This window comes from Barbus barbus (genome assembly GCF_936440315.1).
Source record: "Barbus barbus genome assembly, chromosome: 31".
Classification (NCBI taxonomy): domain Eukaryota; kingdom Metazoa; phylum Chordata; class Actinopteri; order Cypriniformes; family Cyprinidae; genus Barbus; species Barbus barbus.
Genome location: NC_136759.1, coordinates 25,227,366 through 25,288,313, shown reverse-complemented (window position 1 = coordinate 25,288,313; position 60,948 = coordinate 25,227,366). Strand labels below are relative to the sequence as shown.

General features: G+C 39.5%; 1 protein-coding gene across 1 annotated transcript; it reads left to right on the top strand.

The window, feature by feature from the left end:
• Positions 1-2,179: 2,179 nt before the first annotated feature.
• pgm2l1 (phosphoglucomutase 2-like 1) lies at positions 2,180-35,510 on the top strand. The gene is made up of 15 exons (XM_079388019.1): positions 2,180-2,300; positions 5,987-6,529; positions 9,454-9,621; positions 11,867-11,973; positions 18,578-18,662; positions 18,850-18,933; positions 20,275-20,468; positions 26,518-26,707; positions 31,273-31,370; positions 31,628-31,808; positions 32,002-32,095; positions 32,334-32,463; positions 32,611-32,800; positions 32,889-33,022; positions 33,293-35,510. Exons 2-15 carry the CDS (start codon positions 6,428-6,430, stop codon positions 33,393-33,395), a joined length of 1,860 nt encoding a protein of 619 aa, XP_079244145.1. The 5' UTR covers positions 2,180-2,300; positions 5,987-6,427; the 3' UTR covers positions 33,396-35,510.
• The last annotated feature ends 25,438 nt before the right edge of the window (positions 35,511-60,948 follow it).

The following is a 60,948-nucleotide window of genomic DNA, read 5'->3' as shown; positions in this document are numbered from 1 at the left end:
CTAGTTATTTCGTCTAGTTCATGTGTATTTATGGGTACACAGAGCAGTTGAGATAAATCAGGCAGGTTATTTGTGAATCTGTCTTTGGTGGCTGGAACAATAGTTCTGCCTGGACGAAAACGCGGAGCCATATAATTAATATCAGTAAAAATCAGTAAATTTGTTAATGTTTTTTAAATAAATCTGCGATTTCGGTTTCATTTTTAAAATTTTGTTCAAAATATCGTGATACGTATCGTATCGTGAACCCAGTATCGAGATATGTACCGCATCGTGACTTGGACATATCATTACACGCCTAATGTTTATATCTTCTAAGTGTGAATTTTGTCACTGGTTTGGAGCAAACTGACATACAGATACTAACATCCAAAAAACTTCCATTTTGATTTCATGGGACCTTTAAGGTTGGAATACACATCTTTTTGCCCAGATTTTTGCCCTGATTTACAGTCTGGACAAGTTGATGCTATTTGCTGATAGTCAGAGCCAGTCTGCAGTTTGGGAGATTTCACAGTAAAAACTAAAAAGCATTGTGTATGGTATATATTCCGATTTCTTAGCTCCATTCTATGATTCTACCCTGAATATATCAAAATTTCTTAACATCTTGAGGCCATTTGATATTATAACCTTTAATCTACATTCACAGCAACAAACCACGATGTACTGTTTGCCAGTTAGCTGCCCGCAAGAATATGTATAATACCTGGAGAAAGCTATCTGTTAGCATTCCCATTCATCTCAATAGCACTTACCCAAGAAATATGTGATTGGGTTGCTATGTTCTGCTGCCAGAATGTTTTGGGCAATTCAAGTGCTGTAAATTTCATGTGAATAAAGGTCACATTTACCATTGCTTTGCAAAATTTCATAGGCAAAATCCAATCAAAAAGTTTTCCGGTAAGGACAAAAGAGCTCACACTGATTTTGCTCATGCTCAAGTTGGTCAGGCAAATTTACCAAACTGACCAAGAGAAAGCTGCTGGAGTTGAAAGTGTAGAGTAGTGCTTCATACATCTCTACACTATTGACAATGAACAACAGACCTGTTCTTGCACTCAAAAATTTGTTACTGTGACCTCAATTTAATGTTGCTTTTTCCCCCACCAATATTTTTGTCTTTTCAGAAAGACACCCTATGGACACCCATCCGGAGCTGGGTAGTAACTGATTACGTGTAATCTGGATTGCATAATCAGATTCCAAAAGTACTTAGATTAAAATACATTTTAAAATAATCATAATCAGATTACGGTTACTTTTTTATTGATTACATATTATTGACACAATAGCATTAATTATTAATAATTTATTGATTCTCCCTAATTCTTTTTTTTCATCTTTTAAATTTTCCTTTCTAAAATAGCCTACTGCTTATTTACACTCAGAAAGTCCTCCAGTTTTGCAGACATTCACACAAAGAACAGTCACTAGATATATTTACACAGAAAATTGAAGAATACAAGGCTAAAAGTAATCTAAAAGTAATCAAGTCTGATTACCAAAAATGTGTAATGTAATAGATTACGTCACTAATTACAAGAGTTTAGCTCCAACCAGCTCCAACTCACACCTGCTTGGAGGTTTCTAGTGATCCTTAAAACCTTGATTAGCTGGATCAGGTGTGTTTGATTAGGGTTGGAGCTAAACCCATGCAGAGCTGTGGCCCTCCAGGAATTGAGTTTGAGACCAATACTGTAACAGATTGCAATTTGTGAGTAATCTACTCAACTCTGCACCTAAGTCCATTTCATGCTTTAAGTGCCCTCTAAAACACATGTGGGCAATGGACTGGGTTGATCTACTGTAGTACAGGATACAGGATACATTTTTGTGATACATTTTGGGGATGTTAAAAAAGTGAATTTCGCCAATGTTTAGAAGTACACTAGTACAATGCACTAACACTGTCTTAAATGCTCATTTAGCAATAGGTAACACTAGATACCACTGCACTCAATTTTAAATAATTATTATTTTATTAAAATATGCACTTATTCAGTCTTATATGCAGAAAAAGTGTCACATTCAATAATTAATTAAATTTTAATTTGTAATTTCATATTCATGATCTCTAGAATAGCAAACCACAGAACTATTAATCGGGGACTGGTTGAAAACATCGAGAAAAACAAAAACAAAAAAACTCAATTTCCCAGCATCCCCCATCTAACCCACCCTTGTGTTGTGACAGCAGTGAGTTTAGCTAAAGAGTTTGATGGTCACAGCTGTTCATATGCGACATAAAGCCACAGCAACACTCTTCCAGTGACAGAGGAACAGAGAAACACGTGTTTGTGTATGGGGGGTGCACCGTGCCATGGATTACCAACCAAAGTCGGCAGTCGTGTAGTTTTTACGTGTGAGAAGGAGTACGTCGCAACACAGACGCGTGACACCAACGCCGGAGAAGGAGTATGTCGCAACACAGACGCGTGACACCAACGCCGGAGAAGGAGTACGTCGCAACACAGACGCGTGACACCAACGCCGGAGAAGGAGTACTTTGCCACCACAATAAATTAGTATCTTACCCTCATGTGTTTTTTTCCCCAAGTTTTCTTACTTTCTTTATCAATCATTAACTTTTTTATTTTACTTTCCTGTGTTCTGATGACATTGACTATATCCTTGATACTAATTGTGTATTGCATACAAACTTGTATGTCATTGATGTCATCTCTGTACTTTTTACAAACATAATAATTAAAAAAATACTTCATTTGCATTCTCTTGGAGATTAATGACAAATTATACACCATCAAAGTCGCAATTTTATGTTATGTTCACAGCTATTTACAACAACTTCAAATATAAACACAATTAATAATTATAATCTATACACAAAATATTCTGGGATATGTCATTCTGAGTTTTTACTTTTGATGGTGGTAAGAATTTTAATTAACACAACTGACTATACAATGTGTGAATAGCCTACATTAGCTCACGACTATATGCAATATTCTTTTCAGGAGATTAAGTCATTTTAATAGCCTATTATTTTCAAGAAATCAACAATGGCAAAATATATGACAAAAATACTATTCTAATCACAAATTTCAAAACAATGCAGGTTCATTTTCAATTGTTTTAACTAGGGCTATCAGTAATGATTATTTTGTTAATCATCTGCTGAAGATTTTATTTATATATTTTTGGTAATTAAGATAAGTGAACAATATCTTTTAGTACCAATTAAATACATGTAATAAAGCGGCAATAATAATTGGTTGAAATAAAGTATCAAAATGTATAAACAATAAACTTACGTATTTTATGTATTATAAGAAATGCCAGCAGACGGCCTGACGATTGTTGTTAAACTTTACATCACCAGCAAACCATTGTTTATCTAATGATTAATTGCATTTACTCTGTAATGTTTGGCCACATATTTATGATAGAAATACTACAGCAACAGTTTAAAGTTTTATTTTGAAACCTTAACCATTTATTTATAAATATATTGATGCATTCTCATGTGTTGCTGGCTATGTTTTTAAGTTGCTACAAATAATTTCAACAGCACAAGTTTTGTCCGCATTCCCAAATGCAAGTTATTGTAGAAAAAAAGTACCAAGCATAGAATAAAATAATAGAAGGACCGTAAATGGTTTTGCCTCAAACTCAACTCTGTTGAACAGAACAGTACCAGAGGGTTAAAGGGATAGGATTGTTTATATTGTCCCAAACAAGTATTTCTTTTTTTTGCTTCTTTGGAAAATAAAAATTAAAAGGAGACTTATGGAAGACTTTTCCATGTCCCTCAAAAATATGATTATTGAGATTTCTTAAAATAAACAATGGTTCATTGCAGAGAAATTGTGAAAACTCTTGAAACCATTAATATTTACTGTACAGCTCAGCTGTACATATTTATGTTTTCTTGTGTTTTTTCCTATGTTTTTTTTTTTAAATTGTAAATTGATATTCTCCTTTTGATATTGATATTCAATGTAGGCTATTAGCCTATGGAAGTTTCATCATAACCTGCAGTTTTTTCTTGAACACAGTGTACCCATTTTCCTGTCTAATGTTTTCTCATTTTTCCAAAGGTACTAAATGTATAATCAAATCTAAGTAAATAATTGAATGTTCCTTTCTATTTCTGCTTGTTACTCTATTTACCAGCATTTCTTTGGATGTTATAAAACCATTTTTTCTTTCTGCCATCTACTTTTCACATTGTTTTATTAACTTCATCTCAGTCTTACCAATTTACTTTCATGCCTATATATATATAAAACTTTCCTTTGGCTACCTTTTCACATTTACCTGCCAATGAATACGTCCTTACTAACTCAAGAGATTGCATTACAGTAAAATAAAACGATTTGCTTTTAATAAAACAGTCATTAATACAATTTCTAGACAATTCTGAGCCAAACAGAACATGAAATAGATAATTAACTATTAATACTTGAATTAGGTGTTGAGGCAGTTATCAAGGTGTTGAGGGTTGCATGATAATTACAGACAGGTGTGTTGGAGCAGTGTTGGAGCTGAAGGCTGTAGTAGCTCTTCAGGAGCAGGGCTGGAGACCCCTTGTCTATACAAATTATGATCTTTTTGGTTATTTCTTTCACCCACTGTTGTAGTGCAGGAGGGGTTCCAATTCATGTTTTGGAGTCTGCACATTTTGTATCTCTCCCTTATCTGACATACACCTTTCAGCACTCTCTATTTTTCCACCATCAAATATTAGTGATTCACATTTCACAAACTTACATGTAAATGGACTATATAAAATTACACTGTCAATACACAAGTTACATAAATCAATGCATTTATTTCCATTCAAAGTTAATACAAATTAATAATATTAGACTAAAACGATTCCTTATATTATAGCTCCATCTAGTGGACAAGGTTAATATCCAAGCCTTCAGGTTGCTGTTGAAATTGCTGATGATTTAGAGCAGTGGCTTTCAATCCTGGAAATAAGGGAGACTTGCAAAATGTGCAGAGCGGTGGGTCCCCAGGACCAGGATTGAAAACCACTGATTTAGAGCAGTGGTTATAATGCCAAAATACAATTATAATAGTTCAGGAGGAGAACAGCAAATTCTAAACCAGGAGTTCTCAACTGATTAGGGTTGGAGCTAAACTCTGCAGGAAAGTGGACCTTGAAGACCATAGCTGACAACCCCTGGTTCAGAATTTGCTGTTCTCCTCCTGAGCATCAGAAATTCATACATCTATTATAACTGCTCCTCTTTTTGGTCAGAAGTTACCATGTTAGTATTAATTTGTTGTAACAAATTTAATAATAATAATAATCATAAAAATCCTTTCTACCATCAACTTTTTACTGTTTCACTTTTTGTAAACTCTTATTTTCCAAAATAGATAAGCTATATACATGAAACCAAGAATGTTTTCCCAGAATAACTTGTTCTGCACCACATTTAATGTTGAAGAAAATGTTAAAAGACTTAAAGAAAATTCAGGCAAGATCACGAAGGAACAAAAAAGAAAGAAAAATTAGGGCCATAGCATCCAACTTAAAATAATGCCTTTAATGTTCAAAACATGTTTAATTTATTCACTTCAACACTAACATAACAGCCAATACACACACACACACATACATAATACATGAAATAAATGTAGAATTCTTATGGATTATTGTCACTTGTTAGTTAACCAATTACTGTAAAATCTGTATGTATCAGGCGTCATGGAATGCGACGTACATAGAGACGACGTATGTATCAGGCGTCATGGAATGCGACGTACATAGTTCAGACGTACCAATCACACGTCATTTTTTATGTAAATTTCTCACGTACGCCGCCGTCACGTCGCCGCCTAAGATTGGTTCTACAGTGACGTCGCCGTGACGTCGCCGCGGGACTATCGTCTGCCCTCCCTATCAATCCCATTCAAAATTTGACACGGTCTGACGGCGACGGAAGGGTAGACTGCTCCTTCTCCTTCTCCTGCTGAGCCTTAGAACGGCACGGCCTGCCCCTCATAGTTTGTGACGTGACGTGCGTAAATAAGGGAACTGCTCACCAACAAACGCGCATCTAGGCTAAATCCACCGATGCTAACTGCATGTGGCTCACCGGCTGAGGAAGTGTGTTAGCTTTTAAGTAAACTAATCCAGCTGCAGTGCATTTAATGTTAAATTATTTCTGTAGTCGTCAGAAAATGTAGTGTTTAAAAAGATGTCATGTGGTCTGTGAGCATGGATGAGACGCGAAGTACAACAGTAAGTTAGCTATTTTGATGCGCTTTTAGTGAGAAGTTGAGGGTCTGTCTCGCCTTTCGTCTGTGACCTATTTGAATGGTGACGTCACGCCGTTAATCTTTAATTTCCGAGCACGCTGTGCGCAAAAACACTCAGTCCCACCGGTGGGAAGCAGCTGGATTAGAAGGTGGTGTCTGAACTCACCCGTCTGGTTCTACCGCTATAATGGGGTCTAATGGAGACCTCAACGCAAACTCACAATGTCTCAGCAGCACTGGGGACCCGGTCCTGGACGAAGCAGTCAATCAGTGGATGTCCTGGGATAAGGTGAGAATATAACCGGGTCTAAAGATTCTCACACTGACATCATGACGTGTGTGTGTGTGTGTGTGTGTGTGTGTGACCATGCTGGCAACCCTTGCCATTGTCAGTGGTTTTATGAATAGTTTTAATAACGTTCATATGTTGTTTGTCTTTATCAGACTGTGCTCATGCATTTTTAAATGCAGCATCTGTTGAGAAATTAAATACATTTGTTTTTATGTTGTCATGGCCCTAAAGTGCAATGTTTAGAGAGAGAAACCCTCCGAAACGTTCAGTATCACATTGCATTTCACTGCATTGCAGTGCCAACTTCAGTCATTCACATGTTTTGGCTGTGGTGGTACAGTGATGATATCAGACGATGATACCAGTAATTTGATATGTACCATGTTGATACAATGGCTTTTGTACCATAGTAGTACCACAGTATTCCTGGAGGTACCCAGGTAAATAACATGGCCCATGAATTTTAGTATCATGAAATATATGAAAGCAACAAGGTATATGAATCTGATTCCATTGCCCAGTACTCTTTTGTAATGGATGGTCCTACCATGGTATTTCCACTCTTACAAAAAGTACTGGTCTAGTCGGTACAGGACATGGCACAGCAGATTTCCAGTACTAAAGATGATGGTATGCCATCACCATGTTTTTGCTATGTCAATAGGGGTTTGTCTGGTCATTGTAACAGCTATTTTACCGCTATTTTCAGAATTTACATATTGTATTGTAAGGATATTAGTACAGTTTGCAGCTCTCTTTTCAGTTTTTGTTGCACAGGCAAATTTAATATGTCACATGTCTGGCTGACCTCATCTTGCAAATGTCAGACTCCACCAGGACTGGATGACTGGTGTATATAGAAGTACACTAGAGCAACCAGCTGGCAGTTAATAAAAAAACAATAGCTCAGCAAAAATAGTCGGAAAGTGGCATTTCCCTTCATTGTATGTTTAAGTGGTAGGCCTGCTTTTACTGATTATGTACTTTTAATGCTATTTAAACATTCTTAGGTGGCTCAGCTAGCTTACATGTTTGGATTAATCAGAAGTGCAGAGATAAGCTTTCAGCAACGGAAAAAAAATAATTATTTTTCCATCCTGACTGTATTAAAAAAAAAAAAAAGAGCCCTGCATTTCAGCCCGGGCCCAGTGGGCCCCAACTTTTTTACGTCCCTAGGGCCGGGCTTCAGGCCAGTTTTCACGTCATAGTTCAGACGCGGGCTGGGCCTCGGGCCTGTTTTAGGCTTCTCCTTATTTTTATGTTTTAGACATCCATCAAAAAAAATTGCCGTCCTGGTGGAAACAATGCGAATCCGTGCCGTGACTGTCGAGAGCGGCTCGACGGTGTTTAGTGTCCCGCAGCAGCAGCGAGTGCCGTCACCACAGATGAAGAGTTCTGCGTTCAAATAAACGCAATAAAGCTTGCCGTAAAGCCCCAGCAAAAGTAATTACCATGAATGTGTCCGGGGGAAATAGTAAGGAGATATTTGAATTATTTACTAATAAACAAGTGTTTTCTGTGTCTGTGTCGCAAAGATGAAGATGATGATCCTGACTCGCCATCTCCTCATTAGACGCGCCTTTAGAGAGAAGTGCATCTTCACGGATTATGATTATAATGAAAGAGTTTTTGTGCTCGATTTGATTTATTTCGTTAAGTAGTAATTCCCTTTCCCCTTTAATTTAAAGCTTTCTATAGATATATTTATCATGTCAGTGAGGCATGTATTCGCTCCGCTTCGGTTCATTTTTGTGAATTCAAGTGCTCCTGTTCTTTTTTTTTTTTTTTTTTTTTTTTTTATAAAAGAATGTTTTGTTGATATTGTGAGTGCACACAAATAAAAGTAGACCCTTTACAGTTCCGAATGATTTATTACTCTTACCTTTTATGAGCAAAAATTACGGTGTAGGCCTATTTTAAGTTGTGTCCATTGAAAAAAATGCAATTGATTGCGCTGGTGCCTCCATGTCCTGCGCTTTAGCTTCCACTCTCAGCACAAACTATAGGATACATCGCACATTTATCTAGGTTTAACATTTAAACATTGTTATATGCTTGAACTGTTTTAGTATATCTATAGATGCTACTTTAGAGAAGTCGTGATGATTTGAGAAGGCTAAATTGATCAAACATAACGCTTGGTCGTTACTTTAAGAAAGAAAAAAACACTTGTTCCAAACGGTTTTCTAAATAACCTTTTTAGTAAAAGAAAAAAAAAACTAAATATCACTTTGCCATTACATAAAAAACTGAATTATTTTAATAGCTGAAACTTGAGCCATTTTGTGAAAAGGGAAAAAAAAGATGTGCTGGGGTCGGACTTGGGCCAGTAATTCTGATAAGCTCTCGTACACGGGCCGGGCTAGGGCCTGAGCATCTCGGGCCAGGGCCGGGCTAGGGCCTGAATTTGAGGCCCGTGCAGGGCTCTAAGATACATTACAGCTGACTCATTGCTGAACCTGGCATACTAAAGCAAATGCTGGGAAGAGTGTCTGGTGCTGCCCTCTTTTTTCACTTTTTAGATGTGAGAACATTATTGATTTTTGATCTGATCAATAACTTACTATTTGCAATGGTCTGCGGTGTCCCAGAATCATGTTTGTCCTTAAAATTCCCTCCAAGTTAGACTTCTGTATTTTACTGTTATGTGTGGGTTGGTTAGGGTTGTTGGTTGATTTGCGTGAATGAATGAATGAGTGAAAGAAATGCAGATTAATTAGACAAATGATTGCATATCAATATAGCTGGGAAAAGTCCCCCAAATGAAGCCGTTTGGGTTCTATGTTGGGACCCCAAATGAATAAAGACTTGGGGGCGATTTTATGCATGGGTTCAGGGTTGTTACTATTAATTAATTAATTTCAAAACATTATTTTTTTAACTGAAATTTAAGTTGACAACACTAGCTTTTGTCTCTTTAGAATCCTCAGACATGGAAGCAGATGGAGTCTCTGGTGCAAGAGGGTGGTGTGGTGGAGCTGAGAAGGAGGTTGTGCTCCAGGATGACGTTTGGAACGGCTGGATTGAGAGCGGAAATGGGTGCAGGGTTTGCTTGCATCAATGACCTAACTGTCATCCAGTCTACACAGGTTAGTCCAGGTTAGCAGTATGCACAACCCTCTACAGTTGGAGTAAATCACTCGCATTTGCGAGTAAATCTTCATTCTGGGTGACTAAATGACATCTAATATTAGCCACTGGCTAATAAATTCTCCCGATTTTACTCGCCAGTGTGTGAGTTGGAGGCTAAGAGGCTAAGTGACTGAGCGCTCCAGAGTTTCACTCTCCATCAAGTAGGGTGACCAGACGTCCCGAAAAATTCGGGACAGTCCCGAAATCTAAGCTGCTGTCCCGAATCCCGCTCTAATTGTCCCGAAAATTATACTGAAGCAAAATCTTAAATAGTTATTGTCTGATAAAACATAAAAAACTGTCCGTGGAGCGAGGTTGAGTCATCCTGCAGCCTGGCAACCAGCCCCCGCCGGCTGCTCATTGGCTGCAGCATCTTGGTTTATTTTTTTTGGTTCATTAACTTCAGTTTGAAGTATAAAACTAGCCTAACGTTACTTCTATATTATATAAAATTATATGTATATGTAGGCTACTTATATTAATAAAAACATGATTGGTTCAGTCACTTTCGTTTGAAATTCATTATCTTTATTATTCATTATTCATTACCCCCCACCCCCCACCCCCCCGTCCCGAATTTCAAACAATCTTATCTGGTCACCCTACCATCAAGCGATCTGTGCTATTTTTCAGCTCATCTCAATGGATGTGCAGAGCACCTGTATTTGACGTACCATAAACATTAGTGTGAAGGCTTTGCTTTTTTCTCACATTCAAAGAGCGAGAGAGTCTTGCATACCATGCAGAATTGACGCGCTACATGTAAACGATATTCTTTGTTGTATTTTCATGTCAAAATAACAGCGTTCCTTTGGAATTCTTCAGCTTTTAAGAACTGCCGGATTCTCCTTGTAGTGGGCGGAACTAATGCGCAAACGACAATCTCATTGGCTGGTGCTCACCTATTATCATCCCTGTTTTGATTTCAGCGAATCAGTTCGAGCAAACATAGACAACGTGATTAATATTTATTAATCTTTAATCCCTTTTACGTTTTATATTGCTATTAGTAGTGCAATTCATAATATTATTCTTATCAGTATTATTGTCCATAATTCATTCATATAGTGATATAGCAAGAATGTATCACAGAATAATGACAATATCGATGTCTCTTTAGTGTAGTCATGGAATTTCAGATTTTACCATTGAAATGCTGTTTTTTAACACTAGTATATATGTATATCTCCATGTTGATAGGCATTGTTGGTATGAAAATTAAATGATTGGACAAAATGGCTAACCATCCCAATAATTGATTATTTGATTATAATTAAGTTAAGTACTTCTCAATGAAAACAAAAATGGGTATTGCCAATTAAGGACAGGTAATTAAGCACACAAGTGTCACTCATTCAGAATAGGAGGATCCCCTATGTGAGGTAATTTGGAAGCCAAGTTAGCCAAGCCTCCACAGACAGGGTGTGTCCTGAGCGAGATCCCGTTCACGGTCTAAAAATGTGTGCTGAATCTATTGAGATTTTCACATCAACCAGTAATTTTATTTCTGGTAATCTGCGTTAAAAAATTCTGGACAGAATGGTGTGCGGTTTAGGACTGGCTTGAATATAGTCCCACCATTGATCAGGGTTTTTATTTCATGTGTCCGCTGGGCATTTGATGGCAACAAGTCCAAAATGGGCACATTTCAAGTGACTGGATTTGGCAACTAGAAAAAAATCAGAAAAGCTGCATGCACATTTCTGGTTATCATCGCCAGAAGTGATGATCTCAAATCAGAAGTGAACAAAGTTCAAAGAGCTAGTCCACAGTCTATTAAACGTTGGCAACCCCTTTAAGTTATTTTTGTCTGTGCTGATATTGACGGCTTTGATGCTGTGCAATAAGATAAGACATTGTTTTGATAATTATATTCATGAAGACTTTAAATTTACCCTGCCCTCCTTTCTTCCAAGCCCCAACCCCCCTACCTGCTTGCCTCTGTGCAACACAAGTAAACAAGATATACTTTATAATGAAATTGAGATGCATTTGTGAACAATGTCGAATGATGAGATAAACATCAGGTTAATATAGAGATGTGGCCAAGATGTTTTCATTACAAAAGTGTAGTAGTTGTAAGTCAAATCCACAAGCTTTTATCTTGTTTTGTTTGATTTATATCTTGAATATTTTTGGCAGTTACATATTGTCTTTTGATAACGATGATAACTCTGTTTTTTTTCTTCATTATTGTTGTAGGGGATGTACAAGTACTTAGCCAAATATGTCCCTGACCTGAAAACAAGAGGGCTGGTGGTCGGTTTTGACACTCGTGCCCAAACAAGTAGTGGCTGCACCAGTGAACGGTAACACTCTCCACTCCATTATATGAACTGTCTTTATCCAAATACACCTTCACAGTGTTTATAATCTGACATTTCATACATACATCAACAAAAAAGCATCTTCTTTCTTAATTAAAAGGAAAGGGAAGTGGTGTGGCCATGTATGGTGACCCATACTCAGAATTTGAGCTCTGCATTTAACCCATCCAAGTGTACACTCAGTAGTGAACATACACCCGGAGCAGTGGGCAGCCATTGCTGCAGCGCCCGGGGAGCAGTTGGGGGTTTGGTGCCTTGCTCAAGGGTCTCACCTCAGTCGTGGTATTGAGGGTGGAGAGAGTGTTGGTTATTCACTCCCCCCACCTACGACCTTCAGGTTACAAGTCCAACTCTCTATCCATTAGGCCACGACTGCCCCAATTATTAATTATTAAGGCTAGTGTTTTATCTTTTGATTTGTACATGCAAGTTTGTTGCACATACAAGAGTTTCAGAACTAGAAAATGGCATATGTACTAGGGATGCACCGATACCGATACTGGTATCGGGTCGATACTGAGCTCATGTACTCGTATTCGTTAAAATGCCCTGATACTAAACGCCGATACCACTCATGTGATCAGTGCCATATTCAGACAAAGAAACACCAACAACAGAAAAACGGACAGCAGAATGTAGTTATTAGAGATTAAGGATGTCTAAAAATGTACATGCAATGAATATAATGTTAAACATTCAGTATTAATGCCTGTATAGCTGATGTGAGCAAGCTGATAAGCAAAACACGCTGAGTGGATCCAGCACGCGGCGGCGCAAATGAGCGAGCTTGTCGAGTGAATATCCCTTTCTCACAGATATCACTGGAAAGTTTGTACTTCGGTCGGAAATGTCAAAAACGAGTAAGTAAAACAATGCACAAGTTACTTAACAGTAGGGAGAGAGAGATAGAGAGAGCGCGCGCGCACTTCTGTGGTGTGATCTTCTTTATTGATGTTCGCTCAGCACGCATCATTTGAATTAAAACTAAATAGTAAATGCATGATAACATATAGGGGCATTCATTCACTTTAAACATCATTTATTTTTAACCTTAAGCATTGAACACGAGTGAAACACAAGTGAAACTATCAGCCTGTGTGAAATGCGCTAGGCTGTTCTGTAATTGTCCCTTTCATCTGCTCTAAGTGCGCGCGCTGTGCGTGTTTTCCTTGCTTCATGCGTGTTTCTGCAATTATATGGCTTTGAAATCTAAATGTTTCAGATGAAAAAAAATAAAAATAAAATCTATATCTGAAAATGATTGATTTATAACGAGTGGTTCCCTGCATAATTACAGCAAAAAGCGTGGTTACAGCACTGAGCCGCTGCAATGGAGCAGCTCTAATGCTATTTAAGATGATGTACCATAGAGCAAATAAATAAATAAAAAATTAACAGTGAAAGTAACAAAAAATTGTAAATTACATTTTAATGGGCATAATTAAGTGCGAAAAATAACCGAAGGATATACAGTCAAACCAAAAATTATTCAGAGACCAGATATAATTTTTTATTTTTTTTACTAGTGGGTGCAGGACACTATAGTTAATTTAAGTAACTGAGGATAGCAAAATAAAGTAAACTGTGACAAATTATACCCAAAAATTCTTCATACAGTGGACTACCAGTAAAATTGATGCAAAAGTGAGACCAAAAATTATTCAGACCAAATAATGGAAAAAAAATTAAATTCAGGCTTTCATGAACCTGGTTGACAGCATGGCCAGGAGACTACAGGCTGCCATTAAGGCTAAGGGTGGCCCGACAAAGTATTGATAGTTGTGTAAATATTGTCATACCAACAGCTGTCTGAATAATTTTGATTGATTGATAGAAAGAAAGGTATTATCAAGCTAAATTTGTTCTGACACAGTTTAACTTGGAGTTCTTGTAATATTTTATTAGCATTTTCTAAACTATAGCGAATAAAATGTGAGAAATGTTGAAGGTGTCTGAATAAATTTTGGTTTGACAGTATCTATTTGATAAATGAAGTTAATCAACTAACATTTTACATACTCATTTGTTTTCTTTACCCAATATTCAAAAAATGTACAAATACAATAAAAGTATCGGTACTCGGTATCGGCAAGTACCAAAAATTTAAGTATCGGTATCGGGCGAGTACTGGAAAAAGTGGTATCGGTGCATCCCTAATATGTACCATCATGCCAAGCCTATTTAGTAGGTGAACAATTTCATTGTCTTTATCAGTTTTTAATTAAAGGTGTAGTTGCAAGACATGTAAATCTGTCTTGCTCTCCTACCCTGAAACCTGTTTTTTTCCCCTGTGGATCACAAAGGAGAAAGAAGTTTTGAACAAAAATGAGGCTGAGTAATTAAGTTTTAATTTGGGGGTAAACAAACGCTTTTAAACTTACTTGTACCCTAGTATATTTTTGGATTGTTGCGAAGAGAACTCGGTTGGAATTGAACATGGGTGTATCTAGTAGCAGACATTAGGGCTGTGACGGTCGCCATGACAACCGCGTGGTCTAATTGCCACCGGTAGAAGAGCACGCGATGTCACACATTATAACAAGCATAAAATATTTTTTTTGTATACAACGGTAATATTAGTAACAACTGTAATAGAATTTGGTATTTATAGCATGTAAAAATACTAATTCACAAATTACATCAAACGACATACACGGCGTTTCCTTTAGACTGGCGGGTTTGAGCGTGGCAAAATCGAGTTTATTCTACATTGAATCGGCAAATTAATTTTGTGTGTTGAGCGATGGATCTTGTTGGGAAACCAAATACCATATTGCAGATATGGAAACACTTTGGATTTGAGTTAAATGGGCGAGCACTTCAAATCTCGAGCCATCTACATTTGTAGACCTACAAGTGGCAAGTTCTCGTGATCGCAAATGCCCAACTGGTCAGGATAGTATTGGCGAGGCTTTCTCCAAACTGGCTAAATACAAAAGAGACAGCGATAAATGGAAGACACTAACAAGAAACGTGGCAACATATCTAGTTGTCGAAAACGCGCCACTCCGCGCTGTTGAGAAGCCTGCATTCAAAGAGATGCTGCATTTGTTCGACAAGCAATACAAACTTCCAAGTAAAAATCTTTTGTCTGACACGGTCATCCCACAGTTGTTTAATGAAACCAAGCAGACCGTCATCGCTGAACTGCAAGAAAGTGATTTCTTTTCCGCCACTACTGATATGCCACTATGACTCCGTTCATAAATCTGACTGTCCATTTTATAACTAAAGAATGGAAGCTGAAGAGCAGGTGCCTGCAAACTTTGTATTTCACCCCTGAAAGCCACACGGCTGATAATTTATCTGAAAACCTCCGCAGTGCAAAAAACCTGGCATGCATGATCACGGATAACAATGGCAATATTGTAGCCACTGTTAGGAAGTTGGGATGGCCATGGCTGAACCGTTTCGGCCATAATCTTAATCTGGCCGTCACAAATCCAATGGCAACTGAAAGGGGAGGACAGCCAGGGCCATGGGTTTGTGCCGAAATGTGGTGGCTGCATTCGCCCACAGTTGGCAGAAAAAGGAAAAACTAAGAGAAGAGCAAGAGGCCGTAAACTTACCAACACACAGTTTGATACTGGTAAATTGAAAGATTTGTAGTATTGTCAGTTACATTTCGGCAAAATAGAGGGATTAGATTTAGATCAGCCGAATCCATAATCTTTATTTATTTATTTTTTTTTTAAATAGACCATTAATTTAAAAACCTCTTATTTTGTTAAAAAACCTGTTTACATTCCAATAAAAAAACTTTATCAGTAAATTAAAATAAACAAATAAATAAATAGTTATTGAACAAAACAAAAAAAAAGTTCTTTTTTACATATAAATTAATTTAAAGTTTGAATTAATTAATTATAAAGCCAATTTTAATGAAAACAGTGACATATTTAATTTGATAGAAAGAGAAATGCCAGAATGGGAAATGCATAAATTTAAAGGTGCCATAGAATGCAATATTTTAAATTGTTCTCTGATATCTACATAGAAGATATGTGGCTTAGGTAAGGGCAAAAAAATCTCCAGAAACGGTTTTTCATTCCCATTTACAAGCTAGGATTTGTCCCTAGAATGAAATGGTCTGTTATTACCTTATTTGGAAGTGTCATGGATAATGTTGAGCTCTGCTCTGATTGGCTGTTTCACAGTGAGGCTCATTTGAGTAGCTCACACAGCAGGAAGGAAACACAGGGAAAATATGTGTAATGTAACAGGCTACCGCTAGCAAGGAGCTAACCATGTCCCTTAAGTGGCTCGCGTTATTTTATTAGAACGTGTTATTTGCTTTCCGTGCCTTTCTGAATACTGACACCAACCTTCACACCACTTCACATCCCCTGCACAGCCTGGAACATAACATTTATTTCCATGATCTGTCTTTTTCGCTGTTGTCCTCGCTTGTTTCTTCACAATACCTGCAGAACTTCTGATGATTCTGCTGTGCAGGTTCGGCTGGCATAGAACATGGGCGGGTTTATGCAAATGTTGGGGGCGTAACTATTAGTGATCCCGACTCTAACGTCACAGTCGGTGTTATGTTCTGATTCGCCTATTTTTCAGTGGTCTTTTGCATTCACCAGATTTACATAAGGAGGAGGAAACAATGGCGTTTGAGGCTCACGGTGTGTCATTTCCATGTACAGAACTGTTATTATTCAACTATTCAAATACAGTTTCCATTCTATGGCACCTTTAAGAAAACGAAATGTAGGATATAGCCTAGGCCTATATGATGCGATAAAAATACTGATCATTTTAATTTGCGTCTATACTCTAAACACTCTAAACAACAACAAAAACGTTTCGTAATTTTGTATTCTGTTGTACGCTTCGCTACGCCAGGATTGTCCCACGCGATGGGGAAGCAAGGAAAAAACAATCCAGAGAGTTTTGGAGCAAGCCAACGCAATTAAAAGAGTGCTGGATGACCGACGGTATCAACACCTTAACCTGACATGGCAGGACATAGCAATGCTTGAGTCGATAAATGCAGCACTCAAGCCAGGTTCGGAATTTACAGATTTTTATCAAATGAGTTATTACTGCATCGTCAGTTAAACCTATGTTGAGGCTGCAATGATCTCCTGGAACCTACGCCATAAGATAGTGAGTTAACAAAAAACCTCAAAGAAAAGATGTTCGCTGTCTTGGATGATAAATGTAAAGCCGAAGAAGGGAAAAAATTCCTATCGAAAGCAACTACTATGGATCGAACTCATCGAAGAGATCATGCAAAGATCAGTGCAGACAACACTCAAACTGAGAAGTCACTGGATTCAGCGGAAGGAACCAGCGTCGCACCTGCTGTCAAGAAAATGAATCTCAGACAGCTACTTGGGAAAAGAAAAGCCAAGGCCGCAATTCCTATCCCAAAGAGACCGCGTGCAGACGAGGAGTTAACGCGCTATTCAAAAGAGGATGCTAGCGATGTTCCACCACCAAGCAAGCGGGTCAATGAAGCAAGATACCCTCTCCTAGCCACGGTTGCTAAAAAGTATTTATGCATTTGTGCAACGAGCACACCATCTGAACGAGTGTTCAGTGTGACTGGAAACATCGTAACACCAATGAGGCCCTCCCTTAAGCCGTACAATGTCAACATTTTAGTTTTTCTTTCAAAGAATTTAAAATCTGTACAGAAACGCCAAGGTATGCTTAATACATTTGTTCACGTTCTAATTGTTATCACTCCTACACAGATTTTCCAGCCTGTGATTGAAGTTTTTACAAATTTTTGCAACGAATGTTTTAATATTTAACTTTATTTAACTGTATTTACTTATTTCATATTGATTTTAATGTTTTGCAGGCTGTGTATTCAGGGAGTGCTAAAATAAACATGCACATTTGTTAATAATATTTGAGCCTCATTTATTATTATTATTATTATTTTTTTTATTTATACAGCTATATATAATTTAATATACCCCCCAACACCGCGTCACAGACGGTAGTTGGTCCATTACCACCGCGGTAGTAAAAATCTGCCACCGTCACAGACATCTCATGGTTGCACTTTGTTTTGTGTGCTTGCTCAGGAATGTACTGGATAATATAAGGTAACTACATGGGTCAGGTTTAGGGGTAGGTTCGGCGTTAGTACCTAGTTGTTACCCAGTTATTGTATTGTTTTACTGTAATACGTTTAGTATATACATGTGGAACAGGACTGTAAAAATGAAGAGCTATCCATCCACCAGCAAAACAGCCTGTTGTGGACAAGAGCAGTAAGAAAAAGTTAGAGAAAACATTCTCGCTTCCTGCACTGAACAATAGTGCTGCATTCAGGCACGTGCTGAGCCCATTCATCAATTTTATTCTCTATGCAATGAAAGAACATTTTTAGAGTCGTAAGAACAATAGCGTTAGAGGTTGCTGTTAAATTCTTTCACTCACCCACTCTGACATTTTTGCGTTTCAACATTAACTTAACTGCATATATATATGAAAATGCAGTTAAGGTCATATTAAAATGCATATATACATGCAGTAAGACACAAACTTTGAATTATGTAAACATCTCATTCAGAATCATGGTCGCATGTGTAACTAAAAATATGAATTTTTTTCTCTACAGGCTGGCAAGGTTGACTGCCGCTGTTATGCTTTGTAAAGATATCCCTGTCTATCTATTCTCTACATATGTGCCTACCCCATTTGTGGTAAGACAATGTTATTGATCGATCATAATAATAGTTTATTATTATTATTATTATGTGTTTAAATTACAGTAGTAGAAGAACTAAAATATCCTTCTCAACAAAGATATTATTTGGGAACAATGATAATGATGAAAGTAGAGCTTCTGTGGGATCCTGTGAATTGTTTTTCCATCTTTTTGCCCTCCAGCCATACGCTGTGATGAAGTATGGAGCTGCAGCTGGAGTCATGATCACTGCATCTCATAACAGAAAAGAGGACAATGGATACAAGGTGAGCATCTGCTAATCCTATTTTGTAGTGAATTTATTTATAAAACTAAAATTATAAACCGTTTTCAGTTATCAAGTCCATTCCTGCTGCATCACAGTAAGACAATACACTTTAGCTAAAAAGACAAATGAAAGATAAGTGTAAAATATAACGACTAATAATGACAATTCTGTCATAATTTTGTCACCCTGAAGTTGTTCCAAACGAACACAAAATAATATATTTTCAAGAACGATGGTAAGTGGTTTAGTCAGTGGACGTAAAAATCACTTTCCTAAAAATGATCATCTTTGTGTTCTGCAGAAGAACGAAAGTCATACAGGTTTGGAATGACACGGGTGAGTAAATTATTACAGAATTAGGACTATTGTGTAGGTTTATTTTCTACATGTATTCTTCTCATTAAAAGTTATCTGGGTGGATAACCAGCGATGCACGAAAGTCTTTCAGTCTGGTTCTCATGAGAGCACCTGGAGATTTTTGTGATGGTGTGACTGATTAAAAATAATTAATTACATTATTTTAATAAAACAAACAAAATAAAAGTACAATACTATTATATTTTGCAATAAAAAATGTTAAATAAAAATGTACACTTAAAACATACAGTGCTAATATTTACAATAATTTAATTTCTTTTTTACTTTATACCCCATTACATCATTTTGAAACCTGAAATCAGCAAGCCTTTATTTTAATGGGTTGCCGGCAAGTAAGTATATGGGCTTTCACTTTTAGCTTTGTCGAGTGAAGCATGTCAGTGAATAAAATGTCACAGTTTCATGTTTTTCTCTGAAACCTGTAGTGCATAGCTTAGATTTATGCTTTCAGTTTGAATGGAAATCTTATACAGTATTACAGTTAGTCAATCTAAAACGGTGATTGTGCATTAACAGCTGGCAATGCAAATGAGAGGAACCCACCTCACAAATGTTTAAATATGCCTCCTCCATTTTCAAAAATGAAATTCAGGCCCTGAATGAATGTCTGTAAAAATCCTGAATGGAGCATCACTATAAATAATTCTACATGATAAAAAGAAGGCTTCAAAAAGACCAGTATCGGTGATCGTATCAACAGATACAGCTTCCTGTGGTCAGTGATCGGCTCAAAATCCTGTTCGGAGCACCGCTAGTTGCTGCAGGGGGCTGTAAATACACGAAGGTTAATAGCACTGATATTTTAAGAGAAAAACAGTAACAAAAGCAAACACTAATATAATAACAACAATTATTGTTATTATTGTCTTTAAATAAAAGTATGTGTTGTGTATACAGTACATCAGAACAGTGAGTCGAAGATGTTCAATTAATCTTTTTCAACTTTGTGAATTTTCTGTAGGTTTACTGGCACAATGGTGCACAGATCTCCTCTCCACATGATAAAGAGATCTTGCGTTGCATTGAGGAGAGTAGTGAACCCTGGCCCGAGTCCTGGAATGAGGGTCTAGTTGAAAGCAGCCCCTTACGGAGAGACCCACTGGAGGATGTCTGCCGCTGGTACATGGAAGAGCTAAACACTATCTGCTTCCACAGGTGCAGTCTCTCACCTGTACTAAGAGAAAGTACTATTAGTCTTAATAAACTGTACATTTATATATAAATAAAGGTGCCAGGAAGAAACAATGATGTAAACAAACCACTTTTGTTTTCCCAAGAAAAATCTTGGAAGTATGAAGTAGGGATGTAACGATATTATCAATATTGTCACATGGCGATATAAAACAGTAGATCTTTCGGGCAAAAAGTGTAGTTTTTAAAGGGGTCATATGATGCGATTTCAAGTTTTCCTTTCTCTTTGGAGTGTTACAAGCTGTTTGTTCATAGATAAGATCCCTGAAGTTGAAAGACTGAAGTCTCAAAACCAAAGAGATATTCTTTATAAACGTTAAGACTCTGCCACACCTCCCTAAAACGGCTCATTCAAACATGCATAACACATGAAGATTTGCATAACACCGCCCAAACGCAATAAAAGAAGGTGGAACTATTATTCTCACTGTAGTGGTGGAAATTTTGATTCTTTCCAGAGACTCGTTCATTTTTCGTTCGTTCACCAAAATGATTCGTTCAGATTCGTTCACTAACTCGTTCAGTGACCATTTTTCCATATTACACAAATACGTCAGCATGTGCGGCAAAATGTGTTGTTCAACTAACGTATTTACTTGTTACAAAATAAAAACCGATTTGGCTTCATTAAAAAGTGTGCCCTTCTCATTAAATGAATAAAATAAGTCTAAATAAGTGATCAAAGTCATTACTCTTTTTATCTTTTAAATTACACTCTTTTCGGATGACCAATGCACAAGTGTTTTTTTATTTGTTTGCATACTAGGCTAGTTAACATTTAATTGTTTAGGCAGAGATTTACACGTTCAAATCTGAGATTGTTAAACGAGGAGTTATTCTGTATGTAAAATATGAATATAAACAAGCGTGCACAGTACGGATACCTGTGCTTTGCATCCGCTTTCTGCTGATTGATGAACTAGATTGACAGAATGGCCGACCTACCCGGTCAACGAACTGGGTATAGCTACCAGTTCGTTCAATTCGTTCACGAACGGGAGATCTCTCTCTCGTTCTGGCTCTTTTGAGTCTGAACGAGAGAGAGATCTCCCGTTCGTGAACGAATTGAACGAACTGGTAGCTATACACAGTTCGTTGACCGGGAGTCACGTGACGCAAATGAGATGGGATGACGTGACGCAAATAATCAATACTGCCATATTTTTTTATGTTTCACAGTTTTTAAACAAACAAAAGTGCATGACATGACTAACATAATGAAATATTTTTTTATTTAAAAGTATGTAACTGTTCAAACATAAAACAACAATAATATAAATAAATAAAACAAAATGATAAATAAAAAAAAATAAAACAATAATATAAAAAAATAAAACAAAGAACCAGTTGTTCGAACGACGAACGTAATAATGAGACGAGATGTATGTATGTAATAGTGATGTTACGTTCGTGAACGAATCGTTCTTTTTGAACGAATCTTTTAGGTGAACGAATCATTCTCGTTCACGTAATCCATTGACTCATATTTCTTGTTCACTGAAATTCCTCCCTCCACCGCAGCGCGCCGCTATTGCGCGCATGCGTAGCTCTGGACCGTTTCATCTGTCAAAGAATGACTAAACCTCGAGCCAATAGCCTTCGAGTATGATACGAGGACGGAGCATGTGATTTGTTGAATCTAGTGAACGAATACGCCCTTCATTGAGTTGCTTTGAGTTTGAAAGAGTCAAATGAACTGTTACATACATGCATCTCGTCTCATTATTACGCTCGTCGTTCGAACAACTGGTTCTTTGTTTTATTTTTTTATATTATTGTTTTATTTTTTTTATTTATCATTTTGTTTTATTTATTTATATTATTGTTGTTTTATGTTTGAACAGTTACATACTTTTAAATAAAAAAATATTTCATTATGTTAGTCATGTCATGCACTTTTGTTTGTTTAAAAACTGTGAAACATAAAAAAATATGGCAGTATTGATTATTTGCGTCACGTCATCCCATCTCATTTGCGTCACGTGACTCCCGGTCAACGAACTGGGTATAGCTACCAGTTCGTTCAATTCGTTCACGAACGGGAGATCTCTCTCTCGTTCAGACTCAAAGATCTCAGAGATCTCCCGTTCGTGAACGAATTGAACGAACTGGTAGCTATACCCAGTTCGTTGACCGGGTAGGTCGGCCATTCTGTCAATCTAGTTCATCAATCAGCAGAAAGCGGATGCAAAGCACAGGTATCCGTACTGTGCACGCTTGTTTATATTCATATTTTACATACAGAATAACTCCTCGTTTAACATAATCTCAGATTTGAACGTGTAAATCTCTGCCTAAACAATTAAATGTTAACTAGCCTAGTATGCAAACAAATAAAAAAACACTTGTGCATTGGTCATCCGAAAAGAGTGTAATTTAAAAGATAAAAAGAGTAATGACTTTGATCACTTATTTAGACTTATTTTATTCATTTAATGAGAAGGGCACACTTTTTAATGAAGCCAAATCGGTTTTTATTTTGTAACAAGTAAATACGTTAGTTGAACAACACATTTTGCCGCACATGCTGACGTATTTGTGTAATATGGAAAAATGGTCACTGAACGAGTTAGTGAACGAATCTGAACGAATCATTTTGGTGAACGAACGAAAAATGAACGAGTCTCTGGAAAGAATCAATTTCCACCACTAGTATGTAACAGTTCATTTGACTCTTTCAAACTCAAAGCAACTCAATGAAGGGCGTATTCGTTCACTAGATTCAACAAATCACATGCTCCGTCCTCGTATCATACTCGAAGGCTATTGGCTCGAGGTTTAGTCATTCTTTGACAGATGAAACGGTCCAGAGCTACGCATGCGCGCAATAGCGGCGCGCTGCGGTGGAGGGAGGAATTTCAGTGAACGAGAAATATGAGTCAATGGATTACGTGAACGAGAATGATTCGTTCACCTAAAAGATTCGTTCAAAAAGAACGATTCGTTCACGAACGTAACATCACTATCTCACTGTAGCATTGTTGCTGCCGCTGGCACCATGTCCTGGAGACGCTGTGTTTCGTTGTGAAAGTACTTTGAAAGTGAAAGTGACGTGACATGTGGCCAAGTATGGTAACCCATACTCGGAATTTGTGCTCTGAATTTAACCCATCCAGAGTGCACACACACACACACAGCTGTGAACACACACCCGGAGTAGTGGGCAGCCAATCCCTGCCGGACAATCCTTTGGGTTACGAGTCCGACACTCTAACCATTAGGCCACAACTTCGCTCAAGTCTTTGTTTGGGCTTCCCAAAAGAGGACACAACTAGAAATCAGTGGTTAAGTTGTATTTAAAACACTGTTCCAGAACAGTTCAACCCAGAGTGTGTGCAGCGCATTTTATGGAGGACTATTCAAATGAGAGTTTTGAGCAGTGTAGAGTAGTGCTTGTTGCATCACAAATGTAGACATGGTAATGTTTACAACGCGATGCGTAAAAAAACAGTATAAATCATTATAATCTGTAATTATGTCCCCACTGGATGCAACAACCTTGTTTAAAATGGGTTTTATTGTTTTTGTGTAGTCACGCCGGGACACAGCATCACAATATGGTAAGGGGGCATAACATTTCTGTCTCACGCTTGAGGTATTCGGCCAATCATAACGCATTGAGTAGCTGGCCAATCAGAGCATGCCTCGCTTCTCGGAACGATGAGCTTTGTAAAAATCGACACGTTTCAGAAAGGCGGGGCATAGAGGAGCAACAATAATGTAGAGTGTGGAAAATAATGTTTTTTTGAACCTTAAACAGCATAAACGCATTGCATTACACCAAATGCACAAAATAATGTTCTTTTTAGCAACATTATATGACCCCTTTAAAATATATTTAAAGCTGCAAGTCTGTAACTTATTTTTTATTTTTATTTTTTTTTTTTGGTTAAAAAGGATCCGAAATCCATATTTGAGCAAGTACATAACAAGCCAGAGTTCAAAACTATCGCCTTACTTTAGCCTGATTCAAAGCAGTAAGCTTATAATACTGTTTTCTAATTTGAGTGGTACAGGTAGGTTTTCGCAGGAAATTCAAGAGTGGCACTGCGTCATTACGTCACGTCTGCAAACATAAAGAAGTTGTCCCGGCTACTAGGCTATCACATGTGAGGATCCTGCAGGTGGTGGATCATTTATAGCCTTTTCTCACAGCAGCTAGAATAATTAAATCTATCACTTTGATGGCATAATGTAATCCAGAAAGGATTGTGTTTATGAAACATGTGAATGAAATTATATTATATTCCAGTTTTAAATGTGCTTCTGATTACAGATAGCCTCGGATTATACAGGATTTGTATTTTAAAGAAAACCAGTTCGAAGGGAGCATAGTTTGCTTTTTGGGTTAAAAAATTTCTTAATATGAAATTTGAATGGTATGACAATTAGATATTAGACTGTACAGAAATTGAAATCTACACGCAAATACACACTATACTCAGTCACGCAATGCTGATGTTAACATTAATAATTTGAGAATAAAGTATAACAATAATACTTTGCAGGGTATGATGTGATATGAGCTAAACGATATTTAGATTAAATCACCATTGGTAGCGCAATTTATTGTAATGTTTTTTTCCTCACTTGGTCAGAAAAAACATGGCAGACTTGTTACTTGATTCACAATATCCGGTGAAAATTCTTATTTGGGTCATATATTCCAAGACGTAGGCTAGAATCTGTGATTGCAAAGTACAGTAAATATCCGGTGCGGTGACTGCCACACATACTCTTCAGAACATTTGATTCATCCGTGCTGCAGCCGTGCCTCTCACAACCCACGCAAGCTAGATAATTCCGCACAGCTGCAATTCCAGGTTTTCAAACAGAGATGGCGACAAAGAGGCAAAACTTACGGACAACAGCTTTAAACTTCTTATTCTGACGTAAAAGGTCTTTAAAGTTGTGTTTTGGGCACAATGGTTGTCAAATGAACTAAAACCGAAAGCACAATATGGCTTAATCCCTTCGTCAAGTTTTCATCTACATCAGTTTTTGCTGCATGCTTCAAAGCGAAGCGCACACATTGTTGAGGCGATCAGCTCATGATCTGGTGTTTTCCGTGCCTCAGAACGGCTCCGTTCAGTGAATGAATGCAGTCAACTTATGTATGCACTTATTTATGTTAGTTTAGCGCGCATTTGGGACCGCAATGACCATCAGTTATGCTTTTTCACGGCAAATGATTGTAGCATTTCAATAGATTTGTAGTGAGATGCATTTTTTTCAATGAAGCTCGATTTTTCTTCTTAAAAAAAAAAAGCTCTCCTGCCATGTCTGTCAAAATAAAAGCCTAAAAGTGCAGTATGAATTGCTGACAGCTAGCGGTTTAAATCCAGTCCGAGTTCAAAATATCTTTTTTCAAGTGTAGGAATTAGGAAAGAAGTTTTGTGATTTCCCTACTGTAGTGTTAAACAAAAACAATGTACCTTTTGAAATATTTAATTTCATTTATTATAAAGTGCAATTGTTTTACAATATATGGCTATTACTGTCATTGTTGTTATTAGTATTATATTATAATTTGTTTGGGATCCTAAAATACCAGTGTGAATGTAATTTATACTGAGACCGTATACTACAAAGAAAACCTAAGTCAGAAAAAAAGTCAGTGATTTGAAGTCAGGGATTCAACCCTCTTTTTATTAGTTCAAAATTAAGAGGTCCTACCCATGATCTTAACTGTCAAAGTGCATTAGGTTGAATAATTTAACTTTAAAATGTACAAAATTGGCTTTTTATAATCTAGAAAACCTTTTGTCTATTACAAATAATTTTTGTGCAATTTATATTCCTTGTGAAACCATTCATCCTGACCAAAAAAAACCCCCGAAACTTTCTTTTTAAGAGTGTATATTGGGCTTTTTAAAATAATTACTAATAGAGGTTTACTTGTATATTTTTCCTCAATATGATATACTTATTTGTAAACATTTCACAATATCCAAATACATTATTACACAGTATAACAACATTTTTTTTTTTTTTTCTTCCCTCCTCATTGCAGAGAGCTTAATGTAAAGTCTCCCCTGAAGTTTGTGCACTCATCTTTCCATGGTGTTGGTCACAACTATGTCCAGAGAGCCTTTCAGCAGTTTGGCTTTCCACCTCCCATCCCTGTTCCAGAACAGAAAGATCCAGATCCAGATTTTTCCACTGTCAGTTGTCCTAACCCAGAGGAAGGAGAATCCGTTTTGGTAAGACTTTTCTTTTTCTCTTTTTCTTCCTTCGTCTGTGTGTGTGTTTATATATGTATACACATACAGAATACAATTTCTGCACACCGCAAAGCAGTCTACATTTACAAACGTGTGAAAGAAAAATAAGATGTCCTAAAGAACTGTGAATTCAAACGTGGTGCTGTGATTGGATGTCACCTTTGCAACAAGTCAATTCATGAAATTTCATCCCTGCTAGATATTCAACAGTCAACTGTAAGTGATATTATTGGAAAGTGGAAGCATTTAGCAACAGTTGACTGTTGAATAAGTCATGAAGGCAAGGCAAGTTTATTTATATAGCACATTTCATCCTCAATGGTAATTCAAAGTGCTTTACATAAAAGGAAGTAAAATGATCATAAAAATATAATCACATCAAAATAAACGAGGAATTTAAAAACTTGTAAAAATGATTTAAAATTAATTAAAACCGCTAAGAATAGAACATGATTATACATAAAATACAGTGCAATCAGTTCCGACATAGCACAGTGCTCATTCAGTAAATGCACAGCTAAACAGATGAGTTTTGAGTCTGGATTTAAATATGGCTAATGTTTTAGCACATCTGATCCATTCTGGAAGCTGATTCCAACTGCGGGCGGCATAATAGCTAAAAGTCCCCTTGTTTTGTGTGAACCCTTGGTATTTCTAACGGACTCTATCACAATGATCTGAGTGGTCTGTTCGGTTTATATTCAGTGAGCATATCTGCAATGTATTTAGGTCCTAGGTCATTGAGTGATTTTATAAATTAGTAAAAGTACTTTTAAAATCAATCCTAAATATAACTGGAAGCCAGTGTAAGGACCTGAGGACTGGTGTGATATGCTCAGATTTTTTGGTTCTTGTCAGAATTCTGGCAGCAGCGTTCTGCATGAAGCAGAAGACCATGAGCATGAAGCAAGCCATGGAGCTTGAAGTCATAAAGAAGATCACTGAGTGCTGAGGTGCATGGTGCTTAAAAGTCGCTAACACTGATTCCACAGCTGAAGAACTCCAAATGTCCACTGCCGTTAATATCTGCACAAAAACTGTGGTGGGAGCTTGCAAGCGCCTCAAGTATAATACCAAGCATCAGATGGAGTGGCGTAATGCACGCCTTCACTGGACACTGGAGCAGTGGAAACTTGTTCATTCTGATTGGCGAGTCTGGGTTTGGCAAATGCTAGGAGAACATTACATGCCTGACTGCCTTTTGCCAACTGTAAAGTTTGGTGGAGGAGGGATAATAGCATGAGGCTGTTTTTCAGGGGTGTGCTCAGCCCCTTAACTCCAGTGAAGGGAAGTCTAAATGCTTCAGCATACCAACACATTTTGGACAATGCTATGCTTCCAACTCTGTAGGAAGAGTTTGGAAAAAGTCCTTTTCTGTTTCAGCACGGCCCATAAAGACATGGTTGCATGGGTTTAGTGTGGAGAAAATTAGCCAACACAGAGCAGTGACTTCAACTGCATTGCACATCTTTGGGATGAACTGGAACGGAGATTGTGAGCCTGGCCTTCTCGCCCAACATTAATATCTGGCCTTACAAATGTTCTACTGGATGAATGGGCAAAAATTCCCTCAGAAACACTCAGCTTTCACTCTTCTGAAAAGGCTTTCCCCAAAATTTGTTACAACTGCAAACAGAGGACTGTATCAGTGTATTTATTTGGGGTGACCCCAAATAGTTGATGATTCGATAGGAGGAGCCTCATTCGACTCCCAATCTCAGTCGAATATTCGCAGAGGTGTTATGATCATGCCATTTTGGCTATATGGGGGTGCTCAAATGTCTGATTTCTCACAGAACTACCGGTTTTCTCCCAGTAAATTAATATAAGGCCTATTATGATGATGCTGTAAATAAGAATCTGAAAAGAAAGAAGCTTTAAATAAATATTTTAATGTGCGTGAATAAATCCAACCACCCCTATAGATTTACGTTTCACTTTCCATAATATGTGACCGACAGAGGAGCATCTTGGCGGTAGGGATTTAAATCTTTAACAAGACTCAAACTGACACAGGCAGAGTGAAAGACTGGATTTTTTTTTTTCGATCAGGTGGGGTATAAGTAGGGCATGAGAATGATCAGCTTTTTTTTTTTGCGCGTGGCTTATCAGTGAACTGCAGTGTTTTAAATGATGCGCCATCTGAAAGCAGGTGATGGAGACTTACCGCTAATCAAAGAACCGGCTGTACTGACAAGATGCGCATGACAATAGCATGTGATTAATCATGCAGCCCTAGGTGTAAGTGATTTCAAAACATTTTGGCCGGTTTATATATATTGCGTATATATTCTTTATTGTAGCACAGCTCAACCAAATTCATCTTATACGAGATAAAGCACTTCATTGTATTACTACGGTGACTATCTCTTCAGTGCGCAGCTCGAGCAGGACAAACAACAATAATAATAACTATGACTGGGATTGTCATATACATAATATTATAATAAAACGTGAATTTTTAGAGTTGCCGTACTTCTGCACTTTGTTGGGTGAAGAACGCTTCCACAAGGAGTTCATTCAGAGCCGCGCAGACACGTTCATGTGCATTCAGGGCATTTTGTGCAGATAGCCTATAAGTCGTAATATTAACGTTATGTTGTATAAATAACGAAGAATATTCTGTATGAGACAAATGAGTTAAATCCCATAGATTTAAAAACCTGCTATTATATGCTTAATTCTCCTGGTCAACTTCAGCGCGCGCAGCTCAAAAGAGAAATGCAGAACATTAATAACTGTCATATACATAATGGTATAACGAGAGTAGGGCTGCACAATTAATCGAATTTCTAATTACGATTATGGATGCCACGATTACATAATTGTTCAAAGCCGCGATTACAAAAATAAATAATCAATTAAAAATGCCCACTTGCATTATTCTGTGTGCTTAAGAGGTGTTTGCAGCGCGGGGTTTAACAAACTCAAACACACTGACGACTATCAGTTAAACAATGTCTTTTATCCACTCTGTTGTGCATGATAGAAATGTTAAACACCAAACGTGTCAAAAGCGGAACAAAATAGCGATACTCGTTTGAACCGTGCGCCACACCGACCTTTTATCCGCTCGCCTCAAAAGAAAACAGAGCAGCGCAAGCTTGGAGCGTACGAGTTTATTACAGTAACTAGTTACAATCACTAAACAACGCTGTGAAATCCAGTAAGAAGCACTCGAGTTCAGCGCAGAGTTCTCCAGGACAAATCACGTCTCTTTAACTTAAACTAGTTTAAAGCCAAATAGATCAGAGCTGTTATTCTCATCAGCACTGATGCAGAAACAGTGCAACAACGATCCAGATAGAAGACGTTTCAATCCACAAATCACCCACATTTACCATAGTTTTACTGTAGTAGCACTAACGGTAACAATATTAATATCCTACTTTTCTGCCACCGTACCATTGAGTATTATTATATTAATATACTAAGTCTGTTAAAGGAGTAATGGAATATAATTACATTTTGTTAATTATTCTATTTGATGTGGATTTGTAATTGAAAAACAGTAGCCTAAAGACATTCAGTCAATGCAAACACCATAGAAACCATACAGTTAGGCTACTTTTTTACCATGGTAATGAGGTGCTGTACTTTTGGTTATGTATAAAAGATGAGTCTGTTACAGTTTTCACAATGGTACTGTCAAATGTGCATCTGCATCCCAACTCAAGCTCCTGCTACTCTGAACTCAAGCTCCTGTTAATGTGCATTTCTAAGAGACAAAACTTAATATTACATGTTCAGTTACCAAATCAGGTGCTGGTGCCACTGATCTCGAATGTTAGTCTGGAGCACTGCATATAAATTATACTGTAAAATGTTACTGTAATTTGAAATTTTGTCTGTTTAATTGTAAATGAAATATAGGTTTAGTAAACACTTTTTTTTTTTCTTTTTTTAGTATAACATTATTGTACCATGCATAATTTTACCTTTTTTGTATAAAGAAGAAACCAAACCAATGTATAGTAGATATTTGAGGCTCAATGCTATAGAAAACCAATAAAAGTTCAGGAAGAGTGTTTTCAGCCTTTTTTTAAATATATATTGTATATAAAAGTATGGCATGCAGCTTCAAACAATGGCATAAATCTGTTCAAAATAATCATTATTAATAATCGCAATTACAATCTCATGGGAATAATCGACAATTATGATTTTTGTCGTCATCGTGCAAAAACGAGAGCACTATTGTAACAAATGTTATGAAGTCTTATAAGGGTTTCGCTGACGTTTAATGTTCACTATCTTTTAATCAATACACAAAACATTATTTACCCCGTTTGTATCTGCGAGGCGTCCTTTACAGATGTTCACGTGATGACTGCCGAATGTCTGACTTGACTCTTAGTAATGTATTTTGCCCCGCCCCCAAACATGATTCGACATTTCCGATTCGACTGAAAATCCTTATTCAAGGACACCCCTAGTATTTATATAACCCCCTTGTTTATGGTGCAGTGGAGGAAAAAGTAATACTGTACTAATTCATCTTGCAGACATAACCATTGACTTGTGTTGCACTGACTTTGTTTTAGGAGCTGTCTCTTCGTTTGGCTGAGAGAGAAAAGGCCCGCATTGTTGTGGCCACAGACCCTGATGCTGATCGCTTGGCTGTTGCAGAGCAGAATGACAAGTAGGTTACCTTATGTTCATCAACTCTGATTCCACAGCTGAATAGTTCCACACTCCCACTGCCATTTAATATCCTTGCAAAAACTGTGGTGGGAAATGAGTTTCTATGGCTGGGCAGCTACATGCAAGCCCCACAAGAATGACAAGTAGGTGATGTTATGTTCATTCAAACCCTCAGCTGTAAAATGTAGCATCTGCACAGTACTTCATGAGTGAATCAAGTTGTGTATAACTTGTGTCCTATGGTTTTATGGGCAGTTGTGGTTGGAAAGTGTTCACGGGAAATGAGTTGGCTGCATTGCTCGGCTGGTGGATGTTGTTTAACTGGAAGGAAGCAAACCCTGACCCAGCAGATACTGAGAGAGTATACATGCTGGCCACCGCCGTTTCTTCCAAAATACTTAAAGCCTTTGCACGCATAGAAGGCTTTCATTTTGAGGTTAGTTCAAGTCTTAAGGTATTTTGAGTCTTAGTCTATATGTAAGAATAACAAAGCACTCAATTTGAGTTATTACTATGGTCTAAATAAAGACGAGATAATTTTTGTTTGCTAAACCGAATGCAAAGCCACTGCTTAATAGTTTACTTCTTACTGAACTCTGGTATTTTTACTTTGCTCCCCTTCATCCTAGGAAACATTGCCTGGCTTCAAATGGATTGGAAATAGAATCCATGAATTAACAAAAACAGGAAAGGAGGTCATTTTTTCCTTTGAAGAATCCATTGGTAAGTGCATTTATCTGCGTTCAAACTATGCCAACAGCCCTGTTTATTCTGTAAATATAGTCAGATAGTTTAGATGGTTCACCCAAATTTTGTCACCATCAGACTGTTCACAGAATGCATCACACAATTAGTGTTGTATTGTGTTGAAGTTCAAAAGGGTTTGTATTTATCAATTTGAGTGTAAAAGCATGTGTAGAAGAATGCTAATGTTGTGTCTTCGTCTTTATTTTGATGCCAGGGTTTTTGTGTGGGAACATGGTTCTTGATAAGGATGGAGTCAGTACAGCAGCTGTTGTGGCTGAGATGGCTGCTTATCTACACACCAAAAACCTTTCCTTGAACCAACAACTAATCAACATCTATGAAATGTATCTCTTCTGCTACTTTTTTTTTTTTTCTTTAAGTGTCTGATAATCCAATCTAAATTCTATTAGGTGTATACTATACCATTGCATTCACATTTTACTTTGATCGTACAGTACGTGTTGATTGTTTGCTTCACTGTCGTACCCCAGATATGGCTATCACATTTCCAGAACATCCTATGTCATCTGCAATGACCCACCAACTATTCATAGAATATTTAGCCGTCTGCGCAATTTTGGGGGTCCAGGTGTTTACCCAGAATCATGTGGAGACTACTGCATCACACACATCAGAGATGTGACCACTGGTTATGACAGCAGTCAGCCTGACAAAAAATGCGTATGTCAAAGCAGTTCTATATTTCTTGATTTTAAGTCAATGTCAAACAGTTTTACTGGAATAAATGTTCTTTTAATATCTCCTTTAGGTCCTTCCATTGTCAAAAAATAGCCAAATGGTCACATTCACATTTCAGAATGCCATTGTTGCAACACTTAGGACCAGCGGGACTGAGCCAAAGATCAAGTATTACACAGAATTCTGCGCAGCACCAGGAGAACGGTTTGTATCTTCTAAGTTCTCAAATTAATGATATTGTTGAACATGCATTCGCTACTTTTGTGTTCAGTTCATTAAACATCATTGCAAAAATGGTTCAGAAGATTGACACTGGTTCTGAGAAACCAGAAATTTGAATTGATCAGATGTATTTTGAGGCCACCGTATTTTTATGCACACTAATTTTCTCTGCTTTTGAAAATAGAAGACACACAATGGTAAATTGGTTTCTTTTTTGTGTGTTTTTCAATTGTATTTTTATTTTTTTTGCAGTGATATCTCCAGTCTGGAGGAGGAGTTAAGAAAAGTGACTGCTGCTCTAGTTGAAGAATTTCTAGAGCCTGACAAGAACAACCTGCTTCGCAGATCAGTGTAGCTTAATTTAAATAGTGGTAAGATCATTGTCTTCATGGGCATCTTGTGTAAAACCGGTCCCAAAGGCCTGTCAGTAAACCGTTCTGTTAGTGTTGCTTCATCTCTGTGAAATGATTTAAAGAAAAATCCCCTTATGGTTCTCAAACAACAAAAAAAAGTAAACATATAAACCACAAATGAATAAGCATTCATATGACAAAAAATATTGTCATGATCATTTTGTTCTTTTGCAATTGAATGTCTTGCTCAAAGAAAGAAAACCTCACAGCTTTGAGATTTTGTGTAACATTTTTCAAGAGTGTCTCATTACCACCATAACTTCTGCTGTTAGGCTCACTTGCTATGGTTCGATGTTTGCTGGTGTACAGATTTCAATATCATAGACAATATGCTAGACATGGTCTGCTCATTCTTTTTCGTTATTCTGTTTGCTGAGAGCTGCTGCTGCTACCTTTTTAAAGCTCTATGAGCATGTGTATTTGTTGTGCTCTCTTGAACCTGTGTCCATTTTATATTTATATATCTATCTCTGTTGATGCTCGCACCCTTTATGTAGTGTTATATGCATTGATAATCAGTAGGCAGGCAGGACAGCACCTTGGTGCTCCCTGGATTTCTGCTGGCTTTGTCACGCTGGATACGCACAGGTTAATGAATGGAAGAGTCAATGTATTTTTTTTTTAAGCATGTTTGATGGGCATATTTGACTTTGTGGGTTGTTTGCACACTGAATCTTTGATTTAGTGTGTATATAAGACAAGCAAGGCATTGCATTGCATTCTACCAATAGCTAGAGACCAGAAGGAAGATAATCATTCACTCTTTAGCAATTTGGTTACTTAAACACCCACAAGAAAAAACACCAGGGGTCTGTTCTTCATACCTTGTTTAATAGATCTGAGATTATTTGAAAGATGCCAGATTTTGTAATTGTGATAATTGATCTCTGGCTAATTTGGTTCTTCAAACGAATTTGCGGATTTGATTAAAATATCTGGATTAAGTTGTCTAAGATTACTGCACGTTCTAGGCCGTTTCTCAAACGGAAGGCTGCATCCTCCGGAGGTTGCAGTTGTAGGCTGCATACATATAGATCATATTTTAGAATATTAAAAATGATAAATCTGACCATTATTCTTAGTTAAGCGTAAATTGGTGTAATATGCTTATGACTCAGGAATGTAATGTTCAGTTAACTGAAATAAACCAGGCTTGATGATGTATGCAGCCTACAAAGGCGACCTCCGGAGGCTGCAGCGCAGCCTTCTGTTTGAGAAATGGCCCTATGTTCCCAGGAAAAGGGCTGATGTATCGATACTCGTAACCGTGATCAACAGTGCACCGATTGGCTGGTGGCAAGACAGCAAGGCCAATCATATAATTAAAATAGACACCTGACACAAAACTTGACAAACTAAGGACCTTTATAAGGAAACAGCCAAGCGAACAAAATAAATGTTAGAATACTTATAAAATGAAATGTGCAGTGTTTTTATTTTAATTTGTTTTACATGATAGTCAATGTTGTAATTTTATCTTTGAAGCATTAAAGCTGTTAAAGCAACTCCAGGATGAGCTTTGAAGAACCAACCAATCCAAGATCAAGCTAAATCATCAACAATCAAATCTAGCTAACCCAAGTTAGCAGCATATGAAGAACGGACCCCAGAATAGAAATGCTGGTGGCTGTACCGTTTGACAATTTTATTTCCCATCAGTTCTCAAGCACTTATTCCTTTGCAAAAACAAAACTAATTACTTTGGCAGTTGTTTCATGGTTTAGGTTTTAGTATGGAGTTCAGCTTTTCCAAATGCGATAATATAACTGCATAAAAAGAAATGTGAAATTCTTTAGTGTTTCAAAGAGTAATAAACTAATATTTTAGTTGACCTCACTGGTCGAGAGCGTCAAATACAGTGTACCTGTTTTTTTTGTTATTTTAATGAATGATAGGTTTGGAAAACCAAAGGAAGAACCATTTCTTAAGTGTAATGTGTATAAGCACGTTTTTTTCTTTCTTTCTGCATTATTGTTTCAAGTGAAATATTTATTTGCAGTGTAACATTCCTTATGTGTATATGTATACCCCTCTAGAAATAAATTGTTGTATTTGTGATGTGTTGTTACTCCTCAAGGAATCTAGCAAAGCACAACAGTCTTTAAAACCTGTACAATATTTTGGCACCACTGATTACTTAGTCAGTAGGATAATGACCAAATAATGTTGGCAAGCAGTCCACAAGTGGATTAAATCAGTGGTTGTCAACCAGGGAACCCACTAGGTGATGTTAGCAAGCTTCCACATGAGCTTCGAAATTTTGATCATGTCTGTAATGAAAAAAAAATATGCAATGGTGGTGGTATTATTATTATTATTAATAATACAATCACTAGGATTCCCAATACTTGGGTCACTTTTTTTCTAAACCAACATTCACAGCAGTAAATTTCAGATCCAAAATACACCCATTTTTTGTGTTGATTGTGATGGTCCTTTTGGATCATTGTTCGGTTGGAAAATCCAACCAAGGCCCATTATAAGGGTTTCTGACCCCAAGACTCAACTCTTCTCTGCAATTATTCATTTGTGGTCCTTGGAGGGTCTTTGGCCACTCAAACTATCTCCCATTGCATTAAGATAGTATAGACACAGACAATATACTGTAGGCAGATTTGTAACATCTGTTGATTCATTTTTTTTTTTTACTTTCTATTTTGTTGTCTGTTTTCTTGACCATATTTTGTGAAGCTCAACAATCTGTTGCTGCATATCAGAACTATATACTTTTTAAGGTTTTTTTCTTTTTTTTTTCTCATTGGGATGAATGATATAAGGGAATTTGGCCCTCATATTTATTTAGCAGTGTAAATAGCGATGGATTTTATTTACACTATGTTAAAATAGCAAGATTTTCTGCTATTTACACTACTTATTGCAAATAGTGGCAATTATCTGCACCTCAGTATTGTCATACATTATAATTTACACTCAGTACGTTATTATTGCGTACTGTTTTATAATTTTAATTCAAATTTATTAAATGGATGCCACCTTATTGGGACAATAAAGCCCTCCCTACACCTACCCGATACTTTATTTTCAACTTTTTGATTATTTCCTTATTTTTTATTGAAAAATGCCTTTCTGATGCGATATGAGATTTGAAAAGGGAGAAAAAAAATGTTTGGCAAAAAGTGGGTTCGAACTCGGGTCGATCGCGTCAAAAAGCATGCGCCTTACCCTCTACGCCACTGAAACTGATGTTGAACTGGCTTCTTTTTTTAATATTGACTAACCCAATCACACATTAGTGGGTGGAGCGATTTTTGTGCCAATATTTATCAAACAAATCCAGTGTTTTGCAAATAAACACAATCTGCTTTGCAAAGAAAAACTCGAAAAAAAGTGATTTTCAAATACAAAACTCTTTGAGAGAAAATGCAGAGGTATGGACAAATATATATATTGTGTGTTACAACTGTGAGACTCATTTGCCTTTTCATGAGGAAACTTGGCTTGATTTTCTCACAAATGCGACAGGCTGATTTTCTCACACGAGTGCAATTGAGCAAATTTCTTTTCCAAAACAGCAGATGGCGCTGTTGGTCAATTTACGCTGGTCTCCCAAGACCTGAAAAAACCTCTTTATCTTTTCAGACCAATATGAGTGAGGAACAGATGAGTTTCTGTCTTACTAGATCTATAATTAACCATTTAGATGTTTTCACAAAGCGACCCTACTATAGAGTCAGTGAAAATCACAACAAGTGCTGTAAAGTTGTTAACATGATTGATTAGTTCAAAAATCAGAGGTGACATGGCTGAACATTTAACTAGGCTGTGTTTCCCTATAAAAACTGATCCATTCTCCGTACCTCTTATCCTCTGTTGGATCGCGGGATATAGAATATACATATATATTGATACAATTGTTCAACATTCAAAACAATGCAGGGGTATAACTATATATCGTGACACAATATATTGTAATACTAAAATGCAAATGTGTAGTGGATAGAGACAATATTGTGTACCAAAAATGAAAGCATTTTGAATTTAATTTTTACGTTAGGTCAAGTAAGATTTATTGTCTTTCTGCTATATATGTTGAAACATAGCCTACAGTGGAGAGAAATGCTTACCTCTGTAGTAAAAGTTTAAACCAGTATAAAACTACACACAGACAACCTACTGAGTAGGCTAAACTAATTATACAAATAGGCTACTATAATCAAACTAGTTTAAGTTCAGATGAGCTTTACTGTGATTCAGCTATGCAAGTGTACCAAAATATAATCTAAACATTAATATCACTTATGAAAATTAGCCATGGTTTTACTAAATAAATATCATGGTATTTGTAGTAAAGCTGCCTATATTGAAATGGTAACCTGCAAAAAAACATGGTTACCACACTTTTACAATAGTAAAAACTATTTTAATTTTCATAAGGGATATCATAATTGATCATATGGGGGGTGGTGATGGCGCAGTGGATAAGACACATGCCTTTGGTGTGAGAGACCCGGGTTCGAATCCACTGTGAGACACCAATGTGTCCCTGAGCAAGACACTTAACCCCCTAGTTGCTCCAGAGGCGTGCGACCTCTGACATATATAGCAATTGTAAGTCGCTTTGGATAAAAGCGTCAGCTAAATGAATAAATGTAAATGTTTATATATAGTAATATACATGCCTTGTACAACATTTCAAACTAAAAGTGGCCTGTAAGGAGATATTTCCTATTTCAACCAATATACCAGCAGATTTTAGTCTGACAATAGCCTGTTTGGAAAAACTGAACTAAAATAATAAACTTTTTATATATGGCTGAGCAACATTTTAACTGATGAAGTTAAGAATAAAAGGCTACCGTTAGGAATTATATTAGTGGCTCTTTAAAATGCAAATCATTTCATTGCATGCACGTAGTTTCTTTCGCTGTGTTTGCTATGTCGTAGTTATGCCGTCAGTTAAGGCATGAAGTTACCAAAAAGGCGATTAAAGCTGCCTTAAAACTGTGTGCATGCATGCAATATGTTATATATGCGTCACATTTAAGAACATGTCTCTGAACTGAATTTAAAAACTGTCCTGAGGCACTGTCTCCATCATCTAAAACACCAGATTCAACTCGTCCGCTCATTAGTAGAGACTTTAAGACCTGAAGTGGGTCAGAAAAGGTAAAGAGAGTTGTGAGAAAATAAGATGCATGTCAGATTGTCACGTTCAGCAGCAGCAGCTTTTAAAGCAATAGCAGGCAAATAAGCTAATAACCAGCTGCTGTGATGTCTATTAATCCAAGAACAAAAGAAAAAAAGAGGAAATCAATTACTTTTATAGCTTTAAGGGGTTCATATATTTAATTTAGAATTTAGTGTTTGGTAACTATTAATTTTCTGTATATTTCTGCTGAAGGGCTCAGGTAAATGTGTCATTTATTATAATGGGTTCGTGTGAAGATTGTTTTAAGTTCACTTAAATTAGAAGTTAAGTCTAATAATTGTTCAAATTGATAGCTCTCAGTTATACTGTAATGCTGAATGGCTACAGTCAATGGTTAAATAGTCAGGGGAAAAAACTATTTTATAGAGACATCAGTTGTATTGATATCAGTGATGCGGGCCTTCAATCATAAAAAAGATGCCATTAAAGAAATATAAAAAATACTGTCTTTATGTTGTATGTACAGTGTACATTTGAAGACTGAATGTGAAATTATTGCAATATAAAATTATATTTAAAAACTTTAACGTTAGGTGGGATTAATCGCGATTAATTTTAGAAAAATGTGCGATTAATTAGTTAATTTTTTTAATCAATTGACAGCACTAGAATTTAGTATTATATCAGCGTGATCCTATCACTTGATCCTTCTCCCTAATTGACAGGACAAGAGTGACACCAGAAAATAAATATTCATCATTTTGCTTAGCTAAAAAATATGTAATTATTTTAGACAAATGATTGCAGTTTTACATCATTTTAAAAAAAAGTTTTAGATATTGCACTAAATAATGTGATTTGTTTTCATTTTTTAATTAATAATTAATGACCTCTTGGGTGATATTACTATATCTGATACTAAATTAAATTGTCTAAGCTTTCATTTTTGGTACACAATATTGTTGCTATCTATTATACATTTGCATCGTTTTGAATGTTGAACAATTGTATCAATATATATATATATATATATATGTATATTCTATATCCCGCGATCCAACAGAGGATAAGAGGTACGGAGAATGGATCAGTTTTTATAGGAAACACAGCCTAGTTAAATGTTCAGCCAGGTCACTCCTGATTTTTGAACTAATCAATCATGTTAACAACTTTACAGCACTTGTTGTGAATTTCACTGACACTGTAGTAGGGTCACTTTGTGAAAATCTATATCTAAATGGTTAATTATAGATCTAGTAAGACAGAAACTCATCTGTTCCTCATTCATATTGGTCTGAAAAGATAAAGAGGTGTTTCAGGTCTCGGGAGACTAGCGTAAATTGATCAACAGCGCCATCTGCTGTTTTGGAAAAGAAATTTGCTCAATTGCACTCGTGTGAGAAAATCAGCCTGTCGCATTTGTGAGAAAATCAAGCCAAGTTTCCTCATGAAAAGGCAAATGAGTCTCACAGTTGTAACACACAATATATATATTTGTCCATACCTCTGCATTTTCTCTCAAAGAGTTTTGTATTTGAAAATCACTTTGCGTTTGTTTGAAAGTCGAGTTTTTCTTTGCAAAGCAGATTGTGTTTATTTGCAAAACACTGGATTTGTTTGATAAATATTGGCACAAAAATCGCTCCATACTATTTGCACTTAGTGTACATAGACACTCCGTATATATATATATAGTTTTTTGTTGAAAAGTTTGATTTTTGTGATGTTTATTTATTTATTGAAAGCTCAAAAAGTAAAAAAAAAAAAAACCTTTGATCATATTGTCTTAGCAGCTGCTTTATGTATAACATAAATCTTTTAAAATAATTAAAATAATAGTAATAAAAATGTTGCAAAACTGACAACAGCTGATTGCAAGAATTATGAAAAAATAATTACAAAGAGATTACTATGCATTCCTTTTCTTTTATTTTGACAGCTGATGTGTGCAGTTTTCTTTGCTTGCTTCACTGTAAAAAGTGATAAGTTGACTTAACTTAAAAAAATTGAGGAAATCCCTTGCCTTAACCCTTTGGTCCTCTTCGTTTAGGAGTCACACTTGCCTCCTTCACGGTCAAAAGTGACCGAAGCCTTGAAATTTAACAACTTATTTTTTTTCAGGAAAATCAATGTAATATATTTTTGCTCAATAATATGTTTTTATTATTATTTATGATTTTGAGGGAGTTTTATGATACTATGCAATATTTATGCAATTTTAATTAGCTATTTTCTCCATTAGAATTCGTTTTTTAAAAATTTTTCATTTCTTTATTTTTTTGTACTATTTTACTATTTTTTAATAAATGCAATATTTCACATTAAAATAGAGTGAAGGCATTTAAAATCCATTTTTTTGAAGTGAGAATTGGCCCATCTGAAGGCATTAAAAAAGAAAAACTTGTGTAATGTTGCATAACCTTCTTGCATTCGCACCTTATACAGATATATACAGAGGCTTTTGGATTCCTGTTGTTTATTAGACATAATTTCTTAATTTTTTTAGGTTTTGCATTTAGATATATACAGGTCCTTCTCAAAAAATTAGCATATTGTGATAAAGTTAATTATTTTCTGTAATGTACTGATAAACAGTAGACTTTCATATATTTTAGATTCATTACACACAACTGAAGTAGTTCAAGTCTTTTATTGTTTTAATATTGATGATTTTGGCATACAGCTCATGAAAACCCAAAATTCCTATCTCAAAAAATTTGCATATCATGAAAAGGTTCTCTAAACGAGCTATTAACCTAATCATCTGAATCAACTAATTAACTCTAAACACCTGCAAAAGATTCCTGAGGCTTTTGAAAATTACTAATATCACATAGAATTTAGGATAGATAGTGTTCACATTGGTACACATGCAATGATTACCTTCATGCTGTGATGATGGCAAAAAGTTGGGGTCAAACCTTATCAAATGATTAATTTGAGTTAAAAAATATTAACGCGTTAAAATTCTTAGATTAATCACATGCGTTAACGTCACATGCGTAATGCGCATAATATAATATATATATATTAATATATATACAGTCATGGCCAAAAATATCGGCAGTATTTATATAATTTTCCACACATTTTTCCACGCTCTCCATGACCATGACTACCTGTGAAACATTTAACAGGTTAATACTTTTGCCCAAAGTATTGCATTATGTTATTTTATTATAGCTTTGTTGTAGTTTGGGATTGTATCATTTCTGAGCCAGGGGCCTTTATTAACCCCCTGGAGCCATATGGATTACTTTTATGGCACCATTCTTTTAAGGACAGTACTTTTAAGGTACCATTCACTCCCATTATAAAACATTTAAGAGCCAGGATATTATAACTCTGATTGTGGTAGGCTGAAAAAAAAAGTCATATACACTAAGGATGGCTTGAGGGTGAGTAAATTATGGGATTATTTTTTTGGGTGAACTATTCCTTTAACATTTCAAGCGTGAAAACAGTTTGGAATCCATTGTGAACACATGATGAAAGCAGGCATTTGTAACTGTTGTTCCAGGTTGTGTATGACAGTGTTAAACCAGTGGCTCTCAAACATCAGCTGGAAAACATCAGCATTGTGATTTTAAAAAATTAAGGATTTATTCTAGATTATACACTAAAAAAAAAAAAGCGGTTTGTATTATGGATGCTTGTTGTTTACAGAAATGTAAATGTGTGACTGAAAAAAATATTATAAAGAAACTTTATTTCTTGGCAATAAACTCAAGAAGGGCAAGATATCGTTCATCTCTTTCCCTGGTCTCCCTCTCTCTCCTTTCCTCTCTCTCAACAGCTTCTCGATGCCTTCTTTCTTCTGTGTCTCTGGCTTCTTGTACCCGTCTGTCCTCTCGCTCTTGTCTTTCTCTTTCTCTTTGTTCCTCCTTCTCTTCCATTTCCCGCAATCGTCTCTCCTCCCTCTCTGTTGCTTCTCGCTCTCTTGCAGCCTCCCTCTCTTCCATCTCCCGGATTAGTTCCTCCAAATTTTTCCTTTTTTTTTTTTTAGCTGGCTCTGGACTCACTGAAGATGAGGAGGCCACAGCAACATCCGGGCCAGATGAGGCAATAAGGGCAGGTGGAGTGATGGAGGGTCTGCCTCCAATTGCCTCATCCATGGCAGCATACCACTTCCAGGATGCTGCTGTGGGCTCCCCATCCTCAGTGCTCACCCCTGTCTGCGGACATTTCAGATCCTACAGAAATGTTCAGAATACAAAGTCACTCATTTTAATTACACAATTGAAATAGTCATTACATGTTCCATTAGTAGTAAAATCATTATACTTTATATTTCTGTTTAAGGTTTTCCCATCTTTTTTTTACAAATGTGGCCACTACTTTGCCTTGCAGACCCTGCTCCACCACAAAAGCTCTGCAACAAGTGATCAGAAATCAAAAATCAAATACTGCTGTAATAACTCTGGTTAAAAGGACAACAAATACGTTTATTATTATTATTATTTTCTATAGTATACTTACTCAAAGCCTTTGATTGCAGCATTCCTCTTTCCAGTGAAGAGGGCTTCATTAGCCACTCTCCACTGGATAAGGCTGCTACTGTGTTCATCAGTCCCTGTAACATACTGTGGCGGGCTGAAGAATCACACGACAAGGGGGGCTGAAGAAAAATCCCCGGAGAGTGTTTTTATTGAAGAATTGGTGCCAAAGAAGGGGTGGAAGGGCCGATGAGGTCCGTGTCCTTGTCCCGTGATGAGTGATCCGTCCTGTGCCCCGTTCCTCCGTGATCCGTGCCGCTTCGGTGAGTGAGGTGTCGGGCTGGTCGGTTAGCCATTGCTGTCTAAGAGAGCAAGAGAGACACACGGTTAGAGTTTCCACCATTGGAGTCGTTACTCACCGTCGTGGTTGCCTGGTCTGCTTATAAAGCTCTCTCGTGACGAGCTTCAGGTGTAGCCGACCAGCCCGCGGTGATTGTGTGCAGGTGCTCCTGCTCTGTTGCCAGGGCGACGCTGATAGGCGCTCGGGACGTTTGTCACACTCCCCCTCCCTAAGCGTCGTCCTGGTCCCGCTAAACAGGGGGGAGATGGGGAGTGAGGGAGGGGTACCAGCTGACAGACCTGCGAAAGCTGCCCATAGCCGCGAGAGACCGTCAGCGTTGGCATTGGCGGCTCCAGCCCGATGACGCACGTCGAAGTGGAAGTCCTGGAGCGCTAGGAACCAATGAGTCACCCGGACGTTGGTGTCCTTCGCCCTCGCCATCCACTGTAGGGGAGCATGATCCGTGATTAGAGTAAACTTGCGGCCTAGAAGATAGTACCTCAGCTCCAGGACTGCCCACTTGACGGCCAACGCTTCCTTCTCGACCGCAGCGTATCGTTGTTCCGTCGGGGACAGCTTTCGGCTGATGTACATCACCGCGTGTTCCTCACCGTTCTGGACCTGGGACAGAACGGCTCCCAACCCGGTGTCGGAGGCTCCGTCTGCAACAAGAAGGGACAGTTAAAGTCGGGTGCGTGCAGTACCGGCTCCGAGGTGAGTGCTTCTTTGATTCGCCGGAAGGCCTCTTCCTCAGGGGTTCCCCAGCGAACCTTCTCTGGCTGTCCCTTCTTGGTCAGGTCTGTCAGGGCCGCCGCTAAGGAGGAGAAGTCGGGAATAAAGCAGCGATAATACCCCGCCAACCCCAAAAAAGCTCGTACCTGAGTTTTACTGGTGGGCCGTGGCGCCGAGAGGATCGCTGCCACCTTCTTCTCTTGAGGGCGAATGAGGCCACGGCCCACCTGGAAGCCCAGGTACTTGGCTTCAGGTAGAGCGAGGTGGCATTTCTTGGGGTTGGCGGTCAGCCCTGCCCGTCGTAGCTCCATTAGCACCCTCCGGAGCCGCTCCAGATGATCCTCCCAGGTCTCCGAATGGACTACCACGTCATCCAGGTAGGCGGCAGCATACGCCTGGTGGGGCCGGAGTAGAATATCCATGAGCCGCTGGAACGTCGCGGGTGCCCCATGAAGCCCGAAGGGGAGAACCCGGTACCTCCTCCTCGATGGCATGTCGCCGAGCCTCTGGGACCCGGTAGGGACGCTGCCTGACGACGACTCCAGGTGGCGTGCGGACATCGTGGTGTAGGACGTTGGTCCGCCCGGGGCGTGGGGAGAACACATCAGAGAATTGACCGACCAGATGTTGCAGCTCTGTCTTCTGGGCGGCCGACAGTTGGGAGCTGATGTCGACAACCACGGGTTCAGTGGTAGCCAACGCGGATAGCTGGGCCCTAGTCCCTTCCCAGCGTTTGAGCAGGTTGACGTGATATAGCTGGTTCTCTTTTCTCTTCCCTGGCTGCCGAACCCGGCAGGTGACCGGCCCTATTCGCTCCGTGACGGTGTAGGGCCCTTGCCATTGGGCCAAGAACTTACAGGCCGCGGTGGGGACTAGGACCAGCACGTGTCCTCCCGTGGTTGGGCCGCCCGATTGTAGTGACGTTGCTGGGCTTCTTGGGCTTTTACGAGATGTTCTTTCACGAGCGGCATGACGCGGTCTATCCTCTGCCTCATGTCCCGGACGTGCTCGATCGTAGACCGATGGGCGGATGGCTGCTGCTCCCAGGCTTCCTTGGCGACATCGAGGAGGCCGCGGGGCTGCCGGCCGAAGAGGAGCTCAAAGGGAGTGAATCCTGTGGATGCCTGGGGTACCTCTCGGATGCCGAAGAGGATATAGGGCAACACCTGGTCCCAGTCGCGGCGATCTTCAGCAGCCACCCGACGGAGCATTTGCTTCAACGTCTGGTTGAATCTTTCTACCAACCCATCGGTCTGTGGGTGGTAGACTGTGGTACGTAACTGCTTAACCTTGAGCAGGCGGCAGAGATCAGCCATCGTCCGGGACATAAAGGGGGTGCCCTGGTCGGTCAATACCTCTTTGGGGATGCCAACCCGGCTACACAGGAGGAACAGCTCTTGGGCAATTGCCTTGGAGGTGGCCTTGCGGAGTGGTATGGCTTCGGGGTAGCGGGTGGCATAGTCCACGATGACCAAGATGTGTTCGTGGCCACGGGCGGACTTTGGCAGCGGTCCCACCAGATCCATCCCTATCCGCTCGAAGGGCACCTCAATGATAGGTAATGGGATCAGCGGAGAGGGGGGTGGGGTGCGAGGAGACGTTCGCTGGCACACCGGGCAGGCCTGGCAGAAACGCTTGACGTCCGCGTCGAGCCCGGGCCAGTGGAACCGGTCTCTGATCCGGTTGATGGTATTCTGGACGCCCAAGTGACCCGCCATAGGATGGGAATGTGCCAGCTCCAGGATGACTTCGGTCTTGCTACGCGGTACCACCAGCAACCTGACTTCCTCCCCTCACCGCTGCGCGACACAGTACAGCAGACCACTTCGGACAACAAAGTGAGGGGTTGGGTGCGGCGGCGGCTGGACCTCTTTCCCTTCAATCACCCTCACCTGTTTCCAGCAATGTTTCAGCCTGTCGTCCCCGAGTTGTTCCTTGGCGAAGGCCCCCCCCCTTTTACCTGTTGGAAGATATCAAAAAATAGGTTAGCAGTATGGGGGGGGGGACTCACCATCTCTTGCGCTGTCCGTGGAAAGCAAGGCTGGGCGCTGGCGGGGACGGCGGCTGACAAACTTTTTTCGGCGGTTCCCAGCTGGCTTGGCAGGTTGCCCGGCAGCGGCGACGAGCTTGCTAAACCCTGGGAAGTCACGGCCAATTAACACCGGTACGGGCAGGTCGTCCACAATGCCCACTTCCAGGGGCCAGGTTCCCGGGCCTGCAGAGATGGTGACTTGCCTGGTGGGTACCTCCCGGGTGTCTCCGTGGACGCACTTAAGGGGGAGACGGGCCTTGGACCCGGGAGTCGGGGTTACTACGGCCGGCTGAACCAAACTTACGCCGCTGCCAGAGTCGAGGAGGGCCCGGAAGGGCCGGCCATTTATCTTCACCATGACCTGCAGCTCCTCTGAAGGCGGCTGTTGGTGAACCAGGCAACCTGCCAGCCAAACTCGCGGAGGCGAGCGTGGTGGTTCTGTGGGCATGGGTTCACTGGGAACCGCTGGTCTGCCGCCTGTGCGCTGGGTGCCCTCCGGTGGCCTGGGCTCGGGCCGGCTTCTGGCTGTTGTACTCCCACGAGTGAAAGAGTTGTGCCGCTGCAATGGGTGACAACCCCACTCGGCCCAGGATTTCACTTTTGAGATGGTCGTAGGAGTTGATCTGTGCGGTTGGGAGGGAAAAGTAAGCCCGCTGTGCCTCGCCAGTTAGCAAAGGAGCCAGAATTCTTGCCCAGTCCTCTCTTGGCCACTCTTCCCGCTCCGCGATGGTCTCGAACATCCGGAGAAAGTTTTCCGCGTCGTCGTGGACCCCCATCTTCGGCAGCAGCTGGGCAGCCTGTATTCGAGGATCGGGCAGCGGAACCCGCTGGGCTGTGGCGAAGCGTAGGGCGGCGACCTCGCGCTCGGTTTCTCCCTGTCGGGCCGCCATGTGCTCAACAATTTGCTGCTGGCAGATGCTGATCTCCGTAAGATGTTTGAGAAGGTCTTCCATGGCTGGGAAGGACTCGCCGCCTGGAAGAGAAGGAAAAAACCAAAAAAAAAAAAAAAAAAAGGGAAAATTAGGCTACAGAAAACCCCTCGGGCAAAAATAGCGGTGCTCGGAAAAAAAACAAAAAAGTCGGTGATTCTCCAGCGTTTATGCCCGCATTCTCCACCAGTGTGGCGGGCTGAAGAATCACACGACAAGGGGGGCTGAAGAAAAATCCCCGGAGGGTGTTTTTATTGAAGAATTGGGGCCAAAGAAGGGGTGGAAGGGCCGATGAGGTCCGTGTCCTTGTCCCGTGATGAGTGATCCGTCCTGTGCCCCGTTCCTCCGTGATCCGTGCCGCTTCGGTGAGTGAGGTGTCGGGCTGGTCGGTTAGCCACTGCTGTCTAAGAGAGCAAGAGAGACACACGGTTAGAGTTTCCACCATTGGAGTCGTTGCTCACCATCGTGGTTGCCTGGTCTGCTTATAAAGCTCTCTCGTGACGAGCTTCAGGTGTAGCCGACCAGCCCGCGGTGATTGTGTGCAGGTGCTCCTGCTCTGTTGCCAGGGCGACGCTGATAGGCGCTCGGGACGTTTGTCACAATACAAACAAGATTTAATGTTAGATCTGTCATTTAGGCCTATGTAATAAAAAAAAAAATTAATAATAATAATATTATATCAAAATGTTGATGTGTATATTTTTTTGATAGCTTATTTGTTATCTTGTTTTCATCCAACACAAGTGATCATTAATTTGTCAATGTGTATAATCGTAGACAAATAAAATTAAAAAATTCTCTTCAGTTGTGTAAATCTGTTTATTTAAAATGCGCATTTGTGTGTAATGCAAAGTGCTGACAAAAGTTTAGGCCAAATCGATGACAGTATAACACACATACAGATGTATTTTTTTAAGAGTTTCAACTACGATACTGTCTGTAAAATGTCCTCATTTTTATTAAATGTTTATGTTGCAAAGAGTGCATTCACACTTTTTTTTTTTTAACAAACGTTTATCAGATGTTTGTACACAGTTAAAGCAATCCTTTCAAGAAAACGATGTTTAACAAATCTTGAGATGTATGTGTGCTTAACGAATTTCTGCACTACAATGGTACTGTTACCACACTGCACATAGCTGTACATACTGTACATATCTGTTTATATGGTTCATACAAAATATCCATATTTATTCAGTTTTTCTGTAATATATTCTGTTAATACACTGCATATATCTATATTGTTCTTACTACTACTATAATGATACTGCCACTACATTGCACATATCTGTACATATTGTTCATACATTGTTCATATTACATAGCCATATTATTTCTGCTCTTATAAGGTTACTGTGTTTGTGTTTGTGCAAAGTGTTAGTTTCGTCTTGAGCTATTTAGCAGTCCTTTAACCTCATTGGCTGGGCTGATCAGAAGCCGGCAACAGCTGTTTTCACTCTAGTTTCTTAGACTGTATTTAGTTGATGTCAGAGCGCTGACGGAAGCGTTCAGCCTCCTCGTGTGAAGACCAACGAGTGTAAAGACAGACGACTTTTTCCTGCGCGACTTTGACCGAGCAACGACACCGAGCACACACTTAAGTATCCTTTATATCTTCACTCACGCTTTCTTATCCTCTATCATGTGTTTCCAAACCATTCCGGTTCTCTCTCTACCTCGCTCAAAAAATACATGCAGAAGGTCACGTAACCCTGCTAACCTGCGCACCATCTCTACATCTTCCACTGCACCTCTCTCTTTCTCTGTAGGTCTTTGGAATTGCCAGTCAGCTGTCAACAAAGCCGACTTCATTTCGGCATTTTCCTTACATTCCACACTCAGCATCCTGGGCTTGACTGAGACCTGGATCCGTCCAGAAGACACGGCAACCCCAGCTGCTCTCTCTCACAATTTCTCTTTCTCTCACACCCCTAGGCAAGTTGGCCGGGGTGGGGGCACTGGCTTGCTCATTTCTAACAATTGGAAATACTCTACCCACTCTCCCCTAGGCAATCTCAACTCATTTGAATCGCATGCTGTTACTGTGACAGCTCCTATAAGACTCCAGATTGTGGTAATCTATCGTCCGCCGGGCCAAATACCACCAACCTTCCTAGACGAGCTGGACGGACTGCTGTCGTCTTTCATGGAGGATGGCACTCCACTCTTAGTCTTCGGCGATTTCAACATTCACCTAGACAGGCCTTATGCTACGGACTTCCAGTCACTCCTAGCTTCATTTGATCTCAAACGCCTCACCACTACTAGCACGCACAAATCTGGTAACCAACTCGACTTAATTTATACACGCAATTGTTCTACAACATTGTCCTCTCGACCCGATCCCCTCACATCTTCTTCAAACAATCTCTCCCACACTCTTACCGGCACTCACACACATTATCAACACATCTCTCCTCACAGGCGTCTTCCCCACAGCATTCAAGCAGGCTCGGGTAACCCCACTGATCAAAAAACCTACATTAAATGCTTCTCTTTTAGATAACTACAGACCTGTCTCTCTCCTTCCATTCATAGGGAAAACACTCGAACGAGCTGTCTTCAACCAGCTCTCGCGGTTTCTTTCACAGTACAACAAGCTGGATGCTAAACAGTCAGGTTTCAGGAGTGGCCATTCAACAGAGACTGCGCTACTCTCAGTCACTGAAGCCCTGCGAACTGCAAAGGCTGATTCCAAATCGTCAGTCCTCATTCTGCTGGATCTCTCTGCTGCTTTTGACACTGTCAATCATCAGATTCTCCTGTCTACACTCTCTTCACTGGGCATCACTGGAATTCCACTTCGCTGGTTTGAATCCTATCTCACCGGTAGATCCTTCAGGGTGACCTGGGGAGGGGAGGTATCCAAACCACATCATCTGATCACTGGAGTTCCTCAGGGATCAGTTCTTGGACCCCTCCTCTTCTCCACGTACACTACATCGCTGGGTCCCATCATACATGCACATGGCTTCTCCTATCACTGCTATGCCGATGACACGCAGCTCTATCTCTCTTTTCAACCAGATGACCCAACGGTAGCTGCACGGATCTCAGGCTGCCTGGCGGACATCTTGGCATGGATGAAAGAACATCACCTACAGCTCAACCTGGCAAAGACGGAACTTCTGGTCTTCCCTGCCACTCCGACTCTACGGCATGACTTCACGATTCAGTTCGGCTCATCAATGATTACCCCATCAACTTCGGTCAGAAATCTTGGTGTAATCTTTGATGACCAGCTGACCTTCAAAGAGCACATTGCAAAGACTGCTCGTTCCTGCAGGTTTGCACTACACAACATCAGAAAGATCAGGCCCTTTCTGACAGAGCATGCTGCGCAACTTCTTGTCCAGGCCCTGGTTGTTTCTAGACTGGACTACTGCAATGCTCTTCTGGCTGGTCTGCCATCAAACGCAATCAAACCTCTACAAATGATTCAGAATGCAGCGGCACGACTGATCTTCAACGAGCCCAAAAGAGCGCATGTTACACCTCTCTTCATCTCTTTGCACTGGCTACCAGTGGCAGCTCGCATCCAGTTCAAGTCACTGATGCTTGCGTACAGATCTACCACAGGCTCTGCACCCTCCTACTTCCACTCACTATTACGAACCTACATCCCCTCCAGAAGTTTGAGATCTGCTAGTGAGCGACGCCTTGTGGTACCATCACAGAGAGGCTCAAAATCACTCTCCAGAACATTCTCGTTCACCATTCCTGGCTGGTGGAATAATCTTCCCACTCCTATTCGGAACGCCGGATCTCTGGCAACCTTCAAGCAACAACTGAAAACTCATCTCTTTCGGCAGTACTTGACTTCATCCTAAACTCAAAAAAAAAAAAAAAAAAAAAAACTTTCCCTCTATCTTTCTCTCCACCTACTAGTTTGTACTTATTTGAACAATGACTGAGACTTGGTGTTACGAGCACTTCCTCTGTCTGACTGCCTCTTCAAGATGAATCGCTTTTTGTATTCCCCAATTGTAAGTCGCTTTGGATAAAAGCGTCTGCCAAATGACTAAATGTAAATGTAAATGTACTGCTAATACACTACACATACTTATATTTAATTTATCCAGGTGTGTCTGACCATTGCTAGGGTGGTTGCTAGGGTAAGTAGTGGAGCTGGGCATAAAGCCTATTGGAAACTGTTTCTATTATCTACCTGTCCCTGGAGTTATGATAAGGCGAGCTGCAGGGTCCAGCACTTTCAGGTCCCTCAGGAGTGGATGGTCGAGGGGAAAGGAGGAGAACATCTTCTTAAGCACTGCCTCATAGAAGCTTCTCACAGTTCTACAACAGCATAAGAGTGAAAAAATGCATTAGTGGTAATATTTTTAGGCACACTACAGCCCATACTCTCATACTGTCAAATATGATATCATAATATAACTACTGGGTAATATACTCACTGAAAGATTTTCTTCTCGGCTGACACAGGGAGCTCAGTGCTTCTCATGAATGCCTTTGTGTCTGCTCCAATAAAGAGATCTTCATCAGCCAACTGATGTCCATCTCCATACTCCACCTCCCTGAGAGGTACACCCACGATTGCCCTGGCTGGTATGAGGTAGCCCAGGATCCTCTTTATCAGCCTGCACATCTCATCTTCAAGTCTGTGAATTTGTACTCCCTCTGACTGCAGATAATATCAATGGTCACAACAAAATAACAGTGAAATAAGAATGCTACAATAAACACAAACATTTAATTATATATTATTATTCACTAATTCATTCAATTATTCACCTGGAAGGCAATGTTAAATTCAGATAAAGGCTTAAGGGCAGCACTCAGGAAGAGGAAGTAGGTCTTCATGATTGGATCACGCAGATGGCTTGCCAGATCACGCACTTTAACACTCCTCTCTACTTCCTCATGACTGTTAAAGTAGGCCTACAGTACATAGAGATACAGGGTATAGTAAACTGCATAGTAAACTGTGTAGATATCTGCTGAGTGGAGTTACCATCCTACCTGTAGTGCATCCCACTGGTTCAGCACCCTCTGGATGCAGGTTAACAGACTTAGCCATCTTGTGCTGCAGTACCTGAGGAGCTTCAGGTGGTCTGAATCAGTGAAGTCTACAAACTCTTTGTAAACTTCACATCTTTTTGCACTGAGAGATAGAAAATTACTCTGTTAGTGGTTGGAATTGTGAGTGAGTGAGTGTGTGTGTGTGTGTGTGTAAAGAATATGAACAGCAGGTCTACTAGGCTACCTTGTTCATGAGTTAGCCACATGCAATGTTGTTAAATTGTAACACACACAACATTAGGCAAGATAAATAGCAGGCCTATATGTATGCATTTACCTTTTATCAAAGTGGGTGTATATCCCCACCAGGATGTCTTCCACCGGTACCTGGGCTGCTCTGATGCCACAGCCAGTGGCCAGCTGTACCAGGTGGCAGATGCAGCCAAGGTCCTGGATGTGGGGCTGGCTGGTCTTCAGTCTGCTGATGACCGAGTTATGTCGGCCTTTCATAACACTCGCATTATCAGAGTTAAAGGCAATCAGGTTATCCCATGGGATGCCTCTTTTTCTATTGGAAACAGGAAACAATGCCACAAAACGTCTCAGACAAAATGTAAGGTTGTAATTAAATCCAAACTACTAAACATGTCAATAACACAGTGCAGTTCCCCTTACCTTAATGCTTCACTCAGCTTTCCATACAGATTTTCTGCATTTCCTACATTGCATGTAGGCATCTCCAGGAATCTTGTAGCAACCTGCAGAGTGGCCTCATCGTAGAGTCTAGTCAGGATGACAAATTCTTTGTCTGTTTTTCTGTTGTTTGATTCGTCACACATCAGTGAAAAGGGCTGAGATCGGCACGTTTTGGCTCATCCTCTAGACTCATCCTCTAGTTCTGCTGCTATGGCACCTGTTGAGTGTCCAGTAATTAGCTAGTAACGTTAGCCTACAACATGCATGCCATGGGTTGATGCTCAATTGTTAGAATATTCAAACACATTTCAAACCCATTTTATACAGTTTTAGCAAACGTACAGTAGCCCAGCAGGAAGATAGGTAGCTAACGTTATATAGCTAACTTACCTTTGATGAGTTGAGTAGCCTTCGTTTTTCCCGTTGAGTACTTTCGTGCAATAGCAGAGTCCGGGAACATGTCAGCTACACACTTGTTGAAGTCATCATGGAAGGAGAAAGGAATGTTGTTTTTGGCACACAGCATTGCCATTTTTACCTCTGCACTTGTGACCTGGTCTGCCTCAGTGGCATTTCTCGTCACGAATGCTGACATCGCCTGGGCATGTTTTTGTGCCTCTAGCCCGCGCTTGTGCTTGGCGGATTTCTCGTGCTGGCATACATCATTCCTTCCCCCGTGTGCGATGCTAAAGTCACAGTTACAAATCTTGCAAAACGCGTGACTGTCCCCCACCCTGCTCTTCTTCAGAAAAAGAAATCCGTTGTCCCATTGATCGCGGTATTTACACGAGGGTTTTGGTTTTTTGGCAGGAGTGCCTTCCGTCTCTGTCCTGGCGTCCATCATCTGTCTGTTTTTTCATCTTTTTTTCCTGCGTCGTCACTCATCAACTCATCATGTGACCTCACACACTAACCTGTAGTAGGCTACTGCAGGTGGCAGTTATCGCGAGGCTAGTGACAGAGCTCAGATTTTTTTGGGGGGGACGTTTTCTTTTTTTTTAATAACGCAGGTTAAAATACGGGAGATTTACGGGAAAATACTAATACGGGAGGACGGCGGGAAAGAAGGGTAAATTACGGGAATTTCCCGGCCAAAACGGGATACTTGACAGGTATGGAGTGTGTTACCACCTCGAGACCGTGGCCTCGCCTACTGATGCTTCCCGCACAAGGCAGCGTCGCAAGCGGTGTGAGAGAGGATGAAAGCGCGGTAAGCTCGGAAGTATACAAGCTAGGCTAAGAGCTATTCCCACAAGACCGGCTCTTCCAACACTCATGCTCTCAAACGTTTGCTCTCTGGAAAACAAACTGGACTTAATTCAACTCAGTTGGTCTACACAGCATACATTCCCTCGTGTGCGAACGCTAAGGACGCGCTTCGTGAACTGTATAGCGCCATCAGTGAACAACAAACAAATAACCCAGACGGCTTTTTCATCATAGCCAGTGACTTCAACCACACAAACTTAAAGACAGTTTTGCCAAAGTTCTACCAACATGTGAACTTTGCAACAAGGGGAAACAACACACTGGACTTTGTTTACACAACAGTAAATAATGCTTACAAGGCTGTACCCCACCCCCAACTCGGGTACTCGGACCACATCACTGTTATGCTAATCCCAGCGTACAGACCACTTCTCAAACTCGCCAAACCGGTTCAAAAGCAGATCACAATATGGCCAGACAATGCTATCTCAACACTACAGGACTGCCTTCAGTGCACAGACTGGAACATGTTTCAAAAACCACACAGACCTGCATGAGTACACTGAAACTGTGACTGCTTACATCAAAAAGTGCACTGATGATGTGACAGTCACCAAGACCATCACCACACGTGCAAACCAGAAGCCATGGATGACAGCAGAGGTTTGTGGGCTGCTAAAGACCAGAGATGAAGCATTCAGATCAGGAGATAAAGCAGCCCTCAAAACAGCAAGAGCCAATCTGTCCTGTGGCATTAAAAATGCAAAATGGTCATATGCTCAAAAAAATCAACAATCACTTCACAGACAGCAGAGACACACAGAGCCTGTGGCAAGCCATTCAGACCATCACTGATTACAAGCCCCCGCCACAGGCCTGTGATGATGACACATCCCTCCCCGATGCACTCAACCACTTTTATTCACGGATTGAAATGCAGAATGGCACACCTGCACAAAAACTGCCCACACCTCCCAATGACCGGGCACTCTGTCTGTCTCCAGTCGACGTAAGGAAGACCCTATCTAAGATTAACACACACAAGGCTGCGGGTGCTGACAACATACCTGGCCGTGTTCTGAGAGACTGTGCTGCACAGCTGACAGATGTCTTAACAGATATCTTCAACACCTCGCTGAGCCAGGCAGTCGTCCCCACATGTCTCAAATCCACAACAATCATACCGGTACCAAAGAAATCACCTGTGTCCTGTCTAAATGACTACCGTCCCATAGCACTGACTCCAATCATGATGAAGTGCTTTGAGAGGTTAGCCATGCACAACACCAAAACCAGCCTCCCCAACACACTCGACCCGCTCCAGTTTGCATACCGTCCAAACCGCTCTACGGACGATGCAATTTACTCCACCCTCCAACTGCCTCTTACCCACCTAGAAAATAAAGACTCCTATGTTAGAATGCTGTTCATTGACTTCAGCTCGGCATTCAACACAATAATCCCACAACAGCTCATAAATAAACTAAACCTGCTGGGCCTTAACAATTTCCTGTGTAATTGGATCCTGGACTTTCTAACCGGACTTTCTAACAGCTCAAGCACTACCACACTCACCACAGGTGCCCCACAAGGCTGTGTGCTCAGCCCGCTGCTCTTCACGCTGCTGACCCACGACTGCACTGCCAAGTTCGGCTCCAACCACATCATCAAGTTTGCTGATGAAACAACAGTGGTAGGTCTCATCAGTAACAATGATGAAAAGCACTACAGAGAGGAAGTGGCACAGCTGGCTGAATGGTGTGGCACTAACAATCTGTCCCTCAATGTGGGGAAGACAAAGGAGGTTGTGATGGACCTCAGGAGAAACTCCTTTGACCACCCCCCACTGACCATCGACAGCTCGACTGTGGAGACAGTCAGCAGCACTAAATTCCTGGGGGTGCACATCACAGAGGATCTCACCTGGACCACCAACACCATGTCACTCTCCAAAAAGGCACAACAGTGCCTACACTTTCTCCGCCGGCTGAAAAGAGCAAGTCTCCATACATCCTCCTTGATTACCTGTTTAGTTGCGTCTCGCGAAACATTAACGTGAAAGAAATCTGCGATCTCAATCAAATCTCTCTTCCTACAACGATTATACACTTTTAATGAAGGACATAATGCAAACAAAGTTAGATCAAAATCCATATTGCATGCATACTGTTCATCGCTCATCAAAAAAGTGAAACAACCAGGCAAACAAATGTGAAATGTGGAAGATGAAAGCACTTACCTCAAACGGCTGTCAGACACCGAAGTAGGCACGCTTCAAATTAACATGCACGAGTGCCGAATTCCCTTGACAGAAAACAATGAACAAATGGACGAGCCTCCACTTATTGTTATGGGTCGTATGCGATTCACAAGGGCTCAGGCACGGACGAGCCCCCAATTTCTGTTACGGTTTTCAGTTAGTCTAGGTTCTGCAACAGAAATTAATGGTTGGTGGTAAGACACTGTGCGACGGCAGAGAAAACGCCGTCTCCAGACCCAGAATGGCCACAATAACCCAAACAACCACGGTCAAATGCAGCAAAAAGAGACGATTTCACACAGCAACAGAAACCTTATGGCTCTGGACGTAACAATCTTGATCATTATCACCTGCGAAAAGGAAGTATTCCACTGTTGAAAAGGAAGCACTGGCCTGAGTCTGGGCGGTGGAGAAGTGGGGAACGTATGGGGACATCGTTTCACATTGAGGACAGACTATCAGGGCCTTACCACACTTCTTTCCACCAAGGGCATGAACCGAGCAGGCATAAGAGTAGCACGGTGTGCAGATAGACTACTGTTTTTCCAGTATGATGTGCAGTATCGCTCAGGAAGTAAAAACTATGCTGCAGACTGTCTGTCACATCTACCACTAAACCACACATACACAGTTGAGACCCCTGAAGAGCATTTAATCTCAGAGATTGCTGAAATAAATCATTTTTGGTCCGGCCCACATCTGGCACATTTGGAATGATGATCTGGCCCACATGTAGCGTGGAATGATGGTACTTGGGCGAACCGCTCATGTTTGCCAGCTCTGGGCCAAAAGCAGGCCATAGCAATGCCACATGTCAGCCAAGAGCAAAGAAATAAATCACACTGGACCTTATCAGAGACACAAAATCTTCATATATTATTTTAGTGTCCTCTCAGCTTGTCTACTCTTGTTAACAAGCAACATTACTGAAGGAAAGAAGATAAAAAAAGACAAAATAGAAAAGACAAATAGAAACTCAAGAACTACAGCTGACTTAAGCCACAGCCTTAGATAAAATCAACTGAAGATAAAAATACATTAAATCTCTGAAGATCTCAACAGAGGAGGATTAAACAACTCCACAAACAGCATCACCAGCTTCACTGATTACTAGCCAGATTGACTTTATTTCTGTTAGAGGTCTACAGAAGTTCTTACTGATAATTAACAGGGGTTTAAATCTAATGTTTGTTTCATTTGAACTTACCATAATGGTGATTGGTGTCTCCATTAGTTGGGCTCTTAACTCGTATTACAATTACCCCCGGTTTCACAGACAAGGCTTAAGCCTAGTCCTGGACTAAAATGTAAGTCTTGGCTGTTTCAACTGAAATAAACTTGCACTGACTGATCTTAAAATATATCAGTGCCTTTGTTTTGTCTCAACATGCACCCCAGTAATGTTTTTTTCTAAGCATGTTTATTAAAATTACTTAAGTGTCCTAATTGAACAATGGCTTAATCCTGGCTTAGTCTAAGCCCTGTCTGTGAAACCAGGCCTTAGTTTATCTTCATTTGCTGCTACACGTTTACAATAGCAAAAACAAAATGAGATCAGGTGATGATAATCAGCTATTGATGAATCTACAATCATCAGTTATCTTGTCATTTTGCTCTTGCCAGTAAAACAATTGCTGTATTAAACTGCAGCATAGGATTAAAAGTACTCCAGAAACAGTTAAAAGATTAACCAGTTAAAAAAAAATCATAAAAAGCTACAGTCCAATAACACACACAGTCATCATAAATCAACACATGAACCTCAACAATGGTGACAATAGAAAGTGTAATGTCGCAATGCATAATGGGTACCATAGCACAAAACTCCCAGCATGCATCACAGCATAAATATATTGTCCAGCTGAATTGTCCTATTATATTCTTTAATTCTAACTTTGGTTCAGGTATTTATTTATTTTTTGCTATTTTTTCTGTCTTTTAGTAGCTTTTTGTGCTGTCCAGAATTCATCTGATTAGCTGAATATTTTGTCACTATTGTTGAGATTCATATGCTGATTGCTGAAAGCTGTGTGTGTCAGTGTTGTTTTAATGGGTCATATAATGCAATTTCAAGTTTTCCTTTCTGTTTGGAGTATTACAAGCTGTTCATGCATAGATAAGATCTCTAAAGTTGCAAAGACTAAAGTCTCAAAACCAAAGAGATATTCTTTATAAAAGTTAAAACTTGTCCACGCCCCCCTAAAATGGCTCATTCAAACACACCCCCACATGTCTATGTCACACAATGTTTACGAAAAGAAAGGGGGCGTGATTTTTATTCTAGCTGTAGTGCTGTTACTGTCGCAATGTCGTGGAGACGCTGTGATTCGTTGTAAAAGTGAAAGTACTTTGTTTGGGCTTCCAAAAGAGGACACAAATAGAAATCAGTGGTTAAGTTGTATTTAGGCTAGGGTCAGACAATGGCACACAGGTATCTCGAGGGCAAGACAAAAGAGTAGTCCAGTAAACAGGCGAGGGTCAATCGACGGCGAATGTTATCCAACAGGGCAAGACAAAGAGAGATAATCCAGGTACACGGTAATAGTCCAGGCAGGGGCAAACAGAGTCCGAACGGCAAGACGCAAGGGTAATCCAAAATACACAGACAAGAATCTGAACACGGGAAACCAGGCAAGGCAAGACTATAGCCCTATTCGGACGGTAATTGTTTCTCATGGGGACATAAGCGATTTTCACCATTTACAGGGGGTAGTCGGTGATTTAACTGCCATCTGAATCCAGAATGGATTATCTCTCACCACCCCCCTAAAAATCCCCGGCCGAATCACCTACTATTTTTTGACAAACACCAAGGTCATGTGGTAATTTAATTTACCTTATGCACGGTTACTTCCTGGTTGTAGATAAGCCAGCTCAGTCATTTCCATTCAAGTGCACTGTGCCGTAAGTGGTGCACCCTTTGCTTGGTTTCTCTACATAATCCATTCACAATTAGGAGAAAAGTTTTGTTTGTCTAAGATGACCAAACGTCCGCGTATTCCGTTTCAGGAATGACAAAATGCGAATGTTAAATTTACGCGAGGGAATCCATTAAATCATGCCGCGAGTCATTGCTATGATTGACAGTGGCAACAGAATGAATCATCTGACAAGCCAATGTCAAAATAAAGCTGTGCATTAAGTGATTCAGACTAAATTCAGACTAACAAAACTGGGTCTGTTTTTGATTAAACTTAAACAATGTAGCCTAGTTATTAAATTAAATCTAAACATTATTTTATAATAATTCAAAAGACGTGAAAAACTAAGTTGAAATGGTAGCTGCAGCCAATGATTGATCCTGTAGCCTACTGCCATCTCCTGGTTATAACGGTAATTTCATTTTCATCTTAAAAAATTTATTTTTCGTTTTTAGCATATTTCTTCTTGTCGTCTTCATGAATGAAAAGTGAACCTTTAATAATGGAAATTTTACCGCAGAGTTGAGAAATAATAAATGCTTTAAAATTTTATAAGATTTAAAAAATGTGTTCATGGCTATGAAGGTAATATATTGATTATCGAGAATACCATTTCTTTAAGAGATAGCCTAACTGCCTAAACGGTTATGATAGTATTTATTTGTCAGCATTTAAATGTACAGTTATACTTACGTGGGTACTTTCCTGGGATTACCAGACTCTGCATATAAAATTATATGTTCTTTAATAACATGTACTGTAAATGTAATTGTTAATTCCGCAATCATTATTTACGGTGTTGCAATTATTTTGTTTCTCAGTTTATGATAAGAATAAGGCAGGAGATGTTTCTGTGCGAGTCTTTACGAGAAGAAATTGATTCAAAATTCAGTGTTTAAAACCTTTTTGAGCACTCCCGAACACTGTAAGGTAATAATAATAATACTACGTTTTACATAATTTTTAAAATTTATTTTACACAATAGGAATACATTTCTATATATAAAATTTATTTTATTTACAGCATGTTACTGGCCATGTGAGCAGCGCATTCCCGGGTTCATAGGATCGCTCCTCCACTGTGGATAAATTGCCATCTGAATCCATGAGTTTTGTCACCGAGGTGATATGTAAACTTATTTTTACAGACGTCCATATGAGAAACAATTACCGTCTGAATCGGGCTTAAGACTAAACTAAGAAAACTAGAGCAGGCTCCATAGCTACCAGCTAGGGTCGCAATATGTACTTAAAATACTCTGCGTTGACTGATTTATATAGTGTGTGTTATTGGCCACAGGTGAAAACATAATCAGTGAAATGGAGCATGGGAAATGTAGTCCAGAGTGACATGCAACAGTCTGTGTAATGTGAAAGTCAATATAATAGGAAGGCAACCTCTGGTGGCAAGCGGACGGAAGGCCACAGACAGGATTTGACAATATGTAAAGGGTATAGGCAGATATTTTAAACATAGACATGAAAGTGCAATATCCAAACTTAAATTATTATTATTCATGAACAAAAAATTTTTGTAATATGATGTGAAATACCATTTCCATGGTAATGCAATGGTCAGTTTTAAAATGGTTTGAGGAGGACAAATTTTGAGGTTTTACGCTTTCAATTGATAAATATTTTATGATGATTTCTAGAGCGTGACAGGTAAAAAAGGCAACGAAAAATACTTTTTGTGACAAAGGTCAGAACTCGTTATGATGCAGATTTTTGAGGTCCACTGTTGTCGTGAATTAATCTATTAGGGTACAACGGGGCTTAAGGCACTCTGGGGTAAAAGGCACCTTTGATATTATTTTCTTTTAAATCACTAGATGGCACAAACTTGGCTT

Bases quoted from the DNA above. Each gene is read 5' to 3' on its own strand.
- pgm2l1 (XM_079388019.1), top strand. From the start codon at position 6,428: ATGGGGTCTAATGGAGACCTCAACGCAAACTCACAATGTCTCAGCAGC. The intron at 20,469-26,517 runs GTGCAGTCTCTC...TCCTCATTGCAG, and splicing joins AACACTATCTGCTTCCACAG to AGAGCTTAATGTAAAGTCTC. The intron at 31,371-31,627 runs GTAGGTTACCTT...TTTTATGGGCAG, and splicing joins GTTGCAGAGCAGAATGACAA to TTGTGGTTGGAAAGTGTTCA.